General features: G+C 38.0%; 3 long non-coding RNA genes across 3 annotated transcripts in view; all 3 read left to right on the forward strand.

The window, feature by feature from the left end:
• The window catches only part of LOC138110230 (uncharacterized), a 12,769-nt gene extending 6,981 nt beyond the window's left edge, over positions 1–5,788 (forward strand). The window contains exons 2-3 of the long non-coding RNA XR_011150834.1: positions 4,062–4,169; positions 5,066–5,788. This is a non-coding gene — a long non-coding RNA (uncharacterized lncRNA). The remainder of the gene's footprint in view (positions 1–4,061; positions 4,170–5,065) is intronic.
• Positions 5,789–25,518: 19,730 nt separating this feature from the next.
• Positions 25,519–26,960, forward strand: LOC138110231 (uncharacterized). Its single transcript, XR_011150835.1, has 3 exons — positions 25,519–25,579; positions 25,907–25,999; positions 26,857–26,960. It is a non-coding gene; the product is annotated as an uncharacterized lncRNA (long non-coding RNA).
• A 655-nt stretch (positions 26,961–27,615) lies between these two features.
• LOC138110229 (uncharacterized) lies at positions 27,616–48,038 on the forward strand. Its single transcript, XR_011150833.1, has 3 exons — positions 27,616–27,806; positions 47,098–47,182; positions 47,558–48,038. It is a non-coding gene; the product is annotated as an uncharacterized lncRNA (long non-coding RNA).
• The last annotated feature ends 24,051 nt before the right edge of the window (positions 48,039–72,089 follow it).

The following is a 72,089-nucleotide window of genomic DNA, read 5'->3' on the forward strand; positions in this document are numbered from 1 at the left end:
CCTCGGCAAATTTGTTCTCTTTAGGAAGGAAAATTCTTCCCAGTAAATTGAAAATACTTTCCAAAGAATTGGAAAATTTTATTTTTAGTAATTATCTAATTTGAAAAAACATTGCTTAGAAATCCTAGTTGCATATGTGGTGATGGACCTGAATGCACTTGTAACTGCTGGACATGCAGAGCTACCTGTCCAGTCTGTGCTGTCCCTGTGGGTGCCAGACTTTGTTTGCTGCTGGTGCCTTAGGAGTGAGTGAATGCATTCTCCCAGTAGGGTGCTCCCAGCAATGGCTGAAGGATACAGAAGAGGTTTATGCATCCTCTCCTTGCTCAAAGGGAGCATTTTGCAGCTCCAAAATGCCCACTACTGCCTTTCCAAACTCAGCTGTGTGTGCCTTTGGGAGGAGCAGAGACTGCTCAGGTAAGGAGGAGCTGCACCGAATCAAGAACAATCCATTCCTACAGTAGCACCTGAATTAAGCAGCAAAGGACAAAAGAGTAAGTTTGGGGATATGACTGAGGCTTAAAGGACACATTTTCTTTATACAAAAGAGTCAGACTTAATTTCCTCAGTTTTGTTGACCTTCCACTCAAACAATGTTTAGGATTTTGGAATTTGCTGGTAGAGTTCCATAATACAGAGCACCTGCCCCTTCTCAGTGATGAGCTCTGTGAGCTATCTCCCCACCAGAGAAGTCAGAAGCAAGGAATACATAAAAGCTGAAACAGCATTTGCAAAAACTTGCTGTGGGTTTAGGTATCAGCTTTCTGTTCCCAGCATTAGTAACTGATTGGGCCTTGCTTTTCCTTTGGTTGCTTTTTCCCTCTTTTCAGATTTGACACAATGGGTGGCTGAGGCTTTTAGTTATGTTGGCCTGTTTCAGAAAATTAATTTACATATTTAACATCCTTTGAATCTGCTTGAGATAAAGATCTAATTAATCTGAACATGGCAGGCAAGTATAATGCTAAAGGAAAATGGTAATTCTGTGTTTAGGAGTATTGGCTCCTTTGTCTATTGTTGCAATGCATTTCTAATTCACATTTAAAAAATTGTGAATTAATGCTTTAGGCTATTTGCATGCAAACCCATTTCAATTGTTTTCTGATGATTTACTCTTGGAATTTGTATGGGATATGCTGTAGATGAAATTCATTAGAATGACATTTTTTCTTCATCAAATTAACTGCCCTATTTTCAAGAGTGTTAAATACTGTGACTGCTGTTCTTTTCTTACCAGGCTGTGGACTTGATAGTAAATAGAAGCCACATAATGTGTTTAAAAATAAAAAGGATGTGGTTTTTAAGGAAAGTTGACTATATTAAAATGGTAGATGTTTTGTCTATCCAGGCAGCCACCCTCTAGGTTTCTAAAGAACTGTAGAGAATACACAAAAGACTATTATCAATTTATAGAACTGAACTGTCAGAAATTAACTTTTAAAACAGTCTTTACTCTAGCTATGTTCTCTTAAATAAAACTTATTGGATAAGACACTGGAAGCTTTCAAAGTATTTTCTATTCATCATACCATTGTAACCCTGACTCAGCAAAGCCTATTAATCTGTGAACAATAATAAGCCTGTCTATAAATCCCTTTCTAGATGCAAAAACACTTCAACATATGGACAAATTCTTCAGTAATATTACAGCTTTTATCAGTGGTTTAAAGTGCTGGAAAACTGAAACATATTACAAAGCATCTGGCTTGAAAGGGCCTGAATGTAAACTCTGTCTGTGCAGAGCCTGAACCTTGAGGATTTAGGAATCTGTACCCTTCCGAATTTCTTATCTGATTTTTAGTTTTATAAGTGGAACATGCAAACATTTTACACCCACTGGGATGTTTGTAATCCCATTTCTAATAATCAGGAAAAAATGTAAGCTGCCTATTTTGAATGCCCTGTTGATAAGCATTTCAACAGGATGATTGAGAATTTACACTGTGCTGGATTATTGGCAATAGATTTCCCTGTCAAAGAAGCATTTTGCATATGAGTACTTTTTCTGTGCTACTATGTCACTGAATTTTTTTAAAATAAATGTTTTTGTGTCTGACAGTGAACTCCTGCATACACCATTGCATGCACAGTGTAAGAAATGATTGCTTTTTTCCATTTTTTCTGCCCAACTTACAATGTGTTGAAAGCAGCATACAGTTCTAATACAATAGGAGATGAATTATTTTAGTACAAATGATCTTTTCAACAGTCCACCATCTCCCTACATTTTTTAGTTTATTGAATGGCTGATAAAAATGATATGCAGCATGTTTGAGAGAGGCAGAATAAAAAAGACATACTTGATCCATGTCAATACTTCTCCTTTTTACAAAAACTCTTCAGAGACTCAAGATGTATGATTATCTAAAATTGCCATTTCTTTATGGCTCATTCAATAACATATTTCCATATTTATGAAAAACACATGGAATTCAAAACTGTGGTGGATTTGGCCTTATAGCTGAGTTCAATCACCAGCATTTAGAACTATATCTTATGTGTTAGTCAAACTGTTTCAAGTTGTGATATAAAATTCAAAACATGGAAAATCAAATCCTTGATGGAAAAAAATAAAAAAAGATTGTATTCTTCAGTTTGTGAGGCATATAATCATTACAACTGCTCATTTCTTGACATGGTAAAGCCTGGTTTGAAAGGAGCTTTTCTAAATAACTGCAAAAACAAACCTAATCCATAACACCTAAATTTTATCACGAACAACATTAGAGGTCTGTCTTCTAAATTGGCACACTGAAATTTTGGATTGACTTTGGTCTCTGGAAAGAGGAGGATACTTGGCTGTGACAGAGGTGGCTGAGCAGGTGCCTCCTGATCCAGAATTGCTGCTCCAGCTGAGGAGCTCTGCTGTACACTTGGCTGGGAGGCCGTGGGGAAGGAGCTGGCAGTTGGAATCACAGCAGAGATGGATTATCTCTTTGGAGTCTTACCAAGGAGACTTTGACGTAGGAGACAGGGGAAGTACTGAATAGATTTGAAGGAAGATGGCTTTAGAAGAATGCCATTAATCTAAGGTGACAGAGAAGGAGAGAACTGTATGGGGCAAGCTGAGAAAATATCCTGAATGGATGATGATTTTTCTGGCAGTCTGAAGAGGAAGCCGGTTTTTCCAGAAAATGCATAAATTTCTGGAAAGGATCTGAAAGGTCTGGAATGATTTATCTGTCCACATTTCTCAATCAATACTGAGTAAATTATGTCTTGTTCATCTTCTTTACCTCTCTTCCCATATTACTAGATAAGAATTCTTTGTCAACAGCTTGGAAATCTCCTTGTTTGGGGAGAAAACCCCACTGAATCCTGTGTTATGTCAGCATTTTTTATATGTAGTCTTATCTTTAAGACCACAGTTTCTCAAAAAAGAGATATATGTATGAAATACAGTAATGTTATTTATTACTTAAAATATGGGATTTGAAAAGATGCCCTGACACATTCGTATGTAAGGTGTTTAAATATATTCCAATACAGTGACTTGTATAAAACCTAAAACAAATTAAAAGTAAAAACCCCATGATTGTTGCTTTGAAAATTTAGTGTATATTTTTACTTGAAAGACCCAACAGCACAACACAGGATTCTTAAGCCCCAAAATGCCAATACAGACATTTCTATTAGGATTTAATTTAGTTTAAAATAGTTTTGAGTAATTTATGACTTCACAATTGAAATATTCATGCTTACCTGGTTTACATACAATGGTACACTCAAGCAGAAAATCTGAAGTATAAATGAATGATTCTATGCCTAATAAAAAGAATTTACAGAAAGTAGATCCTGTGTGCCCTTTAGCAGTTATTTTTTCATTAACAAGTCAAAGTTTTTAAACTTCATTGAATAAGAACAAGAGAGTTGCCAAGGAAAATAAGGTGTATTGCTGGAATTGTAGCAGCCAGTAAAATGATAAAAAGTACACTAAGGTCAATGAAATATCTCTGATGAGGTAGGTCCCACTTCTTTTGTCTTTATCAGGTTTTCTACAGTCATGTTTTTTCTTCCTTTTGGCTTTTTTTTTTTTTTTTTTGCATGGCAATCCTACAAAGATGAAATGAAACCTTCTCTTTTCCTCCTGATACTAAGGACAAAAGCTCTCTCTAAACACTACACAATATAATTTTGGTGGAAGAAAAAGAGTGCTGTGCTCCATAGAAGTAAGTACCCATAGGGGACTGCAATCAAAAGACAGTATGAACTTGATCAGAAACAAAGGAAAAAGGACTGTGATTCAGTGATTCTTTTTTTTTTTTTTTTTTTTTTTTTTTTTTTTTTTTTTTTTGGTGAATAATTCAGGAACAAATCACACTGTTAGCATAAAGAGCCAGCAGTTCCCTTCCTGGATAAGTATCTTGGGTAAAAAATTATTCAGTACTCCATTTCCAACAAAGAATGGAGATAGCAGAAGAGACAGAGAATATTTACCCTACCTGACACGTAACAGTTCTGATAAATGCAGCTCACAAAGTTCAGTGTGTCTGCTTCCTTTGATGCCCAAAGAATGAAGAAATTTGTCTTTGATTCAATTGCTGCCATCAGCAGGTTGTGTGTTTTTGGTACCACTGAGAGGTTTCATCCAGGACATGAAAAGTCTGAGAGACTCAGAGCAATCTACCCCAAGGCCAGCAGCCTGCAGAGTGATGCAGCTTTTGTCACTTAGGTAGACTGAAAGACTAATCTTAATTTTATCTAGACTAGGCTCTGCTTATTTTCTGCTCCTATTTTGCTGTCATATGTGTTTCAATTCAGAAGTTTGAAAAATTAGGCTAAATAATTGGTTGTTTATATCAGTGAAATACATAGAAAGAGCATGGGGCAGTGCAAGATTAGGGAGATAAGAGAACTAAATAAGTACAGCTTTCATGCTGGAAAAATTAAATTACTTGTTCTTAAGTGTGACCAGGCATGAAAATACCTTTCCCTAGGATATTACCTGGTTGGCATCTTAGTAATAAACTCCTGACCTCAAATAGATTTCATAATTTATTATTCTTTATTATGTTTTTAGAGGTGATGATTGGTTTCTAACTTTACTCTGCTTTGTCTTGAACAGGATATATAAACCTTAAACTTGCAACTTGGCACCAAGACCAGCTTGATCTGATGAAGGAGAATGATCCTGTGGCTAAAGAGTTTAGGACACTGCTTCTAGGGAATAATCTTGGTTTTTATTTACTGAGATCCTCTGTATGCATCAAATGGGCTCATCCTGTTCTAGAGAATCTTGTTCCCTTTTGCTTTCTCTTGGGACTTCTTACTTTCTGGCATCAGAAATGTTCTTTCAGTAGGGAACACACCTTACTGCTAAGGGCATATTGCTGGAAAGGGGGAGAGAGGGAGGTTATCATAGCAGCACTCATCCCATGGTTGTAAGTTGAAGTGATTGTGAATCATAGCAAAGTTCTGGATAATTCTGCTGCTTTGCATGTATTGCTGAAATGGGAGTGAATTTCATGGCATATCAGATGCTTTGTCTCAATCAAAGTTAAGGTCTATTTGCTCAACCATTCAAGAAAAAATACTGCAACTTGTTATAAGTTAGGAAAACTTTTTATTTGATGTCAATATACATGTATATTTTACATCTTTGCTGTGATATCCATTCTCTCTGCTTGTCTAAACTGATGTTTTTCAGGACTGAAGAAAATAGAATTAAATGATGAAACAAATGTTATGGTGTTCCCTGCATTGTTCTGTGCTGGCTGCACTTCAGGGTCTGACAGATGACAGTCCTGAAATCTGTGCATCTTTATCGAATCTCTTTCAGAAAGTTCAAGATGACCTTACTTTTGACAAAAGTGTAACTGCCAGTATCTGTGCAAAACAGCTTTTTGAATTCTTAAAGTCTTTTACTGAAAACACACCAAAAAGTGTGTTTTATGTGTGTATATATATATAAATATCTATATCTATCTGTCTGTCTATATCACAGAATTATTTCTGATGGAAAAGACCTCTAAGGTCATTGAGTCCAACCATTGGTGTAAAACTACAAAGTCCACCATTAAACCAGGTCCTCAAGAGATATGTCTGAATGTCTTTTAAATCCCTCCAGGGTTGGGGATTGAGCCACTTCCCTGGGCATCCTGTTCCAGTGTTTGACAACCCTTTCTGTGAAGAAATTTTTTCCTAATACCCAATCCAAATATTCCCTGGCACAATTTGAGGGCATGTCCTCCTGCTTATTACTCTGGAAAAGAGACTGACCCCCTCCTGGCTACAGCCTCCTTTCAGGCAGTTGTAGAGAGTGATCATCCTTTTCTCCAGGATAAACACCCCCAGCTCCCTCAGGTTTGCATGTGACAATTTTTAAAGTTGCCTCAATGTTATGACATAATGCAAGGAATCTGACTTAACATACACAAATATGTAGGAAGAAAATGACAAAAGAATTATGTTTTCCTTGGGGGTAAAGCAGTATTAACAATAAATTACTTAGTCTGCAGACAGGAGCAAAAACAACATCAGCATTATTGCTTAACATTATTCATGTTTATGAATCATGTTGTGCAAAAAGGTTCCTGTACAGAATTTTACACAGCCTACATTTTATGCAGGTTATGAAGCACAGAAACAGACCTAGTCTAAATATATTCTTCTTACAGGAAGATTCCTCATTTTTTCCTTTCTGATGTAACAGCTCAGCAGAGCAGAACATCATGTAATTAAAATACATTGAATTTGACTCCCTGAGCACTTAGTTTTGCAGTGGTGAAGAGCAGAGGAACCATGGTATATGGTTATAAATAAGAACATGAAAAATAGTTGTGAGGTAGAAGAATGATAGAGAGGGGAAAGAAGGGGAGACTCAGGGAGCTGTGAGAAAAACTTGTGTTGCTCAACCATTTTTCCTTGCCAACTGTTCTAAACCTACAATGTTAAAAGCCTTTAGCTGTAACGAGGCCCTGATAATTGTCATTCATACGAGATGAAGAGGTGAATTGCATGCTGCCCTGACTAAGCTGCACCTTAAATTTGGAATCTTTTCTTTGTGGGTAGCTACAGAAGAAAAGGAACACCCCCCAAACCGGTTTGGACAATGCACTAAAAGTTCAGGGTACAAAGGCTCACACCTGAGAGCTGGGAATCCTTTGCTGCAGTCTGTGGAAAGGTACTTAGTGAGGGAGGACAGCCACAGCTCCCTGATGGGATTCATGGTTTATTGGAGGCTTGGACTCTGGTCATGTCCACCAAATGGCTTGACCCTTCCAAGGCATTAAATTCCTTCCATTTTCAGAGGTGAAATCCAAAATTAAAAGCAAACTTTTGAGTCTCAGCCTTACTCTGCAGTCTTAAGGGTTGTTTTTAGCTGTGTGCTGCCAAACAATAGCGCTGACACAACAAATATGTCAAATCCTCAATTTATCATCTGTATCAGTGTTGTGTAAAATTTATTAATCCCTGCAGGAAATAAAAATGCAGGTTTTTCATTTGTATGCTCACTGTGTCTTGCAGCTGGAGTGAGCAGGCCCAGGGAGCCTAGCTGTGGACTTGCTCCCGGAGGTTTTCAGGCACAGCAGGTCAAAAAGCCACTGTGTCACAATCAGGGCTATAGATGCTTTCTGTAAATGTAAAAGATTCATTTTGATAGACATCCTAAGTCAAGTAATGAAAATTAATTTCTTGTTTATTACAAATTTTTATATTACATGTGCCTTTGACACCTGCAGCAAGATTGTGACAGGTGTTCAAAATGGTTGAGTAATTTAATACAAATATCTCTGACTACTGCCATTTAATTTCACTGCAGAAAACTTGCAGGTATGCCAAAAAATATAATCCTTCAAAAGAAGCTTGTTGCAGTCACAAGAAAAGATAGTCTTGTAATTGAGGTGCCACCTGGGATCACAGAAAGTCTGATTTGTCTTTTTTCCTTAGCTCTGTGCCTGTTTAGAGAGTGACCTTTTGGGAATGTTCCTTAGTCCTTGTGCCAGTGTTTTTCACTTAAGTCTGGATGTAGTGAGTACCTTGTGAACAGCTGTGGAATTTATATGGCATCAAAAATGCAGCTCACATGGTCACAGGGTGCAGATCCAATGCTTCACAATTGAAAATTAGGCTCAGACAGCAGAGCAGCAGGATGGATCACAGGGAACTGAGAGCAGCAATTCATTATTCCTGCTCTTCTCCCTTTCCTCCACTGCCATGACTCAGTTCATCTTGCTCTGGCAGGCCATGGATGTCACTATTTTACCATGCTCCATTTTCAGAGGCATGCTGATGTTCCATCTCCAGTAGAGTTGAACGTAAATGAAGAGTCAAGAGATTCTTCCTGGTACTGTTTGTAGTTCTGCAAATGAGCCTGTGTGTAACAGAGTTGTATAACCAATGCTACTGCTGCTTCTGCTGCTTGCTTACAAACTGCTTTCTCAGCCTCAGCAACTTTGCAATATGTAGTTGAGGACTTAATTACTGTTTTAAGACAGGAATAGTGGCATGTTAGGGCATTGCTAAAGTAAGCAACAATTTGTATACGCAAATTATCAGATTATTCAGTGATTTTTGATTTGTAGGTGTTAAAGGCTGATAGAGAAAAAGTAACAATTGGTTGTGTGCACAAGAATAATCTGCAATAGCCTTTTTATTTGGTGCCCTAACTTAGGATATCTGGGATTCAGGATAGCACTGCTGATTTAGTAATGTCCCATAATGTCCCTGTTCCCACCTGAGTTCACCTGCATACCTTTTAAGACCTGAGAACTGTTTTGTTACTTCCCAGAAGGATGTGAGACCTCTATTCCATCAAAGCATGGGGTTTTTACAGCAATGCACGTAGTAAAAACAGGAGCTGGAAAGTTTTTTCATTTCCACAATATTTAAGATGCAGAGGCCCCTGCCATTTAAAACACAGGTGGGCAGGGTTGAGATAGAGATGCCCATGAATGAAGCTCTGTGTGGAGGAAGGTGCTCAGGTAACCCAGAGGAGCCTGTGCTGTGTGTGGCAGTGTAAAAGGTGGCATCACTTTGTGTCTGGGAAGGGCTGTGCTGAGCTGCTCCCTCCCTGTGCCCTGCAACAGCTCAGGATGGAGCTCAGGACAAGGACAGTGGCAGCTCCTGTGTGCAGGACCCAGGCACAGATACTATTTAGAGATTTATAGGGCAGATGTTATTCCTGGCAGTAATTATTGTCTTTTCTGTGAGGATGCTTTCTTGCAATCTTCACTTTGTTAGTTTTCCCTGATATTCAAAATCATAGGAAGGAAGGAAATGCTTTCTTCTGCAAAAATGATTATTTGTCTTTTGTATTTTTTGTATTATTATGCATTTTTCTTATAGGGCCATCTCGGCTCATTTTGAAGAAGACTGTTTGAGGCTGGGGGAGATAAGTTTGTTGAATATCCTGAAAACTGGCCCTTTACTTAAAAGGTCCAAGTTAATGTATTATTTTTCGTTTAAGGGCAGTTACGAAAATGGGAGGGGTTTTGTTTACAGAACTCAGATCCAGTTGTAACAAAAGCCCCAAACCAAACCAAAAACAACAACAAAAACCTTTTTTCCTAAAAAGTCTTGCTGCATTAAAGAAAGACCAAGATTAAGCTTTCTGCTGTACTTTGCAGCACAGCCTTAACTGTGCTTTAGTACCAAAAGTCAGTGTAGTAGGCAGATTGCCATATTATCTGGCAGTGTCTCAATAATGAAATTTTCTGGTCTTCCAGTAAGAATCCTTAGGGTACAGACCTGAAAATGGGATTCATGCATACTATATTATTTAGACATTTTAAGCACCTACATACCGAGGCTAAAGGCTTTCAGCTCATACTGGAAGATAAAGACATATCACAAAAAAAACTCCCAACAAATATTTAAGGGTTATATTTAGAGCCATTAGCTGTAAAGATGGGGGGAAAAAAAAATCAATAGCATTGTTTTTTCCTATTGAATTTTTTTGCTCAGGACATTAACAGAGGGATTTAAAACAAACTAAATGTCTGTTTTTATTAATGTAATATCCTAAGAACTTAAAGGTCTTTCACTGAGTGGGACTCTCACAGCTTGGTCACTGATGAAGCAAACTACCCAACTTTTGCCTAGTGTTGCTGTGTTGCTACAGTAAGTTGCCTTGTTTTGCTTTGTTCTGTTTTTTCATTTTGTTTTGTTTTGCTTTGTTGGTTGGTGGGTTTTGTTTTTTTCTGGGCTTTTTTCCTTTCCCTTCCCCAGGTGAGGCTGCATGCTTTGCTGCATGTCTTAAGTTCCAGCTCCTGCTGTTTCTACTACTGTGCTGGGAAACTCGCCAGTGCACACAAATCAAAGTTATGGCTTTGCTTGTTTCCTCATGCTGAACTCTAACAAAAGCCCTGCAATGCAAAAGCTATAAAATATTCTAATTTCATGCCTTATTTTCAGTAAACTGAAAACAAGGAGCTTTAATCTGGGTCTTTTCAGTTTATTATTGAAAGAGCAATTGCTGGCATTGAAAACATTTTGGAGAATCCAGTCAGTTGTGTGTGAAGGAAAGAGAGAGGGAGAGATCTCTGATACTGCCCTTGTTTTTCTTCAGTTCATCTCTTGTGGAAAGGAATGCTTGCAGAATGGTAGTGGCAGTTTCAGAGGTTTCCATGTCTTCCCTCATTTGCCCTGTTCATAAAGAAAAGGGATGGAGCAGACACTGGAATGGAAATGGGTGATTATTCTACTCCCTTGCTATCATGAGTCATTTACTCTAGTACACATGTGATTCCTATTCTACCCTGAGGTGGGAGGATAAATGCTCTACTTGCCTGAGAAAACTGAAATTTAAAAAGTCACACTTCTGTTTCCTCATTTGTTCTGCTTGTGGAAGAGGGAATGAGAAGAAACCTTTAGTTTCCTCACCAGTTTTAAGGAAAATGATATGGAAGAGTCATTGAATAATTATGTATTGCATTTTGAAAGACTGTAACAATATTCTGTTTGTTTCTACCTTTAAATGTTTGCATTGCCTACATTAAAAAAAAAAAAAAAGACCTGACCCAGATATTATCCCTAGTTGTAAGAAGTTAATAATTACTGAAATTGGTTCTGTCTCATTGAAATGCTCTTTCATCTCAAGTATTAAGACATCCTATCAATTCAAAAAGGTTTTTTTCTTTAGAAGAAGAATTCTCTAAGCAGCATTTGGCTGTTGGCAAAGATATTGCATTGTTATTACTACCTTTACCCACTGAGGTTTGCTGCATCATTTTAGCTGAAATCACATTTCTATAAATGGTCTTTCAGTTGTGCATTTCCCCTGCTCTCTCAGAAATGGAAATGTTATTTCAAATAGTTTTGAAATAGTCTACACCAACTGCATCCATTTCATCTGATTACATAAGATCTAGGGATTACCACACTGTCAGGATATACAGCAAATAATGTAGGCCCAAAGATTTTTAAGTATTTCAACAGTTTGCAGTGAATGGGCCAAGTGCTGGTTTTTGAAATGCAACAGAAGCTTTAAAAATCTCAGTGTTGGAATTACAGATGTTTTATCATTTAGAATGAGCTTTCATTTTCATTACAGCCCAATGAAAGTATGAAGTAGAAATAGTTTTAGTGGTCACTTCCCTGAGACAGCAAAGCAGGTGGGACCAGGTTCTTTTGCCTCCCTCTCCACAGAGATTCCCATCCTCATCCTAAAGGGGAAAGAGAAAGGGGAAACTCATGGACACTGTTGTGTGCTTGGAGCTGGCAGACTAGGTATCCCCAGTGCTGCCTGCAGGTTATGTGCACACCACGTGCAGGGACTTACACTGAGGAATTTGGAGATGTTGCAAGAGGTTTGATGACCAGAACTTAACGGGCAGCCAGACTCTGCATGGAAGTTTTGTGGCTGCAGAATAATTTGTGCTCTGCACTGTGGTTTGAATAGACTGAAATTTGTGAAATGGTGGCTAAAAGAGGTAGGTGCAGCCTTGCAAAGCCCAGTGCTGGACAATCTGACTGATCAAGCAAAAAAAGAAAAATGAATCAGCCTTTCATATGTATCTTATCAAATATAGGAGGAAAGCTGCAGTGAAACTGGGTCTGTGTGAGGCACGGTTAATATGCAGTGATAGGAAGTGGTTGGTGGAAGTTTTGCCTTGTTTCTGAGGCAGCAACAAAGGAGAATTATTGTGGTTTGCCTAAACAGGAAGGTAAAAGGGCCTTATAATTCGAAGACCAGGAAATATTCCTCTTACAGAATAGCTCTCTCCAGGTGATCTTTGTGTGTGGGGCAAGGCAAACCCAGAACTAATGAGGACCCCTGAAGTTTGTTCTGGAATAAAGAGCCTGCACAGACTCTACCAGGGCTGTGCTCATGGCTCTGCATTTTCAGCCCTGGATCTGTAGGAGAAAGGTGGGAAGGCCTGAAAGAGGGAAACTTCATTTTCATCTTTAGAAAAATATGTAATTCTAGAATAATCCTAGGACTAAAACTTTAGGAGTAGTGTCACTGAAGACAATGTTGGTTCAGTGACAGCCTGCAAAGGTGCTGCATTGGAAGAGACTGGTGGATTTTGACAGGGATATTGAGGTAGATAAGAACTCAGATTTATTCACTTTTTCTGTGTGTGCCTGATGTACTTGGAGCCCAGACAGCACAAATAGGCTTCTAACCTTCTGGGGGTTATCCCTTTGGAAGGGTGAGAGGGAAAAATAATGGCCTGTCTTCAGTTAAGCAGGAGTCAATATTGCTTGTGTCTGGATTATGCATGAGACCCTCTATTCTATGAAAGTTGCTGATGTTACAAGCAGTTTGTTATCCATATTTTTGCTTCAGATATTTACACTCTGCTAATAATGGTGATAATTTCGTGTGTTGTGTGCAGTGTAACCCATGCCCATCTGCTTCATGAATGTATTGGAACAGCCTGATCTGGAGTGGTGAGGACAGAGCTGGATTTGAAATGCTCATGGATACTTCATTGTAGCTAATCTTCAGACATGGAAAGCTATTAGCAGTGCTGAATAATAGCTCAGAAGTGTCTTTCATTTTATCAATATCTCTAACAGACTTTGCTGCCACAGAAAAAAAGAATTCTAATTTTACTAGGAGAGCCTTCTGCAAGTTAATTTTATGAAAATGCTAATAACTATGAGAGTGCTCAAAAGAATTTAGAGAAATTCCTATTTTTTTTGCAATAGATCTCTTTAGTGCTGTTTTAAAAGAAATTTGTGCTAATTGGTGTCTGTGGTTTGGTCTATTTCTGTATAATTTTCATTGCCCCAGACATTTTCACCATTTTAAGTCCTTTCAAAGCTACTAATGAAGAGAATTTTAGTACAGCTAGGCATTAATAATGCTGGAGCACATTGCTGGAGCAAAAAATGGAAAGTTTTCATTGCAAAATTAACCCCAAATGATAAAAATAATTGTAATTTTGTGCAAATTATAAATTTTGAAAGGTAAAATTAAAAGTCCACTATTGTCATAATTAAATATTCCCTGAAACAACCCTTGAAGTGACATGCAGTAAATTCTTTGTGCCAAATATTGAAAAAAATCCGATATACCCTTTTGTAGACTAACTGCAGTATTTCAAAAAATTTATCCTTCAGGTTTCCTTACAGGGGAAAAGGAAAGAAATAATAAGAAAAGCCTGAGCCCTCATACTCTTACCAGGTTTAGAAAGTTTGCTTTGGTAGGAAGGAAATATTATCATCCTTGCAGAAACCTTTATTGATTCTTAGTAACTAGAACATGATATATTTTATATGTTTCTATTTTATAGGAAAAATCCAGACTATATTAATATTTTCACTTCTTTTTACCTCCCAGTGACATACAGGCATGAAGATTTGTATGTCTTTGAGGGATCTTCTGTTGCTCTCCTCCAGTACAGCTGCACAAAAACCCATGGAAATTTTAATGAGAAGCAGAGTGCAAAATACTTTGATTAATACTCCAATTCTCTGCCAGAGTGCCACAGCACCATAACACCTGATTTAGCACTAGCAGAGAAATCCATTGTCAGCCATTGACTTGAAATATACGGATTTAACCCTAAATGTTTGTGATGATTCACTTTCCCAATTTGAAAAGCACTTGGCTTCCACTGCTGGGTGTAACATAAATACTCAGCTTGGACTTGAAAACATATCATCTATTTCCTGCAAATATTTTTTATTCTCCTTTCTCTTCCCCAGGCACAACAAATGATCTGAGGTCTGGGTTTGTATTTTTGTTGCAGAAGAAATGGTTATGCTGGAGGGAGCTACAGAGGCATTCCCAGAGACATGACAAATCTGAGCTCTCATAGCTGAGGCTTCTTCCTCTCATCTCATGTCCTGTGTCTCTACAGGCAGCTGGTGTCTGTAGCAAACTGAGGGAGCCTTGTATGGAAATCAATTACAAGGTTCAGTGGGATGCTCCCATGGCTGGAGCCATCAGATGTGTCCTCTTTCATATTTGATTTTGGTAAACATTTAAAAAATCTTACTTTTTTTCACGAGTAAGGATTTGTAACATTGAAATTCCATGCTTGCTAACAAAGGACTAAAGAGATTACTAAATATGATATTCTCTATGAAATTGAATAAATAAAAAGCATAATCTTTTAATTTTTTCGATTCTAAAAGAATAAAGAATTGTAACCTTGATTCTATGTGTTTTTAAAAAGCAGGATAGAAATTTCACTGTTCAAATCATATGGGAACATATTTTCATGAGATTTTTGTAAGACAGCTATTATTTAAACAGTGAGTGACCTCACTGACCCCCACAATATCTAGGGATATCTGAAATTGAATTATGTCAAAGGACATATCCTCCAAGTTCCTATCTGATTGACAGCTGCCAGGTTATATTTCAGTGTTAGTTTTATAGATCATTGCATGGGACTATTGTTATGTTAGGATAATCTATTTCCAGTTCTATAAATCAGTTGTTACTGAAGGTAAATCTCGAGGCCATACTAGATATCTTCTTCACAGTGACAATTGTCCTGCCAGGCCTTTGTCTAAGAGTTGTCTTTAATAAAACAGGAGCTCCATGGAGAACTTGTTTGTAGGCACACAACGTGGGCTTTTTAGAAGAGAGGCTTCTGTGCTTTTTAGAAGAGATGTTTCAAATTTGTAGTAATAATCCCAGTCAATATCTGTTTTGGGGACAGTCTTTCTGTTGACTTCACTGGAGTTTAAAGTTAATTTTAGAGCTCTTTAATCGTTGACTAATTTAAAGTATATTTTGGAATATATAAATATAAAATAAACCCTGATTTTTATAAAGTATATATATGCCAGCTACTTAACCTGTTAAATATCATATAAAAAGTATGCCAGTGTGACTCTTAGGTATGAGGGAAACATTCAAGAACTGAAGATGATGATTAATTCTTCGATCAGGAAAATGGAGTCCTAAACTGCTCTGGCATACAGTAAGTCTGCCAGTGGGCACTCTGTAGCAAAGCCATTTTTCTTAACTAGTCAAATTTATGACACTCTTAAAACGTGTACTGACAGGGCAGAGCTTTGGTGTGTTAGCTGTATTTTTTGGAATCATTCAGCTGAAATAAAACCAACCAAGTGTGTCAAAGTAAATGAGGAGCAACAAAGATTATAATTGGTAGGTTTGGTTTTTATTTTTTTCCCTGTGCCGCTTACTGTATTCTTTAATGTATATTTCTGGATTATTGTGATCTATTCAAGGCTTAGAGAACCAATATATGTTCAAAGTAGGACAGAAATTCTGCTACTTTTAGCAGTAGATGAAATTGAGTGGGAGAAACTGTAAATAGTTTGCTTTTTTAAAATTAGGCTTATGGGTGTAAGGTTGATGTTTGAAGCAGTTCAAATATGGAATTTGGGCTTAAAATACTATCAGAAAATAACTGAAGTAATAATTCTTAGTATCTCTCACAGATCTTTCTGGTTTTGATGACATGTATCCCTCCTGCCCTGGGCTTCAAACTGATGCATGGGAGGGAAGAAGTCTTTGGGAGCAGCCAGGCCCTGTTGTTGCAGTCAATAGTAAATCACAGTTGCCTCTGATCAAATTGGGATTTTGGCAGTTGTGTCTGACAATTGAATAGTTGAAAGCTGTCTCAGCCCAGTGTTAGACATCAGCTCAGCTGCTCAGCAAACACAGATCTTTATGATCTCAGCCCTTTGTGCTCTCCCCTCCATTCTGTGGCTTTTGGTTGAAGACAGATTCAATTTAAGATCTCTGGCCATATGCTCAAAGTTACTCATGGGACTGGCATTAGCAAGCAGATTAAATTGCTGAGTGCCAGACATGTCCAGTGACAGCAGATTGTGACTTGGATTTTCCAGAAGTATGGGATGCAAAGCTTTAAGGGGAATTTGGTTTAGTTGGTAAGCACTATAAGTATCCATGGGGCTCTCTGCAGTTATTCCTCTTTGAAATCCTTGAAAAATACACTTTAGCATTTTCACAAATATTTTTTTAATCTCTTGGTGGGGGTAAATACACTCTTGAAATTTCATCTTCCTTAATTTTCTTGAAGTGCTAAAACAGATTATAAAAACTGGTTTTCAAACAATTCCATTTTATTATTCTAAGAAAAAAAACCCTCCAGAAACCAAAAAGAGAAAAGAAAGGTGTTCCACAACGATTTTAAAATACTAAGGAGACATTTTTTGGGGGAAAGATATGAATCCACCTATATTTAGAATAAAATGTTCAGATTTGTTTTTTAAATTGTCTTTGCCTCAAATCATATATTGGATATGGTGAGTGAAGCTTTCCTTTGAACCTGAATTAGGCAATATATGTAATAAACCATGGATCAGGAAAATGTTGCCAATAAAGAGAGCCTTTATTATGCTTCCTTATCAAATGTATGGGCTTGTTTTGTCCTTGTTATAGGCAAAGTAGTGGTGAAATTTAATAGGAAAAGAATAGCAAAATAGGAAAGTGGGAGTGTCCATGGCCAAATTTGTGTGTAGGTAGCACTTGATTGACAGGGTCACAGTCCTGCTACAGCTACTTCCTGATGAAACAGTGACAGTGCAGAGCTGATACCAATGAAAAATCACCTAAAATAGCAATAAAATAACAGGGCTAAATGCCAGACCAGCAGAACTTTACACAGGTGTTTTGAGCTCAGAAATCAATAGAATTGATCAAGAGATTTCTTCTCCTTGCAGACCTTAGCAAACATGGAATTGGACTGGTTTGGGCACCTCAGCATGAGATTGTACCTTAGAAGCAATAGTTCCTGCAAATTTGCTAGGGAAACCTCTGTAAAAGGCATGGACAGTTTCTTCTCTCTTCCTTGCAAAGACAGCACTGAAAATATTAAAATTTGCTGGCTTTGAATTCAAAGCGAAATTTTTAAATATGAAGTCATGTCAATAAATGAAGTGTCCAGGTTTATTTTCATGTAGAATCTTGTTCAGATCCTTGGTTCCTCCACCTGAGTGTATTTTTTGTGCAAGTATGATTCATTTTTGAAAATGAATGTATGTTTGTGGATCTTTGGATCATTTTGTTTGTGAAAATCAGCTTGAAGCATCCAGAAACAACTGTGAAATAATTTCTCTGATTTTTGAGGTGACAGGGTTTTGGCTGAAGAATAGCAAGACTAAGAATAATTGATACAATTATGGTTTTCCTTTTTTAAATTTAATGGTAAATGAGGTTGTGATGAGGTGACTGACGCCTCCCTTATCTGTTGTACAGGAAAATGCAAGAATGCAATCTTAACAAGCAGTGTTAAATGAAAAAGGCTTTTTTTAACACCATACAAAAATGACTAGATATAAACAAAAGGTCTCTTTAAGGTGTTTAATCTGAGCAAGTCTTTAGGTTAAAAAGGAAAAGGACAAGAAACACTTCTTCTTTGTTAAAATATTTATAGAAATCTACAGCAAACTTTCAGAGATTTTTGAAGTTCAAGAATACATCTTACCTGCCTCTTTAGACCAAAGGATCAAAACTTAACTTTTATATTAGTCCCTAAGAAAAGGAAGCTTTTCTGTGTGGGCCTAAAGAAAAGAAATTATTTCATCTGTATCATGTCCCTGACACACATCCACATCTAAAAATCATCTGCCTAAAGCCTATGGAACTGAACTCTCTGAGGCTCATGAGAGGGGAAATCCTGCCTCAACAGAAGGCCAGATCTTGTGACACTGATGTGTAGCTGATCCAGTAGCTGAGAGGTCTCACTGTCACTAAATTACTGTAAATTGCCTCTGGAGTGCTGAAGTGATAGATCCACTGCTGTAATAATTGGCTGTTCCTTCCATGGATCTGATGTCACTACATACATCTGATGGGCTGGGGGCCTGGGAATCAGGGATCTTAATTGTCACTGAACAGCTGGATCCCTTGGAGATCTTGGCCTCAAATGTCTGATAGACACAAACTCCATAAGGAAGCAGGAAATCCTGTTGGTGGTTTTCTACTGCCACCTCACCTTTACCTTTTTTACATGTCAAAAAATTTTCAGCCAAACTCGACAAGAGTTTCAAATCTATCCTACAAATTAACTCAGGGGTTCACATTATATTTAGAGTATCAAGAGAAAGTACAACCAGTTCAAGAAAGCATCACTTCAGTCTTGGTCTGTGTTAGACCCAGAAGAATCTGTGAAATAGGAGCCCATGAGGAACCAGCTCCTGCTAATTCTGCTGCTTGTGAACTGTTTGCTTTAATTATGCCACTCTAAGTACACACCAAAGTAATTTCCTGGTTGTGCTCGGTCTCGCTAATATTGAACAATATCTTTCAAAATATATTAACAGTTTAACAGTGTGTTTAGTGATAGCTCTGAATTAGGATGCTAAAAATTCACAGTAAAAGTCTTCTGAAGAAGAGTTGGGGGATTTTTTTTCCCTCACTTTAACACTCAACACTTTTATGTAATGTTTGCACACTCAGCCACAAATTCCAGTGTACCACTGGATAAATAAATATTTTAAGGAACTGTTAAATTATCTTGATGAGGAAAAAATACTATTTATTTACAGAAGAAAAAAAGTACTACTTTAAACTATAGGAATAAAGTGTTGACAGTTTTACTGACAATTAACTAAGTATATTAACTACCTTGTGGAGCATAAATATGCTTTCTTATAGTAAAACCTGAATTTCTTTTACTGTAAATGCCCAGTTTGTTAAATTTGTTATGAATTTCTTTTACTACAAATGATTATGTCTGTCAATGACAGAGAACATGCAGATTCTCTAATTTGCTCTGCCTTGAGGGTAATCTACTGATGAGTTCAACAGTCACAATGCATTAAAAGGCCTCAGGATTGACTGCCCAGAAATAAATAACCTTGCTAGCACTGGTCTGTTGAGCTGTATGGGTGACATTATTTATTGCTGCTTGTATGGTGACATGACTGGATAGGAATGTTAAATAGCTGTGTACTTGCAAATATCCCAACTTTGTGCAAAGTGAATCAACCACAGGACAGCATTTATTAAAAGAAGACAAGAGGAACTTTCATCAGTCACTGCTGGAGAAAATACCCAGGTTTGTGCTGCAGCTTACATATTGCTGGCTGCAAGAGGCTTAATGCCTTCCTGATCTTAAAATAAAGAAATAAGTAAAGATAGAAGGTGGAACATGTTTTCTATCTAGGCATTAGGGGAAGATTTACTTGAGGAACTCAAAATTTCCCCTTAAATGATCTTATGTGTCAGGTAAATTTTCTTGAAATTCAGTAAGTTCAAGTTAAAATCAAGTTAAAATTACATTCTTATGTGTAAGTAATGTAGCAGAGATAGGAAGTTGTATTGCTTTGGAAGGTTACACAGTCATCTCTTTTGACATCCTGCTTTTTTTCCTTTCTTTAGAATCTATAGGAACTACTCTTAAGTAAAACACCTCAGGATCATTTTGTGCTTTTAAGGCAAAATTTGTTGGTGTCTTCTATATCTGTTTTGTAAGCTGTGGCTTGTAACATTGTCACTGAGTTTATTCATATCTTTGGGCTAATCCAGAGCTGTTAATTCTGGTATTCATTACTGTTTCAAAGCCATTTGACTTGGGGGAGAAGAAGGAGATGACAACTCACATTTGTCCTGCAGGGTTTCAAAACCAGACAATAGATATGAATATATGTAAGACAGCTATTTTTGTTCTCATGTGTCTATTACAGTCATGCATGTAGAAGAGACATCCACCAACTCCATAGCTAAATCTATAGCCCAAAGCTGATCTGTCACCTTGCTTAATCAGACCTGTGTGAAATGGCAGGGCTTTATTCTGCAATAAACCAATGAAGCACACAGTTCCTTTGATGGTGGCTATTGTCAAAACAACTGATGTGTCTCAGAGTGCTTTCTGTTTGTTTGTGTTATCAGCAAGGATTACATTCTGTCCTTGTCTTTTCTTGTGATCCTTTCTTCTCTCCACACAGTGGTAAATGTATACCTACCTGGATCTGAGCCTATGACTCATTTGATTTGCCTTCAAAAATGCTTAGAAGAGAGGCAAAAATAGGACCACGTTCCTGAGCAAAACCAGCTTTCATAGAGTGAACTTATCACCTGGCTCAAACTGTGAAGTGTGGCCAATAAAGGATGGATTTAGATGAAATATGTTCCCCACACACTACACCTGAAATTCATTACTCCTTCTGCCACTTACTGCCCCATAGTAGGGTCATGACCTCCAGTTTTCCAAAGAGAAAAAGGAATTGTTATATAGGCTCTGGAGGGCAAGGAAAAAGGCTCCCACTTCCACTCCTTGCTTAGCACATCTCCGGCCTTCTGTAATTCCTGTGTGGTGGGTAAATGGCACCAAACCCTGTGGTAACAGAAACTGGCATTACATGGTAACTTTTAATAGCAGAATTTTAGCATTTTTCCACAACTGAGTGTCCTGGTTCATTTTGGCTGACAAAGCCAAATGCCTCCTTTTATATAAATGAAGCAAAACTGCTGCCTTGAAACTCAGAAGTTCCTGATGGCTCATAGAGAACAGATTTAGCTGAAGTAGTTTTACATCAACGCATTTATTTACAACAAAGGAGTCCAACAGCAGCATTAGGTATCACTTTCCAATGTATGTGCAGAGAAACTTTGTCTTTTTTGTCTCTGCCCGTGGCAGGGGGGTTGGAATCATATGATCTGTAAGGTCACTTCCAAGCCAAACCATTCTATGATTTTATGATTCTATGAAAATGCTTTTGATCACAAAATACAGCACAGGACTTTGCCATGTTAGTTGTAATTTTCTTTTTGTAAAATATTCTCCAGTGTAACATAAATAAATCTTCAAATAAAAATCAGAAATTTAAATGATGATTTTTAGAGGAAAAAAATCATGTACTCATGCAAATTGTTTACCTTTCTTCCTAGACACCATGTGGCAACAATAATATTGTTTTTCAAGTTGCGTTACTGAGCAGCAAAACTTGAGGGGAAATGTATGTAATTTACTTGTAAAAATAGGAAGTGTTCTCTGGGAAGACTGAAGTTTCATTTTCAGTCTGTTGCAAGCTCTGCATTTTGATATCTTGAGGCTGAAATGTCTTTGGAAGGGCTGAAGTCATGCTTGTGGGTGGGTGACTTGGAGCTCATCTCTCCCAGTCTGTGGACTGACAGACCTGATCATATTTTTCATAACCACTATTTGCTGGATCCTGGCCCTACAGTGCTACTGTGACTGATGAAAAGGTTGTGATTTCTCTAGTAAATGTTGCCTTGCTACCAAAGGGTAAGAATCCAGCAATATGAAGCATTGAAAATGACATCTGCTAGAAGGTATCTTCTAGTCAACCAGCAAATCTATCAATATTAAACACTAGAACCCATAAGACATAAGTTTTTTTAACTGTAAACCAGATTCCTGAGGTTGAAGGAACTGACAAATGCAAAAGATATTTCTGACCATCTTTTTTTTTTCTTATTTTAGGATTTGTGGGAGGCATTTTTCAATGTAAAATGCCAATTTGTACACACCCCCTCACCCAAAAAAAAGTCTGTAAAACATTTGGCGTGAAAAATCTGGCCCAAATTTCTCCCAAATTTGTCATCAGAATTACTGTGTGGATTATTAAGAAGCATTCAATTAGTGGGGGCTGGGAGGAACCACGCAGTCTCCAAATCCATCTGGGTTTCTGAGTGGTCCGTAATATAACAGAAGGCACCTACAAAAATAATGGAAAAACAAATCAGAGGGAGGGAAAATATTATATTCCCATAAAATCACAGAAAATGAAATAAAAATACTACACTTTTAGGAATTTGTACAAAGATATTTGTGGTTATGACATACAGGGAATCTGTGGATCGCTTCTTACTCTCCCACAAATTTTTTGTTAACATCTAATTGCTACTCTCCACTATTGGTCACTCTGGTAAATGGTCAAGTGCCACCTCTGTAGGTGACTTCTTTCCATTTACACCATGGATCTCAGGCCAACTCAACTAGAAGAGCTGATAGCAGCTGACCAGTTCCCCAAAACAAACCTGTGCTCCTACTGCTGCTCACAGTGTCATTTGTGTCATTTCTGCAGCAAAGGCCACGCTGTGGCTGATGGTTTGTTGGCCCAAGCTCTGGTACCACACTGCTTGAAAATTAGAAACCAGAATTTATTACTGGGAATTCTTTAATCGTGAGAGAGAGCTGGTGATTCATGTGCTCAGCTGTGGTAGCCAGGCAGGCCAGCGTAGCCCACAGTCGTCTGCACAGATGCTGCTGCCAGCAACAGATCGTGCTTCGATCATCCCACTGGGTTCCTCTGCTTTGAAGTGAAAAAAAACCCTCACTGTGGCTTGGGGCCAGTTTCTGCTCTGGCTCCTCCAATTCCTCCAGCATTTGCCTCTGCTTCTCCTTTTGTAAGACTTTTTGATTTTGATCTGTAATTTTACAAAAGCATGGCTCTTCCCACACTATTTGTTTGATGAGATGGTGCCAGACTCAGATGTAGAGCTTTTAGGATTCGTCTCAGTGCTCGACCTGCTGTCATAAAAATGGGATCTCAAAGCACAAGATGTATCTCCTTAATTTTTCTTACAGTTTCTAAGACATCCCTATGTCTTAAAGATTATCCCTGTGGATCTCGCTCATCACACCTGTAATACTGATGCCTTTTCCTGGTCTTAAAATCAAGAGTCACACACGGTTAGAAGGGGAAAAGGGATTTTACCTTGGTATTTATTTTAAGGATCCTTAGGTGCACACGTGCAGGTCATATGCATCGAGATGCACCCCGCTGAGTCTCCCTCTCTCCTTGTCTCTGTCTCTTTCTCTGACCCCCTCCCCAACATTGGGTATAACATTATAGGTGTTACTAATTAGCAGATCTATCAAAGATTCCCCAATGAGAGGCTCGAGTGAGCCCCCCTCCCCAGGGAACCTTCCCCTGGATGGTTCTATCTTGGTTTACAGAATGTGTTCTGGAGAGGACCTTGGGCTCTGGGGCACACTGATCCCTGGCTACGAAGCTTCTAAAATGTTGAGTCTCTCAGTTTGACAAACAAGGCCAAGAATGTAGGCAAAAAGCACTGGGAATGCAGAAGTTGTAAAAAGGTATAACAGGGGTATAAAAGAAAAGGCAAAAATCTTCATGGCATCAATACAAGTCCCATTTTGGTTGATGGGCCAGTTCTTTAAGAATTTAGTAGGACTTTGCCCATCCCTTCAAGATGAATTTAAGAAAGTAAGATAGATCCTGTGAGCTATAGGCCCTGTGTCTCTCATCTGATCACCGTGAGTCACATGTGTCCATCTGGTCCACAGAATCAGCAGCTTCACTGAGGATTTGGGATAGTCTGTCCCATTTGGCACAGTCCTGACTGATCTTGTGAAGCTGTGGAAAAACAGTTGTTAATGTATTAGCCAGCCCTTGTGAGTGATAAAAGTTTACATAGATTGAAGGTAGGCTGCAAAAGTTCATGGGTGAGATCTCCCCACAGTTAAAAATTGCAATTGAGTTTTCATCTGTACACATCTAGAACAAGTCACACTCCATCCTTCCATATTGTAAATGAATAGAACCTACGCTGTAATTTGCATGTTGTGATTTTTTTAGGCTCAAAACTTTTATTTAAGAATGTGAAGTTTTAAGTAAATTATAACTTTTTGTTTATGCAGGGCTTATCTTTGTTTATCAGAGGCTTTATCTTGCCTTTTGCTCATACTCAATCTCTGTACAAGAGACTAACATTAGGAACCTATGTGCAAGTTTGCAGTGAATCTTTTCAAGTTTTTTTGAACAGTTTGACTGAGCCTGTTTTAGGTGAGTATGCCCATGTAATTTTCCACATCCACTGTTACCCATATTTGTTTTCTTTGCTTTAACAAAATTAGCAGGCAGTGATGTGTGTGTGTGTGTTCTTATTTTTTGTGTAAAAGAGACGTTTATTGTGAATGTCTGAAATGGAGCAGATTCTCTCAACTTTCAGTGGTACACTGTCCTACCTACCTACTTAAGAGAGACAATTTTAAGGTCTGACTCTGTTCTGGGTAAGAACATTGCAGGCTTAATGCAGCTCTCCCACGTACATCAACTGAATGGAGGTGGCATGTGAATTAATTAAAAATAAATCTTGTTCTATATTTTATTTTTAATCCTGCATTTTATCTTCATATCCATTGTAAAGTTCTCATCTTTGTCAGTCCCAGTGAGAGGATTAATAGAGATGTTATCTTATTAAGCAGCATGTGTATTTTTTTTTTTAATTTTATGGGCCTATAAAGCAATGTAAATATCATTCTTTTATGGCTACTTTAACAAAGTCAAATGCTTGATTCAGAATAAAACAGGCATGGAATGAAAAAAAATAATCCACACCTCTCAGCATTTTGAATGCTAATTCCACGGCATTCATTTAAAAATTTTAGCTTTATTAAAGCGTTCACCCCATGTTGATTTATGCTCTGCACCCTTCCCCTCCCTCCCATCCCTCACTCACACCTGTCAACACAAGGCAGCTGGAGTTTAATCTTGGTATTATTCCTACTGTGTTCCTCTGTGAGGTATCAGGGGTGTCATTCATGGCCTTTCTTTGACACTCTTCTAATATTCCTCTCCTTATTGCTGTTGCCAAGGCATTACAAGTTTTGTTCTATATTTTGCATTATTCTCAATTTCAAAATTGATGAATTGTATCTACATGTCATGAGTCATGAGTGTGTTATTTCAGTTTTTCTGTCTCTCTCCCCTTTGCCTGAGGTACACAGTTTTCTTAATTTACTCTCTAATGGAAGGTTTTTGGGGTATAATTTGAAGCATCTCTTCCTTATTCTGCTCAGTATTTTGGACATGTAAAAGGGGATAAAAAAAGCCTGTGTTGTCAGTGTTCCTTTCTCAGCAGTATTGTCAGTGTTATTTTTGTGCTGAACTTTATATCTATTTATGATAGCTGAGTTTATATTTGGTAAGGCTTCAGCTGTGTTGTGTTGTTGTGACTGTGTATTTTGCTGTGATGAAGTGAAGCTCCCACAATGAAATCTGCAGTATTTGGCTTGTTATGATTTCATTACCAGGTTTTTCTAGCAAGACAAATATTGTCTTGTTATGACTAGAATGACTATTTTTAGATTCAGTTGTTTGTAGTGGGGTTTTAGAGGATGTTCTTGTGCACTTGGGAGAAAAATGGGTATAAATCACTTTCAGAGAGAACAGTTGAGGTCCAGACATTCTCTCACTGAAGCTGGTCAGAAAAGCAAGTGCTTTCTGCATCTGTTCACTTATCCAGGTGGGAAGATTTATGATAAAAAAACCCAATTTTACTTCAAAGCTAATTGCATGGCAGAGACATATAACTGTGTAAAAATTTACTAAATTATGTACTTTGAGTCTATCTTATCAATCTGGTTTTGAATCATGAGACTTGTATTAAATAGGAATTGATGCTCAGATGATTCTTTTTACAGAAGTTACACTTAAAATAGAATTGAGTGGGTTTCCATTTTTTTACAGAGTATGATTTCTTCCTCTCTCCCTCCTCCTTTCCACCCTGTTCCACAAAAGTAAGCCCATGGGACAACCTACATTCAAGTTTCTTCTTTTTGTTTTATTATAGAAAAAGATAAAGCTGCTAAAATACCTATGGGAATGCCAAATAACTGTGCTATGACATTATTTTACAAGACAACTTGTCAAACTTACAACCCAGGTAAGCTGCCATAGGTAAACTGTCATGTCTTCAACCAAGGAAGAGTGTTCTCTGTCACCTCCACTGGGTGAGGACTCTACATGCCAGTGGTGTCAGGAGGCAGAGTTCTCTTCAGCACAGAATGATTTTTAGCTTCCATAGAGAATTTGTTTTGTTTTGTTTTGTTTAACCTGCAATATTTGCCTTGGTTCCCGTACAAGAATAAAGTGAGTAATAAGTCCTGGCCACCAGAAGCATCTCAGTCCTTCATTGCCTCCATCCATGTTTTGAAAATTTCTTCAGGAGATAATTTCACAAGGTTCATTCTTTTCCAAAGCTGAAATTTTTGTGGGGTTTTTGCTTTTTGATCTTGGCATAAATGTTTGATTCCTTTCCTCTGCTTTCTATACTATGGTTTTTGCAACTATTCAGTTGACTGATTGAAAATTAATCTTTCATTGCCTTAAACTGAGAGTCCCATACACCTGGGCACTCTTGAAAATGTTCTTAGCTTCCTGTCACTCTTCTCCAAGGAAGAACAGCCATCATTTTCCTTCTAGGGTGCTCCAAGGGTGATCATTTACTGCTTATAAACTTCTTGGAGGGTAAAAATCCTCCACCTTCTATTGATCCTTCTATTTTAAAGGTCTAAGATATAAGAGAATAGTGTGCCGTGAATGAATATATAACTGGGATTGTTCAGAAAGAAGTTAATATCCCCTTGAGGAAAATGAGTCCTTTGAGTGTTAGTGCACTGCTGAGGGGTATTAAAACAGCTTTTTGGGTTTAGATAACTGTCACAAGTGTTGCCATTTATGAGGGGGAACAAACAGGGAAGTGTGTTGGGAGTAAACACTGGCAGATGCTTTTTCCACCAGGTCTGGTATGGTGAGAAGATGTGCAAAAAAGAACAGAAGACGTGCAAAAAGATCCTGACTCTGGAACGTCTGCCCTTCGCTGTGTGCTCAGTGCTGAACCCACATAATTCTTTTATGCATTGCCTCCCCTTGAGGTGGGAAAGCACATAGGTCTAGGAACCCAGTGCTCCTCCTAAAAATCTTGGTGAACAAATTTTTTCTTTGTTTCAAAGATGCAGAAATTGTGGTTTTTAATGTTTCAAGCTGCCTCAGAACAGTAAAGATTTAGATTGTTGCCAGTGAATGAGGGGAATGCACCCCAAAGGGTGAATAGTAGCCATAGGCTGGCTCGGGCAAAAGCATCTTGCCTCTTTTTAATTTTCTTTTCTTTTAGTAAAGCAAGCATTTTTTTTTTTTTTTTCACAGTTGAAAATCTGCTTGTTCAAACATGAAAGTATTTTACCATTTTTTTGCTATGACTGCACTTACACTGACTTTTGGGAAGTCTACCCTCCTGCTGCTAACCCTTCAAGACCAGAGAAAGGCAAAATTCAGCTTTTGTTGACTCACAATTTCTTTCAAACTAAGCAACGACTTTAGTTGCATATATCTGAAAAGAAAATATGGGATGTAAATGAAGTTTTGGTATTTTTAATATTAGCAGTTTGGCTAAATCATTGAACCTAATCCTTTCAAGGCTTTAGTAAATATTAGCTGCATGCTACAAATCCAGAAGTTCTTTTTCACCAGAATTTAAAATCTTCTTACAGAAATCTCAAGGCCCACAAGGCAGCACTTTAGCAGCCCATTTTCATCTTCCTCCTACTTCCTGCCTGATCACAGCAACACCACCCAAGTCCCAGGACTGTTTTTGCAGCAATTTTCTCCAGTGTCTCCATTGTTGCAGGAGAAGAGTGTGCAAATTTTCGAATTCCTTGATAGCACAGGACTGTGAATGGCAACAGAACTGGGTAAGGCCGCCTTGACAGCTTCAGCCTTGGAAATTTAATCTCTTTCATTGGTGCTTTTGTCTTTCATATGGAGTCTAAATAAGAACCTGACTGTCTGTCTGTCTGTCTGTCTGAATCTAGTTGCAAACTACCTACCTGAACTGCTGGGGTTTCCTGCATCTCCACAGCCACTGTTGCTAAATCGTTTAAGGACCAACAATCCGAAATATTCAAAAGTTGCCATCTACTTTCTGTAGGAAATCCTATTAAATACCAAGCCCCTAGGAGCCATCTCTTAACGATGCAGTGTTGTTTTTCTCTCTCTAAATAGCTTTTAAGGACTGTCAGTTCCATAACAAGCTGTTGACTTCACTGCATCACAGGGTTGTTTTTTTCTACATTAACCACATGACTTTTGAAGACCCAAAGCTTGGATGACAGAGAAAAGCAAGAAGTGATCAGTCTTCACTTTATTCAGTGAACAAACATTGTAACATTTCAACTTTGTAAGTTTGACTTGAATTTGGTTTAATATACAAAATTATGAAAGAAATTTAGGAGAAAACTAAGGGTTTGGGGTAACCTAATCCCAGGTATATGTTTCTTCTTCTTGATCTGGATACAACTACATGTTTGCTCTAAAACAGGAAATAAATAGCAGGACTTTAACTTCACTTTATTAAGAAGATAAAAATACATGACAACAACTGTTTGCAATGTCTGGCTATAGGGAAACTATTGGTAGCAGTGGGTTGGTTTTAACTAGGTCAAGAACCAGCGATAGCTAGAACAGTCTAAAAATCCCTTGAATGCTATTTCAACATTAAAAAACCAAACCAAATTGTAAAAATTCCTTCTGGGGGAATTAAGAATTCTGTATGCATCCTAATTTCAGTTTTAGGTCCCAACTTTCTTGGATCTTATTATCTTTTTGTTGGCTCTATGAATAAGGGGTCTACTGTCACAGACCACCCTCATGTGAGTACTTTGGATTGTGATTAATTCCCCTACTGACTTAATGAATTAACTAATTTAATCTCTTTCCCATATAATATTTCAATATTTTTGAACATACTCTTTGCTGTTCCAGAGCCTTCCACTCTTGTAATATCAGTCTTAACATCATGATTTTCTGTCTCAGTCATTGCTATAAAAAAAGATTTGTGAAGACTAACTTAAAAAAAGTACAGCAAAGATGATATTTTAAGGAAAAATGTTCCCCTAGAATGTCAATGATTTGGAATTACTCAGGCAGGAGTGCTCTCCTATCACCAAGATCAACAATATTGTCTTACCCAACTTCTTTGTACTGGTTTCACTTTCTGCCATTTGTTTGGGAACAATGGTACTTCTCAGTGCCTCATTGTATGGTTACATGGGTTAATTTAAAATTTTGTTAACATTTGCATGATGCTGCAGGTATGAGACGTTCTATTAATTTTAGGAATTATGACTTTTATGGTGACTTTCCTACTCTTAATTAGGGGATTTGGTGCACAAGCCAATAATTCCAGCATATGCAGAGGCTTCTGTGATGGCAAGAGATTAAGCACCTTGCATTTAGCATGCAAACAGGCTTTTAGAGGAATGCTTCCACTGCTGACATTTGAGCTAACTAAATTACAGTTACTGCTCCAGAGCACAGAGAGAAAACTTAATTTAGAAACTGAGTTCCTGTGACTCCAGGTGAGACAGTTTGTAATTCACTGGTCCTCAAACAAGGAAAATGATCCCACTGTGGTAAAGAATTTGGCTGGTTATATGTAGCTGAACGTTTGTAATTGTTTGTCTTACAACCATTGAGGTTGGAATAGCTCTGAGTTAGTGTTGCTGCTGTATTTAGTGATTTTGTTCAGCATTTGGGACAGCAGGACAAAGTCTCTGGTGCTCTGCAGAGCACAGAACAGCTCAGGTAACAACAGCAGTGCAGTTCCCTGCCAACAAACTCTCAGGTTATGGGAAGGCAGCAAAGAGTTTCAAAGCTGTCGTTTCAGGGCAGTTAGTACGAATGAGGTTACATTACTTCATTCACTGATATGCATGAGTAAGCAAGGATCTATGCACCCTTCATGGCACTTAAACTGAAGTTATGAATCAGCTCACCCAACACCCACTTGAATAACAAAGGTTGGGCAAGGAGAAAATGAGCATTAACTTATTGCAGCCTTCTTCTCATTACCTTAATTATGATTCTGCACCTTAAAATGCAGGAGGTATATATGAGGCTTCTAGTGGAATAAAGGAAACGCCTCAGGAAAATTACAGACCAGTTGAGATGTGTGCTTGTGCCTAAATATGCCACTCAAGACATGGAGCAGCTGGTGTTGCTTCAGTTTTCAGATAAGTTGGTTTACTTTAATCCTTGTATGAAGTTATGTATTGGCTTTTTCTCAAGACCACAATTACAGTGACGCTTACAGAAGACACAGCAGCTAATCTCCTGGCCTCCTGCAGACAAAAAGCAATCTGCTTTCTATCCTTGATCATTCAGCAGCAGCTGGGAATCTGATGCTCAGAGCCAAGGGCCACTGCTCAAGGGAAAGTGCATCATCCCCTCTGTTTCCTGTGTTGCTGCATTTGCCTTTTTGTGAAGCCTTCTAATGCCTCCTTCTACAGACCTCGAACAAAGAGATGTCATAAGCTGGAATTCTGCAGAATATTAAAGAGATTCCCATCATCACCCTTGAGGGTGTTAGTGTTAAAAGTTGAACCATCAGATACAGGGGAGTGAGAAGAAATGTGCTAGTCATGGAGCTGCTAAGCACTTTTCCATAGCCTTCTCTTTAAGATTGGAAAGGAAGGGGCTGATCTCTGTCACACAGAAGTGAATATAAATCATCAGCTCTTAGGTTATACTCTCTGGATAAGAGAAATATATTTTATCATTCAAGTGACTCTAATAATCAGCTCCATGGTACATGTTGGATCTGGCTGCCATAGGCTAGATGAGATGCTCTCTTCCAATCTGCAGGGTGTTGATATTTCCATTTTAAAGCGAAAAGGAACTAAGACCTACATTTTTTCATGAGAATGAGTGAAAAGCTGTGCTTTAAGAAAGAAGCTGTGTAGGGAATTTACAGTCTCTAAACAAGCAGAGATTTGAATCTGGTTTCCTTTTCCCCCCTATTCATTATTTTCATTGTAGGGTTTTATTTTTGTTTGCTTTGTTTACCCTTTCCATATGTTGATCTGTCTGCTGCCAGAGACTTCCTTACAAAGAAACCCCAACTTCATTAGAACTGGCATGTGTCTCTGAAATGTATATTTCTTATAAATTTGTTGTTCAAGGTCCCTCTTTCTTTATTCAGTACCTAAACTGTTCCACTTCTTTTTGCTTTACAAATACAAGCATAACAAAAGTAGCTCCTGACCAATTGTTGACAAGGTAAGTGTTGGTGTCTTTTACTTAAAAAACTCAATTCTGAAGTTTCTTTCTTCTTTTTTCAAGATGATGGTCTTCTTTTCATTTAATGGTGTTGCTAGCTCATCCTTTTTATCAGTTAATCTTAAATGAGAGAAATAGGGTTAGAGAGCGAATGAGCTAAAAGTAGAAATGTAGTGCAAAAAAGTGCTTGTTTTTCTCTCTGCTTTCTCCTGTTCCTCCCTAAGCACACCTCATTTAGGACAGGAAAATGTCTGGTCCAGCTGTCATGGAAGGGTTATTTAGAACTATGATTTTGAAAATGAATATATTATGCTTTTTATAGCTACTGTCAACAACTACCAGGACAGAACAACTTGTGCAGCTGACGTGGGAAGCCAATGTAAAAGTTACATTTAAGAAAAGATTCTGCTTTCTTGGTCAGCTGTCAGAGGTAACAACTGAACTTGGCCTTGATTTTATCTTTCCACATTCACAGAGAAACAACTGTCTGGTTGGAACACAGGTGGAGAAAATAGATGGGGAAGAGTAAAGAAAAGAGCAGTAGCACCGTGTGTCCTGTTCATGATATCGTCAAAGAGAGGCACCATGCTCTGCTGTGGGGCTTTTCAGCTGACAGCCTGACATTTCATTTCAAGCCAGTTGAGAGGGTAGTTTAGTAGAAAATGGTTTTCTTGACTCTTGAGATTCTTGAAACTTCAAACACTTTTATTTGCTCTGAAAGGGAAATATGAGACATTTCATCTTAAAAGAGCAAAACCAACCAAAGAGTAGAGGTGCAAATGTACTCGAGTGACTGGGGCACTCCAAAGATGTAGAAATGCATTTTACCATCTGTAACCATCTCTTGGTATTTTAGCTAAATGTATTAGATGTACTGTGTGGGAGAAAATAAAGGTGGTGTAGTAAATTTTTAAGTTGAGGTGAGTTTCATTAGAACAAACATATTGTCTTTACCCACAAAATATTTGGCTAATCTGGCAGAACAAATAAACAACCTGTACACGATGCCAATGGAAATACATACTTTTCTAGAGTAAATTTGAATGGGATGTAATATTTTCAAAGAGGATGTTCCAGCTGAAAAAGCTGAGGAATGCTGGCCTTTGGGGTGGGTTGACACCCTGAGGCTGGGAGCTGTGACATGGAATCTCTGCTTGGTGTAATCAGAGCCCTTTGTGTGCTGGTAGCTTTGCCTGCACATTTACCAGAACCAAACAGTGCTCGAGTATTGTCAGCACTGCTTTCAAATGAGTGTGAGAGTGACAATAGCCCTCAGCTTGAGGCACCACCTTTTTTACCATAATAAATACATTTCAATTGCTAATAATGGGCCCAAGAGGGAGAGATAGGGAATTTTATTAAATATATCTCATAACTAAAATCTTTTCATCTGTTAGCAGGCAAGCAAATTACTGTCATCAAGGATGTGTGAGGAGATTGACAATGTACCACTTTGGAGAGGGAAAGGCAGGAACAGAGACAAAATTAACATTACAGAGCAAAGTTGCTGTGCAGCCACGTCATGCCTCTTCTTTGACCCACAGATTTTCAAAAAGAGAATCATTACTTTTATCATGGATTTTTCTGACCTACAGCTCATACTAGAAAGGTTCCTCATTAGATTGTTGGCAGTATGTGCTCAAAGCATGGGGAAAATATTGTCAAAAGCACTTCACCTGACTGCCCTTCCCTTTGAAGTACATCAGGAGCTTAACTTCTATTCTAAATGTAATTATCTGTTTATTTTAGCATCCTTAAATAATAACTATGACCAAATAAAAGCTATTGCATGAATTTCTCCCCCTTTATACAGTGAACATTTTTGTTACAAATATTTTATGTCAGTAGATGCTTGATATATCCTAAAGTAAGGTTTAATCTAAATTTCTTCCTGAATCCAGAAATAAAAGGGTAGCTAATACTTCATTCTGATTTGTCATGCTGATTTAAAATATTGTTTGCAGTAAAAACTCTTCTGCTTTGCTGAAAGCTGGAGACATCCAGAGTTTAGTGGATATTCCCTTTGATTTCAGTTGTTCCAGGTTATTCAACCACCTGAACATCCACAGATTTCAAAAGCCAGGATACTGAAGTGGCCATACATGACTTCTATGCCCAAGTGAGCAAACAAGTGAATTGAAACTTGTATCTTGATAACTTTTAAAAAAATACTAAATAGGGGCATGTTCTGAAACATGGAAAATAGATTTTACATTTCATTAGGTTGCAAAAATGATTTTTTTCAAAAAAGAGAGATACTGGAAAAAACCTCACTTTTTATACAACAAAATGATTTTTCTTTGACATAATGCCCAATTGAGATAAAATGTAAATGTCAACATTTCAGAAGAAAATGTCTTAAAGTAGTCAAGATGAAACTGTCAACCTGTGTTTTGACACTATGCCATGAAAACAGATATGATCCTATGAAATGTTTCTGTTGCATGCTTTCAGCCAACTCGAGAAAGCACCAAAATACATCTGGTTTCATGTCATAAATTTAGAAATATCCCTTTTTTTCTCTTACTTGCATAAGGAGTAATCAGAAGCTGCTTGTCAAACCAATCAGTGTATGATTAGATTAGCTGTCACCACATATGTAGGATTTTTTCCCATGATTTTGGTTTCTATCTGTGGACCGTGGACACCTAGCTGTTATCACCTTTATCACTCAACATTAGTTTTTGCTTACATTTCAGTCCCTGGCTCGTGCTGTTGTATTGTCCTATCAGCACAGTTGTTGGTGTATTTGTTGGGTTGTGGCCCCCATGCAAAGCTAATTAATTTTTTTCCTCTAGAAACATAGCCTTGTGAATTCAAAATTCTGTAGCTTAATGATCAAGACTGCCTTCAATCCTGGCTTTAGCCTTAGGCAAAGCTATTAACTATTCATCTGCCTATTCATGGTGTTCACACTGCGTTTGGCTTTGCTGCTCTTCCTATGGCTTTGTGGACCCCTGGCCATGGGCAGAAACTCGTGCTATGTAAAGAACTAAGAGATAATCCACGCCCTGGGGAGAGGGGGGCATGGAAGTGAGAGCTGTCAGATGACTATTGGCAGGTGGCAAGTGTAGAGAAGAAAAAGGGGGGGTTTACTGGAAGCAGTGTAGACAGTAGGTTCAGTATCTGAGGTCCCAGCCATTGTCAGTTCTCTTTTAGTTTCCTGTTAAATATTTTACAAAGGCCTGTAAAAGAATGATCTACTAAAGGCACATTCACAAGCAGTGTCTAGGCTAGCAGAAAAGTATATGGATTTGGTCTCAGGGCATTATTGCAATGTAAATAATAAATAAGGTAACAATTAATCCATCCCTATTTGACTGTGGGAAGAGAGCTGAAGCAGTTCATCATTCACAATCATCAGCACTGTGCATTTCACGTTAAGGCAGTGTGCAGCTCCCCATTTTCATCACTGTGTATGCATAGAAGCATCTGCATTAAAGCTGATAAGTAAAGTAATAATTGTATGTTGTCATATTGGCTGGCCACAGAGACTGCTCTTACCCCTGCCCCTGCAGTATCCATAAGTACATGTTCAGCCTTTTTCACAGCTCTGCAGTTGCTGTATTCTGCAGACAGAGGTGCCTTGGCTGCAGGTTACAGGTGCCCGAGCCTAGCAGGTACCCAGGGGGATTTATATTCAGAGGTTTTTCCTATTTCATGTTTTCCCCTGCAGTTTTGAGCTGTTTGATTCTTTTTTTTCAGATGCAGTCTAGCAAGATCACAAATTTGTTCTTGGGTTTCAGAAGGTCTCCATTGATACCTGGGGGTTTTCTGGAGAAGGATTGCAAACAAAGGAAACATTCAGTTGGTTTATGAATTGTAGACACCACATATTTCTAGGTTTTGAAGAGGTGTTTTGACTAAATCCTCAAAATATTTGCCTTACCCCATTTAGGTGGTTTGGAATTGGAAATTGTGATGACTCGTGTTTTTGTTAAGCCTTTGTTCTGCCAGTTCTGCTTTTCATGTTTACTATTCTTACAGTAGCAGCTACAAAATCCTCCCACAAGCAGACTCTCACTGTGTAAATATGACACTCCCTGCCCCGAGGAATTTACAACCAAAAGGCTTGAAAAAAGCTGGAGTGAAAGAAAAGTACCCCCTGAACGGGGGAACTGCAGCTGTTTTAGATCAGGCAGGGCTGTAGCCATTAATTCGGTCTGGGGCATTCGGAGTTCCATACACGTGGAAGTTACTGCACTGCCAGGCAGGACCTGAATTTGCAGTGCCCGTCTGCACTGACCTCCCAGGTGGGCACTAACTCTGAAGGTTTTTATTCCCCTGGAGCAGCGAGTGAGGAGTGTGCTGTAAATGACTCTCTGAAAGCTGCTTCTGGCATGGGTTACTGCATCCTTGAGGCTGCTGTAGGGTGACCTAATTCTGTGCCTCCCGCCTGTCCCCCTGTGCATGCTGATCACCTGGGCACACTGCTTTAACCCATTTTGCTCTGCAGCTCTGAGCCACAGCAAAAATGCTCTCCTTTGGGGCAGCTTGGGAGGCTGTTTCTCCTGCAGTCTGCCCTTACCCTGTTTGCATAAACAGCAAAGGTCCTTCTGAGAGAGCTGCTCGTACAGAGGGAGGTTACCTCAGAGCACTGGGCTGTACTTTGTCTTCAGCTGTCTAAGGCTGGGGTTTATCTGAAGGCCATAAAACTATCAATCATCCTGACTGGGAACCAGAACACAAACTTGGCACTGGAATATTTTCCTCTAGTGATAGCCTTTTGCAAGTCTAGTCTCCAGCAATCACTTCCAAGTAGCACACAGCAATCAGAGCACTGGCAAATTGGATAAAGCAATTCTTTAGCAAATAGAAGACACATATTCTGCAATCAAATATACTTTCTAATTGTGAAATTATATTTCTTTACGATGTTTTATCCCATTTTTCTGAGAGCTGTTTTCAGGAGCTTTAGCTATTTAGAGTACAGTGATATAATTTATTTCCTTTCTGAAGAATATGTGAGCATTTGGGAGGAGAACTAAGAGATGAAAATTGTGTGTATTTGTGAATGTGCACATTAAGAAGTAAAAAAATTACTTTGGGCAAATTCTGGGATAAGATACAAGATTTATGTAGCTGGGATCTGTCACACAGCTGTGCAGAAGGACAAAACCTGCTGAGTTCCCTATGCCTCCCTGTCCAGTGCCAAATATCTGCAGGACCTGCCTGCTGAAGGAAGGTGAGGGAAGCTTTTGAGGATGCTGCTATTGCCAGCAAATCCTGAGCTACTGGTTGTGTTCTGTCTGAAGGACAGGTGGTTGCAAACCACTGCCCTCCTTTCCTCTCCTCATTGCTGCTCTCTGACTGTCTGGGTGACCTGAGGGACTGACTGTCAGACCTGTAACGATTGTGCATGGATCAAAGACTTTTTTCCTGGCCTTGATTCCTTTTCCTCTGTCCTGCTCTGTGATAATTTGTGTGGACCAGATGTTGCTTGGTTATCTGTGCTTGACTTTCCAGTTAGATGCTCTTTTTCTGTCATTATATATTGATTACATAAAGAACATCTCAACTTTCTGCACAACAAGCTGTGTCAAAATTGTTGCAAGTGGCAGTGATTGTACATTCTGTTGCCTGAGGAGGCACTTGGAGCTCTTCCAGCTTTTATTTCCTATATGTCCTGTTTGCATTTATCATCCTTTATGTGTTGTTAAGTTCCCCAGCCAGTGGCCAAACTTTCAGCTGGATGAACGAGCATAAACTTCAAACACAAGCGTTTTGGCACAATACCTTTTGTAAATTTCAATTCCAGAAGTGAATTGCTATTTTAAGCCAAACATCATAACACTCTTAAATTTTACTTCTGGACTGACCTTTATCAAACCAAAGCTTTGGCAGGGAGAACTGCCAGTTATGATTTCAGAATAGTTATGATGTGAGCAGCTAATGTAGTTGAGGGAAAGTTCTTTCTGAGCAGAATAATGCTGTCTGCAGTTTTCTCTCAGATTAGTTGTTAGGAGAGTACACTCTGCCTGCCTGAGCTGCTTTCCTGCTCTTCATTCCAAGGTGCAGCATGCTGCATGCATTCCTCATCCATTATGTACCTAAGAGTGAACATGCAATCTGAGCCTGAGGTTTAATTAAAATAACAGTGCAGGTAATCTCCATTCTAGGAATGGACAGCTGCTGTATCTCATAGGGTGAAACTCATACCAACCCAACTTGATGCAGCTCCAGAGCACTGCAGAAGTCTCTGCAGTGCCAAAAATGGCAGAGTCACACTCAATTCTGTGCTGCTTCTGGGCTAATGCATTCAGACACCTCTGCAATGCACTAGTGAGTGCTTCTGCTGCCCAGCTTGATTCATATTTGTCTGGGTGTGCCTGTGCCCAGCATACACACAGGTAATGTTTACTCTCTAGAAGAGTTACTTGGAATTCCTGGAAGGCAACTAAATACTGCTTAAATACTTAATACTTAATAAAAAATGATAATTAAACTAAATACTTAATTACTGCTCTTAATAAGAGTAGTGACAATAGACTGTACTGAAGCCACAGATATTTTAAAATTACTTCAGTTTTCAAGAGTGGTTACATTACTTTTCCATTGCTCTCACCCCCTCTACACAAAATCTACTGGAAATTAATCCCTTGGTGCACTTGTTCAGTCACTTCCTTGGATATATATAATTTCTTTCAAGCAAAGCAGACACTGAGATTTTAGATTTACCAGCTACAATTCCAGTCTCTAATGGAATTCTTAATATTTGTCATCAGGTATGCTAATAGAATAACTAAGTCAAGTCATCAAATAACTTAATAGCTCTGCTTCAAACATCCCCACACTTTAATACCTTCCTAACAAGACATAGAAGTAATAGTTCGATTCCAGTGCATATAATAAAAGCTTCCCATTATTTCAAAGGGGTAAAAAAACCCCACCTGACTGCTTTTCTGAGGTATTACCTTCCTGATGGCATCAGCTTTATCATGTGTTTATTACATTTAGAAGAGAGGAATGAGTTGGCCATGGTTCCAGCATATGTGTGAACTTCCAAGGGTTAAATAAATTTAGCAGGGTTGTTTGTCCCAGGAGAATTTCAGAGAAAGAGGTTTAGTTTCTTTTATCTTATCAATCTCATGCTGGTTTTATTGAGAGTTACAGTGGAATTGTAAGTGCACCAAAATAATGGCACTGTATTTTTGTTTCACCCTGGGTATTTAACTCACAATTTTTGCAGTGTTTCATCAGGTAGCTGCTGAAGACAGGATTGGTAGCAGTGGTTTTTTTAATGTTGTTGTTTGTGTTTGTTTGGTTTTTTTTTTCCCAGAAAAACACTACTCCCACGCTGGTGAAAAAATATACATCCCAGATACACATTTAAAATTCTTATAGTAAATATAATCAGGTGAACTGTAAAATATTTATACACAGTGCTATAGGATGAATGTGAATAAGGGATGCTGGTCATTCTTCTGGTACTGAAACATGGCTGTTTGACCAAATATACAAGTTGGGCCCTTCAGACTTTCCCTTGTGGAGTGAATTTGAGTCCAGTTCTTCTTCCCAGCACCTTTGTTGTGATTTTGTTTAGCACTCAGTATTTTCCAGGACTGTATCTTTCTGTGAAATTTTCATCCAGGACTTTTTAAAACACATTAGTGTGTAGTCAGACACCCACACAACCACACCACCTTAATTGCTAGTGGAAAGACATCAAAAATTTGCAGTGACACCACCCTGTGGTATAGGCAAGTTAAATAAGATTTATGTCATCTTCAAAATAAAATTGTTCTCTTCTTGTTCAATTCAATTTTAAATATTTGACATCAACATCTGTACTGTGCTTCTGTTTAACATATCTTTGGCACTGGGATGTTGAGATTTTATTTGACAAATGCTATGATGATCTTGGATCTGTTTCTCCAACAATTCTTGTTGTCTGCAGCATTCTAATACCTGTAGACAGATATTGGGTTTTCAGTAATCTTCAAATAGGAAGCAAAATTAAAAGAGTGACAGGAGTGATAAAAGTTTGTTTCAAATTTGAGATTTAAAAAAACCCAAACATATGGATGATTGGATTTTATGGGAAGGAATGTCCAGGATGTCGAAAAACTCCACAAAACACAAACCCCAAAACAGCAACAAAACCATCAACACATGCACACAAAACCCCAAAAAACTCTCAGGAAAAAAATAACGTGATAAAAACCCATCTCAATTTGTGAGCTGCCTGTCTGGCAAATGTTTTTTAATCCTTCTTTTTCCCTGGAGAAGAAAAGGCCCTGCTATCATTATGAATTCTCAAAAGAGTGCATTTGGGTAAAACTGGATTTTTTCCTGTAAATTTCTATTTTGTGAAAAAGGCATTTCTGCAGGGAAGCATTTGAATGAGAAATTCTTGAGTCACTTTATTCAGCATCTAGGGAAGACTGGCCCATAATGATCCGTAAATTGAACTGTGTGCCTAAAATTGAACTGTATAATCTGTATTCAGACAACTCAAAAGAGAAAGAATCAGCACTGCAACAATGATTCTCACTCCTAACACCTGTGGGCTTAGGTTCCCCTTGTGAATTGTTCCAGTCACAGGCTGCACAGACAGCCCACAGAAAGAGACATATGTTGCCATAGAAATGCAAGGATTTGCTGTTCAGCAAGTGACACAGAAACTCCAGAAACCTACATTCAGTCCCTGCTTCCTGTTCTGTGCCTATTAAAGCAAATGCAGTAATTTTGGGCACATTTCCCACTTGCAAAATAATACTTAATAATTTGCCTCAAAGAATGAAGAGGTAAATAATAAAAAATACTAATAATAGAAAAATAAGAAAAATCCTCACAAGTCTCTTCTAGTAATGGGAGCAGCTGGAATTTTTTAAGAAAGCAAACCATGCCAGAAGGATGGTCTTGGCAGCAGACTCTGTCCACAACCTCTGTTTTACCTCTTTCCAAGCTGACTCTAATTTTTTTTCTCAACCATTTTCTTTCCTGATCAACTCCTTTTTTGCTCTGATTATTTTTGAAGAGGCATATTCCAATTTTTCTGCAGGGAGAACAAATGCAAACTGCCAAATGCTTCTTGGGCCATCTACCTTCTGAATATATGAAGTGGCCAAATAGATTTCTGTATTATCCCACACAGTTTTGTTTCTCCTTTGATGTCTTTCACCAGCTTGTGTACTGCTGTAACTGCTCCTTGTTTGCTTCCCTTACCTGCTGCATTCAAGACAAGTCATCCTGCATTTCTATTTTCAAGTACCATTTTGTGACAAGCTGTGGGAACTGTGCTCCAGGAGTACAGACACAATTGCATTCATTGCTTTGTCTGTTACACCGATTTTTCTTACTCTGTTTATTTAAGGGGGGAAAAAGTCACCCTTTTGGGTATGACTTCCTGTCCATCAGCTGAACCTGTGAACTGGATTTTGCATGTTGCTACTTTCCTTTTTGCTTCTGCCTTGTGTTATCTTTCTGAAAAAGATGCAGAAAGGGAACAGGGCCCCCTGTGCATCACCATGGCTCAAAATGTCATTTAGTATTAATGGCTGTCAAATGCAGTCCACTTGTAACTATACATTACTGTTACAACACCCTGTGGCACATGGAAAGCAGCACAAAAGCAGATGTTCCAGGAAGAGAAAACTTAACTAATTTAAAAGTTAAATCACAATCTGATATGTTTTTTCCTGGGTGATGCACAGTGAACACAGTCTGGGAGCACTCCAAGCCTGCAGGAAATAGATAAATGAGGTTGTGAATATGACTGAGAAGGCTTGCCTGAGTTCAGCCCTTTAAGTTCCTGTGCCTCAGAGCATCACAGGAGTTTGGGCAACTTGCCCCAGCCTTTTGGCTCTCTCACCCTAGGGATTAATCCTGGACTTGCAGGGATTTAACCTTGTCAGTGCATGGGCTGCTTGGCTGTCAAGGACTCCTCTGCACATTTCACTGTTCAGATGGGGGTAAAGGTATATGGGAAACCATTCTTACTTTCCATCAGGTTGTTTCCAAGGCCACATGCTTTATTAAGAGACAAGTTCTTCAGCATCCCTCTTGTAGATCATGAAGTAGAGGAGAGATTTCTATCTCTGAAAGATGTCTTTCCCTATTTTAGATGAAAGCAGATGAGCCACTGGAATTGAATGCCTTTGGTTTTGTTATTTAATCTGTCTGCAGTACATATTATGGAATTAATTTTGATGAAGATCTAGACCTTGTTGCTCAAAAATGTATTTAATTACAGGAATGTAAAAATACTGTAACAGAACAAAAGTTTTGACTGACCCCAAATCAAAAGACTTTTTGGGCCATAGATCCATTGAAAGTTCTCCTCATTTGAAATAGAAAATGGTTCAGTTCCTCTAAAATATTATAAGTATAGTAGTTGTATTAACCAGAATGAAGTGTTTTGGTTTGGTAAGGAGATGAGGGAGCAGGGTTGATCTATATTTCTAATGTATTGTGAGTGTGAAGCTGTGTCTGCAGTTACTGCTTCACACAGCAAGGGTGAAGCAGAAGTGGCTGAGTATATCAGATCTTAATTCCTTTGCCTAACATGAGAAAGCTTCGGGGTTTTGCTTCTGTTTGTAATGAAATGAAATGCATTCGATTCTCCCCAACGTGAATATGGCTGTCTTTATCCTAATATAACTCTCTGACTTCTTGGCAAACTTCTTGCAAGCTGTTGAATGCTCTTAGAGGTATTAAATACTCAAATGCCATACAAATTAGTTGACTAGAAGAGGAAGACTTCTGCATTCTAATTGAGTGATGTGATAGTCCATTTTCCAGAGGGGCTACAAATTGCCTTTGAGAGGAAGACTACAACTGAGGTCACAGTATTTATTAGAGACCAGAAAATCTAAATGGGAGAGAGAACATTTCCCTCAACTTTTGGAAAATTCTTAGCAGAATTTTATAGGTCATTAGAGATCAGAAACATAATTCTCAGGACCTTCACACTTTAGACTACACAGGTTCTGCAAGACACTTATTTGAGTACTCCATCTCTTTACCAGTTTTAAAGATAGATGCTACATTTACTCTTTTTTGGTCCTTTTACTCTATAAAACCCTTCACAAATTTTCAAAGACAGTGTTATCAGCCCTTTAAACTCTTGGGGATGTAGTTTTCCAGACACTGGTGCTTTGAAAAGAAAAAGACTGAGTAGAACTATATCCAGTTCTCTTAATATACAACACATACATATTTCTGAAGAGGGAAGTCTAATATTAGTAGACATCTAATATTAAGAAATCTACCTCTTGAAATATGGGATCTCAATGGAAATTGATTCCTGTGGGAATTGTCAAGTTGAGCTGACTAATCTTTGAAGTTTTGATTTTTTTTGTTAATTTTCTCCACTTGTTATAACTGGAGATGATGTGTACAGGTTTTCTGTGATTAGATGTTGGAACAGGCTGCCCAGGGAAGTGGTGGAGTCACTGTCCCTGGAGGTGTTTAAGGAAAGACTGAACGTGGCATTGAGTGCCATGGCCTGGTTGTCAGGGTGGTGTTCTGCCATAGCTTGGGCTCAGTGATCTCTGGAGTCTTTTCCAACCTAACTGATGCTGTGATTCTAAAGATGGGGAGCCCAAGGGATCTGAGTCCCTGCAGACTATGAAGATAAATCCAGTATTGTTGAGGTAGCAAGGCATTCAAGGGTTCATAATGCTTGGCAGGGAAAAGAAGTAAACTCCTGGGACTGTTCAAATCTCATCCAAAATTCTGGAGTTGCACAGATGTGAAGTACAGCACATGGAGCTCTCAAAACAGAGACCAGTTAATTTTACTCTTGGTGGAACTCTTTAGGTTCTGCTGAAGCCTTAAGGGGGATAAATGACACTCATTTTTGCTTCCCTTGCACAGAGCTACTATCACTGCTATGTTAAAATCTGCTTCACCCTCCAAACTTAAGTGAGATGTAGATGAATGTTGAAAACACTTGAGTGATGACATTATTAAGATTTTTAAATCTTCTAATGGGTAGTCATTTGTGCTGACACTGAAAAGTCAAACAGTATGCCACAGGTTACAGCACATATTCTGCATTGGCAGAATGAAATATGCCTGCTGCTGCATGTGGTTATACAGTGAGAATTTCAAATTTCAACTCAGATCAGGATGAAAAGGAAATTATGCTTAACATAAAGGTTACACTTCAGAAGGAAAATAATTCGGAGTCAATTCCATATTTGACATATGTATGCCATATAACTGGTGGTATATATGGCAGACATTTTCCATCAAAATATTTTTGCTTAAAACATAAAAATATTTCTGTTGATACTGTGTCATGAAGGTCATTTTGGTCTTCTATGCCCAGGGAGCACAGAATGCAGTTTTAAGCAAAATGGGTTATAATACATGCAAAGCACCCACGTAGGAATGCATTTTCCTTTGTAAACCAAATTACATTGTGGGGATACTAAGCTGATAAGTTTTGAAAGCTTTCTCACAGGAGTGAAAATTATATTCTCCAATGCTCTTCACTCGTGTTTATACTGCCTTGAAATTCTATCCAGAGGCTGTCAGAAGAAGCATAACTAACCATGGAGGCAGTGATCACCTTGAAAACTGGAAATGGACTTTGCCTCCCTAGCCAAAAAAAAAGGTGCCTGAGTGATGGGTAACATAAATCTGAACAGATTTTTCTTCTTGGGAAGAACTTGCAGTTGCAGTACCTGCTGTTACCATTAAGTCAGAAAAATGTAAGGATTATGGAAATGCAGTGGGTTACTAAAAAGAAAACATTCAGTACATTTTTCAGGATTAATTCTAGCTTTGTTTTTAAAGTGAAGTAGAAGGACCATTTGCAGAAGGGAGCTGGACTTCTCAAAAACAAGGTGGGAGTAGGCTCCTGGTCAGACAAATCATTATATTGATAAGTAGTATTTCAAATAAAGAGTCTGAAAGTATTAGGAGTTTGCAGGTCGGATAATGGCACGTTGGACATGTCAGTAACAGAAAGTTGGAGCTGTACCTCAAAACTGGCCTTAGATCTCACTGGAAGAGCCAGGAGGGTTTTCAGTGTCCCCTGTAAGTCCCTCCCGTTCTCCTCTTGCCCTCAGAGCTGGCAGCTCACAGGACCCTGGCTGCTGCCCAGCGGTGCTGCTCCTCTGAAGCCGCAGAAATGTTTGACACTGAGCAGCCCTCAGGCCAAACCCGAGGGTTTTCCTTGGCTGCAGTCCTGTGCTGTGGCCCACCTGCACCCCGTGGTGTGGCCTGGAGGCAGGAGAGCAGGGAGGGGTGCCTGTGCTAACCCCTCTCCCTTTTTCTCCCAACACTGGGGCTGTGCCTGCTGGAAGTAAGCCAAAGAGCAGATGGAGTTTAGAAGCAGTCTCTGGGAAGGAGGCTGTTGCAAATAGCTCTTAGTCTACTAACAGGACGTAAAACTGCAAGTTTTGGTGCAAAAAGCTTTGCTTGGCAAAGCCAAAGAAAACACAAAAAGTGATTTTCCTCTTGGAAGTTGTTTGGTTTGAGGTCTGTTAATAACTGCTGTAAAATCTTTGTGTTTCTAGTCTGGAGAAGATCCTTTATGCACAGGCTCCTAAAACATCCTTTACTCCCTGGTCACTTGGGGATCTCCTGCCTGTAACCTGTGCTAGTCACAGTCTGGAATGGTCCACGGGGAGAAATGGCCCAGAGCTGTGAGATCTGGTTCAGCTTTCTCACATGTCACCAAATGAATAGCTGTGCCTGCAGTTTGGCTAATGAGCAACACAAGGCAAAAAATGCCTTGCCTTTCCTTAGAGATACTGTGGGGTTTTCCAAGGAGAGCACAGAGCATTTTTTCCCAAGTGGTGAATTACCTAATTTCAGTAAATTGCCTCCTTTCCAGGTTATACAAGCAACTTTCTTTTATAGCTCTACAAGGATGTACTGCCAGGTGCTACACATAGTGCAGAAAATACATTATGATGCCAGTTGCTAACAGACTAAAAAAAACCTTCAGTGTTTTTCTCTTTTAAAAAGAAGTAATTTCATTAATATTTTTCCAAGCCAATGAGCAAGTAAGGAATATCTCCCTGCATGCCAGTTTCAGGCACAGCTCATCCTTGGTAGTAATTTCACATTGAGACATTAACAGCAGCTTTTAATATTCATGGTTTTGATCTATTTTGTGGAGACAGAACATCACTAATCAGCTGATTTGACTTCTTCTGAAGTAGCTATTGTAAAGCTTATTTGAGAAGGAGATAAGAAACACAAGATGTCTTTACTCTGGAATGGGAAACAAAAGAAAGGGTTGTACTGCTATAAAACACTAAACTTTTCTGTAATCTCTTTTCTTTGGATGAGCTTTTCTTGTTTGTTTGCTTGCTTGGTTATTTTTGGGGGGGTGGTAGTATAATTTAATAAGAAGACAGAGGTGTACAGGAAATTTCATTCATGTGCAGAAAACAGAGGATAATTGATATTCTAAGTATGTGCTCAACCCTAATGGTCTCATTGCTGTCAAATATAGGTGGTTTTTACAAGTGTTGTATATACAGAAAATGCTTGCAGCTTGAAGACAGTCTCAGGAAAAAATAGGATTGTTTAATTTGGAGGGTAAGGCTCTGTAAGACAGCACTTGCTGGTCCAAGTCTTCTAAATACAATCTGTATAATTCCATCTCATCCTCCAAATCTGTCGAGTGCACAGTTATAAAGGTGAGGGTTTTAATGTGAAATGATCATGACTTGTGTAGGAATCTGATCTGCACTCAAAGATGTCTTGCTTCATAAGACATTAATCACATAGCCTGTATTCAAATAACTGCATATTTTTTTACATTCATATGATATTCCTCTTTTACTGCACTTCTGTAATTTTCCACATTTGTTTGATGGGACAATTAAATACTATTGCTTGTGAGATAAATAATTCATGGTTTCTGAAGCATAACTATGTCTGTAGTCATACTATGAGAAGGCAATGTTTTATGCAGATTTGTTTTAATTCATGCTTTATTACCTTTATTATCACTAATTGCTGTTTTATAACAAAGCTATAGTTTGGAATCAGAATAGATATGCTTTAATTTAAACTGAACTAGAGCCTGATACTAGCAGTGTGTTTGTCCTTTCCAGAAGTGCAGCCCTGCAAAATGCTACTGTACTATTTATCCATTGATGTGTTTGAGTGGGATATATGCCATGTATTGTCTTGAGAGTATTAAGTAAAATTGGTACCTGGAAGAACTGAGTAACTATTAATATGTACAGAAACTTTCCCTATGAGTAAATAATATCTGCAGATCTCTGGAGATGATGTATTTTGATGCAGCTTGAATGTAATATTTCCATTTGTAAACAAATTTGATCAAATACAATAAACAGTGCTGGAGTCTTAATGTAATTCTATTACCTATAAGTCATACAGGAAACAGCAATGCAGATGCCTAACAAGAGGCAGAGTGGCTTCTTCAGCTTTGCTGATAAATATCAGTGTAAGTCATGTAAGCCTAATAATCAGGCAGAAAAGTAGGAGAAAGTAATAACCTTAGTCTTGTCAAAGCATAAATGGAATATAGATGAAAGTTGATGCTTTGAGTAGAAATGCCTGCCAGATTTAATGTAAGGAATAATGACGTAAGGCTGAAATTCAAAAACTCATAAAAATATCCTTTGATATCCTGAAATACAGGGAAATACAAACAGCTCTGAAATTAAGAGCAGACAGGATAGACCTGCCCTTTTGGGGAGGTTCTTTGGCTGTCCATACATTCAAACAAGCTAGGGGATGGAGGGTACCTGGGGCCTTTAAGTACAAGCAGATAATATCTGACAACTTTTGTAACACTGAATCTCACAGGCTGAGGAGAATTTTGATTTTCTTTTCCCTACTGATCTTTCACCTTGGGTTTAATCACGGCACTGTAAAACCTTTAATCTCTAAAATGGCAATACTATTAGACAGCTTGTAAAAGTGTTGGGAGAGAGAAGAATTTTATCACAGCTCTAAAGTTACCAAATGCTTTTATTTCTGCAGGGTGCAGTTGCTGGCAGGGCCTGTCAGCCAGGGCAGAGCAGGTCACACGTGCTGATGATTCTGAAGAGAAGCCACGACAGCAAAGGTAAGACTGTGGTACCAGTCCTAGGCTGTGTCTACCTCTGAGGGAGGCCCAAAGAAGGTTGTAGGAATGCAATGAAAGAGTATTGTTATAAATAAATAAGTAAATGAGTGTGTGTGTGTGTAACATGGAGGTAAAAACCCCCACCCAATCTGTAAAAAGACATTGAGTCTGTTGTGTATGCTGTTTCAATGATGAGATTAGAACATGTCTAGGTTTTGTTTTGAAGAAAGTTAAATCCTCTTCCAGTCTGTCAACTACATGCTATTTTTGCAAGTGTGTCAATACTTAGCAGTTGGAATCAAAGAGACTGAAGCCATGTTTTGGGAACACTTACTGAAAAAAACAACAAAATGCACTATTAATTTTTTTTAACAGAAAATGAGACACCTCCCAGAGTAAAGGAATCGATCTCAAATGCACAGGATGACACAGTGGAAATTCCTGTTGTCTTTACTGACGGGAGGATCCCACCCATTGTGAAATCAAAGGAGTAATCAAATCAAGAGTTTATGTTTCCACCAGATCATGTTGACAGAAGAGCTCCATTCTGCTTGAAGGAAATATAAACGAATTGAACCTTTTTCTCTTCTCCATCCCTCTTATCATGCACAGCTGCTGAGCTTGGACAGCTCTTGCTGGCTCTCTCTGGTCAGGAAGCAACAGTGCAAAGTAATTTCATGACTGTATTCTTTCTGAAGGGAGTTTTAGAAATATACTGGAATAAAAGGAAGCAGAATGAGTCTGACAAGGCAGCTGCTTGGACTTATTGCACCTTGATGGCTATTCCTCACTATTATCTGTCTGCTTTCAAACCTAGTCCTGCCAGAGATGTAACCTGGCAGCATAACGTGCCTCAGCATGGTCATTTTCTCTGAATGTGTGTAAATAAATGTTTGTATTTTTTTGGGTTTGTACAAGACTAGGAAAGGGATCATGAGCTGCAGAATTCCTATGTATGAAAATATTATTTCTTTTTGGAGAAATTTTTCTTTCTGTGTGTCTTTATTGTTTTCTTTGAAAATTTTAGTTGTTTTGGCTCAAAAAAGACCTTTGTGTTATTGATGATTAGACAACATCCTGCCTCTAACTATGCAGAAGCTGCACAATGTCAGCAAGTAATCTGGTACTATATCTCTCAAATGTTTTCAGTTCAGTGTGCATGGTAAAGTGTACTTGTTGCTTTTCAACTGAGATCTTGAGGAATGACCTCTTTTATGAAACACATTTTCTTCCCTTGTTATTTCCAGAAGTAAAATATAACTTTACATAGCAGCTTGAGAAAATGGGGGAGCACAAAGTCCACATTTCAGAGAAGCATGTGATTATGGAATTTAATCTGAGAAGGTCAAACCTCTCAGGAAGATTGCATCTGACTTTGTAAAACTTGGCTAACCTCCAAGTCAGAAAAATGTTTCTGCTTTTTCTGTGAAAAGCAGAAATAGTCTTCTACTTTTCCTGTTGGCTGAGAAAATTCATCTAATTTCCAGTCAGAGAAAAATGAAAGAATAGCCTGGCCTAAAATAATTGAGTTAGTGTGTTATATTTTATATCAGTGTTATATTTTATATAAAAAAAGAAGGACCTGAGAAGGTTTATCCGTAACTCACCTTTTCCATTTTAGCCTTCACACTGACAAGTTTACTTGAAAATCAATATTTTACATTGAAAAAAACCCTGTTCTGTGTCAGTAATACTCTCAAGCAATATAGATCTTAAAGAAACATGCCAAGACTTGCCAGGTAAATATTTGTAATGAATAATCTGTCGGAACCCCAGGGAAACTGCAGATTTGGAAAGAGATGGCCAGTTTCCACAGTGGTGCTCTGGAGCAGCTATTCTTCCCCTTCTCCTTGGGTACTTTTGCCCACTGCTTTTACCACAGGGCTGCCTCATTACTCTTCCTTTGGCAGCTGTGCCTCTTATTGCAGATGTCAACCCTCTGCAAAAAAGCATCTCTTAAGCAGCAATTGCACAGGCTGCCCTGCAGGAAGAAGGCACTTAGTACAGTGAAAATCATGTCAGCTACTCTGGGAGCTTTGTTTCTGTCCCAGTTTGTCTCGTGTGAAGAGAAGGAGGTGGTAGGCTTTTGGCTCAGCAGGTTGGGCATCCACAGAGCCATGGGTGAGAAAAACAATTGTATCTGGTCTCTGCTCTTTTTGATGGGGTGTCACCTCAACTTTCTGTGTTCCAACCCTTTCTGTCCCAGGAAGGTGTTCATACTTGCCTGTGTCTTGCAAAAGAATTCTGGATTTATAATGCATAAAGTGTTCTTAATCCTATATCCTGAGGAAGGCAGCGAGCTGATGGTCGGATTCTTTGCACTCTTGAATAGGTAGTCTGAAGGATTTAATCTTAAAAAATAGTAGTCAATTCTTTTCACTATGAACCTGGATTGTCTCTTCCAGGGAACTTGTACTGGAAGCAAATCCATAATTATTGTATTCTGTATCCTTACTCATAGTCTAGGTCTGAAAACATCCTGTTACAGAAGTAATCTCTCCAGTAAGACTGCTCAGCAGTTCCCAGAATTTCTGTCCTGCATAAACCCTGGACTGAGGTAAAAGTCACTAAAGTTATCATGAAGACAAAGTGGAATGATTCTCTTCTGTCAAAGTGGCAAACTGGAAAGTGGAAAATGTTTTTATTTTTTAAATTTCCATATTCCCACTCTGTACTTAAAACAGGTGCATTTTACTCTGTGTGTAAAGTAACACAGAGGGTTTAATCTTCTGTAAAAGCCAGGACAGCTGTCCTTGGAGAGCATAAGTCAGAATCTATGTTAGTAGGGAGCTTTGCTGCAGATACTTGGAGGTAACAGGCAGATTTTATAAAGAGAAATTATGTCTCATTCTGAAGAAAATTAAGAAAAAACAGATCTCCAGCCTGTCTCATCAGAGCATGGAAAAGAATTCAGGTTACATATTGAATGTAAATGAAGTATTTTGATTATTCTGGCAATTTTATGGAGATTAGAGCTTTTCTGTGAAGTGTACAGCTTGAGAATGATTTTTTGCATCACAGTCTGAAAGCAAATGTTCAAACACTAGGAACTTCAAAACAGATCCCCCTGCTTCATTTATATATATGTATTTGTAGACATGCACATATATTTTAAGGGAATCTGTTTTTATTTAAAAGGAGTATTCTTCCCCCAGCCTAGTTGAATTGCCATTTCACTCCTTAAATATTTTTGGGATACTGATCAACTTTTGTAGCGTAAATACACAGTTCCTATGCAATACACCCTTTATTATGACAGGTGACCATAGGGCTACTCAGCTTAGAGAATTATCATCAGGGCTCTTATGGAATATTTAAATAGCAGACAGATTGGGTTTTTTTTCTTTTTAATCCAGTTTTTCAGTGTTTTACACAATACTGAAATGATGAGAAGAGTCAATATGTTAAATTCCCTACAACTCCTACAAATCCAGCTAAAGCAAGGGAGGAGTTGTGCTGTTTTGTTTTAAAGGGGCTTGTGTCATGAGTGACTTCCCCTTTAGTACAAAGAGAAAAGACAGACAAAAATAAAGAAGAGGATAGCATTGATGCACAGAGAACACAACAAGAGTGTTACCTGAGAAAACCCCCTGAAATTCAGCAGTCTATGTGTCAGAAGGACTTTCAAAGTGATCCACAGCTGTACGGTTGAAATCTTCTCTCATGTCTCCAGCAGAGAAGGAAAAACAGAGAATTCTTCCTTCATATTTTAGAGTTCTGCAGTTCAAGAGGAAAGCTGTGAAATGCCTGATTCCAGTTTTCATAGCAGTCCAACAGGGCATTTTGGCATTCCTCAGCACCATGGCAGCAATAAAAAGAGCACCAGTAGAAAAGAACTAGATACTTAACAGCTTGAAAAGACGTATTGACATTGGCACATGCTTATTTGCTACAGCATTTTCTGGGATTTGTGCTGAAATGGAAGCCTTTTGATAAAAACAGTTGATATCTTGCTTTAAAAAGGTATCAAGAAAAGCCATATCAAACTGTGTTCTGCACACTATATACGTGAATGAAGGGAAGAGTAATGAACAAGCTTGCCAAATCAAACTAGATAAAAGCAAAATAAAAAATGGAAACACAAAGCATTGTCAATAAGCAGCACAACATGACCTTTCTTTAGCTGTGTTATTCTTTTTTTGGCGTAGATTTAAAGATATTTGTTTCAGCAGGAGTAAGAGGCCCCTGTCCTTTCTGTAGAAGCCTCACACAGGTAGTTTCCAATTACTGAAGCCATATGCTTGGCACTCTTGAAGAAAGGGATTGGACACTTATATGAAGGGAAAAGTAGAATTAGGCAGCCATAAAAATTGGATATTTTAATAAGAGCCCTACAGCAAGTCAGCCGTTAACTAATTTGTGTAAGAGAACAGATTACCTGCAGACATACCATCCTATTGTATCAGTTTTATCCTGATTTTCTAAGTTTTATTATTGACTTCTGTGACTGATGCTCAGTAAAATTATGCTCAGTAAAATTGGCCTAATCCAGTATATCATAACCTATAGTTCTGTCTTCCTAATTTTCCCTGTATAACAAGCTTTTAATTAGGTCAGCTGGGGTTCACACAAAAGAACCCTTATGGGTTGGATTGAAGGTGTTTTGTTTGGCTTTGATGGATGAATGGCTGTCTCTATCATCAGGCACAAGTAATGGAATATTTTATCATCTTCCTAGTTAGGTTGTCAACATGTGGTTCACAGCAGCTGCTGTGAATTCATTTTCCAATAGGAAATATGGTAAATGCATAAACCAAAATAAAATTGCAGAGAAAATAACTTTCTGATCTATTTCGGTGAGGAAGGGGTGTTGGGTGGTGTCTTGATTTTGGTGGGGTTTTTTTTGGTTGTTTTCCTTTTGTTTGTTTTGTTGGTTGTTTTGGTTTGTTGCTGTTGTGGGTTTTGTTTTTATTTTGTAACTATGTATGAGTTTAGCTGCAATAGAGAAAATAAAGATTTCCTTTCTGGTCCAGAGCTGAAGACCAGACATTTTGCTCAAATTAAAAAAAGTCATTATTTTTAATATATTTTTATCTTCCTCTGGCAAAGGAGGATAGTAGAGAAATCCTTCTCAGTATTCAGTCTCCAAATGGACTCCTTCCAAAATCTCCTGAAGTCAATAGAGAAATGTTTATGCTCTTCATTTGATATTGGATCAAGTCTTATTTTCAGCTCTGACCAAGATTGGTTTCACAATTCTGGCCTGTTCCTGGGTAATATAGATTTGTATGTAAATCTGTACTTTCTAAAATATTTTAAATCAGTTAATAAGTGGTAATGAGGTAAAGTTTTACCCAAATGAAGTACAATTCCTGCTGATTTTCAGAAGGTAAATATTTCATTCTTGGTTAGTTCAGTTGTGGGCAGGGTAGGATGGGGTGTCATTTTATTTTTTTTTGTTTGTCCTTTTTCTCCTCATGAACTGACAAAATGAGGTATGGTTTTATTGCCATGTACAGGGAATTAAGTCACAGAGTTTCCATTAAAAATGATCTGTTAACACCAAAAAAAAGTTAATGTTCCTATTTTTGCTTTATTATTCTTCATTACATAATTTATAGAAATGGAGGTACATGCCTAACTGCACTCTAATGGAAACTTGTCCTTTTCTCTATGGTTAGGAACAGACCCATGGACAAGGTGTTAGGAAGGAAAGAACTTCCAAATGAATGGTGGGATCTCCTTGAGAGAGCTCTAAGGAGAGAAAACCAGAAAACTGAGTTGTTTATCACAGCTTTTCTTTACTATCCTTTTCCCTAGTGACTTACAGATTGAAGTTAAGTTTCACAGCTTGCATTTAATGACCTAATTTGGATTGTGGCTTGTATCAAAATGCTGAACAGAACATTTTCCATTTTCTATTTTTATTTTAGTCTTTCTCTATTGAAAATATCCAGTAAACTTTAGATTGCTTTAATTGCATGCTGATTCCCAGCTCTGTATGCAGAACAGGACTATATGTTCTTCAGCCATACTCACAGGACTGTCTGTCTTCTACTCCAATGTAATAACAAAAGAGCTGAGAGAGCTGTCATTTCTTTTACAGCAACTTCAGATAATGGTTTCTCATGTTAATAAAGTATTGCAGGATGGAGAGATGAAAGTTACATTTTTAAGAGGAAAGATGAGTATTTGCTATTAGGGGGTACAAGGACCAGGAAACTGAGGCTACAGTTACTCTTCCAAATAAAAGACCCAGAGATTAGTTGTGGTCTAAGTGAAGCTGGAGAATCACTGAGAGGTTGGGACCTTGTGCTGTGTCACATGAAGGATGCACCTCACTAAAGGTGTTCATTTTGTATTTGTGAGGTTTCCTCTGTGTTATTCTATGACTTCCTGTGGACTTTTAAACAGTAATTCTGTTATGTACATTCAGGCAGGTTCTAAGTATTCTTCCATACAAGTAGCTATAGAAAAACCCTGCATTTCAGTAGGTCTGGAAAATGCTGTCCACAGTGACTGCCTCTCTGCCCCTGAAAATTGATTATTGCACTCTGTATATTTTCCTAAGCCATTTAAGTGGATCAGATAGTTATAGATATTTGACATGCTAAGTGATGGTCTGGCTAGAGTAGCACTTGTGTGAGGTAAGTGAATTGTTTCCAGTAAACTTAGCCTATCTGTATTGCTACTATGCCACCGCTTGTCTTAAAAATGGTCAATTTGTTGCATGACATTTTTGGATTAAGTGGGCTGTATGGATTAATTAATTCTAAAGATGTCATTGATTTTTTTCTATGTGACCTGCTCCACTATTTTTTATTTTTTGTTTCTTCACAATTGATTTTCAGTGTATAAAGCACTTACTATTGAATGCTTATTGCAAAATAAAATGATAAAAAGCAATAGATAGTGATGATTTTTTGCAGTCTGTCCTTTCTCATTATAGTTCTTGCAAACAGTTGTGCCTTGTCTGAAATAATGATTATTGCCAAACTATGTAGGAAGCCAGAAATAAGGGCAAGTTTTATTCCTGTGGTAAACGAATTAATTAGCATTTTCAAAGTTTTAGTGGTACATAAGTAAATCAGCTAGGGAAGTCAGATGAACCTCCTGATGACTAAGGATTTCCTTCTCAAATTTGTAGCAAGCATAGGGAAATAAATAAGAGGAGGAGTAGGTTTGACAGGAAATTTTGTTTAAGCTGTTGATTATATTGTTCCATTGCTCTTGTTCTCATTATAGTTCTCATTGCAAAATATGCTGGAGTCATGTTGTCATTGCAACAGATAGTGGTGAGAATAGGGTGGCTAAAGAAGCTTGAAACACTTCAGCCTATCAGTCAGTGGCCAAAGATAGCTCGATGGAATTGTGTTTCTCCTTGGTCTGAGGGATAAGTTGCAATTTCAAAATATCTCAGGAGCAGCCAGGACAAAGTACCAGGGTTTGATTTTCCTGATATCAGCCTAAAGCTTCTCAAGTCAGGTGGATGTTTCTGGTCCTTTGTTTAACAGCTAAGTGACAGGAGATGTGGGATATTGTGCTAGTTGGAAAACAAACCAGTGGGAGGCACCAAGTCAGAATAACAATTTAATGGGGAAATTAAAGAAAAAGGAAAGTAAAAGAAAACACTGACAGAGTCAAGATACAGCCTGAGTCCCTGTTAGGCAGGGTGGTGGTAGCAGTCTGGTAGAATGGTGGCTGCAATCCTCTGAAGTGGTGATCCTGTGGTAGAAGGGGTCTGCTCTTCCTCAGAAAGTCCAGTGGTGGCTGTGCAGCTCCTGTCCTCTGGAAATCCAGTGGAAAGAGTGTCTCTGGTGTTCAGAGTCCCAGATTATATTCATGATGGGATGCTTGGTTCCTCCCTCTGGGTGGAGCATCCCACAATGGGGTAATGAGTCATGAGGCCAAGTGTTGATTAGGCTCATTAACAGAAGATAGTCCGGAGGGAGTTATCTCTGAGTTATGCAGCAGGACAATGATGGGCCATTAACAGCAAGATAGTCTGGGGGGAGGAGGCAAGGAAACACTGCCCCACCTGATTTCCACAGCTCATGAGGATGGTAATAGAATTCACTTCAACCCAGGACAGATATCTTTTCAAATGCTGAGAGAATATCTGAAAGCTACAACTGTGTGTTCAGTCTGATAGTTTAAAAAAATGTGTTCTGTTTGAATTGTCCTGGTATATTTCTTTTTCAGTTTTATACTAGTTTCTTAGCTTTTGTCTTGTCTGGTTCCCTCCTATATTTAGTCAGATTTGGGGTCACAAGTATGAAAGAGTGATTAATCTCTTGATGAATTCCATGTAGGTTTTGCTGTTGAAAAGACACTTGGGTTTGTGGGAGAACAGCTCCATGTTGCAGGGCTGAAATCATTAGTGCTGAAGTCTATTGATCTGGCAACATGAGTTGCTAATGCAATATAGAAATAGGCAAAATATTTATGACCTGAGCTTTGGCATGTCCATCTGACTCATCCTGCTTTGCAGGGATATTTGAGAACAGAAAACTCCAATTTCTCAAGCATGTAACATTTTGTTCTGCAGCTCTAACCCTTCATAAAAGGACTGAAGAGATTTTCCTAATTTATTCTGATAACGGGAAGTTGCCATATCTTATGACATCTTTAAAAAGACCAATCATACTTTTAATTGCTTAATTAATCACAGCATGAAAGGGGAACAGTCTTCAAGGACATTTACTTTTTTTTTTCTTGCCTACAAAGTTTAGTTGGCTGCTTTCTTTATCAAAGCTACTTGTTTGATAGTAGAGAATGTAGCTAAAATGGTTGATCAAACAAACACAAGATCATCCTTGACATTCTTTAGTGTAAGAGGACTGACCTATAAAGCCTAGTTAGATATTTCTATCCCACTGGTGTGGATGAAAGCCGGTAATTTCTTCCCCAAGAATACGCCTTTCTGTTTCAGCCAAACATAGATTAAAAAATCCCCACAAACCTAAAATATAACAGAAAGCCTAAAAGCAGAGGTGGGCATCTTGCCAGGTGGGGGAGAAGAGCTGAGATTCAGGTTCTCTGTACTGGTCAATGAACTCATTACTTCTCACCACTGAGAAACATGCTGCTTTCTTTGTCACACAACCTGTCTCATCTCATTAGCACAATGACTTGAACATGTTGACAGCACGTAATGGTTTTCACTGCATATGCTAAGAAGCGGTTTTAAACCAATTTGCTGTTTTCTTTGTAGGCAGAGTGTGACTGCTGATTGCTGCTAGGGTCCCTGAAAAGTTATTCGTTTGCCACTATTCCTATAGGTAAAATATGAAGCTGTGAAACAGATGATCCCAATGCAGCAGAGTGCTTGTTCCTTTCCCTGGATGTTAATGAACTCCCACTCATTCCCAACTGGTTGCTGGGTGGAGGGAATGCATTCAGGCTGAATCAACGTGCAGTGACTCAACAGAGAGCGTCTGCATTGGCTCTTTGTTTTCCCGAAAGCTATTAAAGCATAGCTAATTCTCAGAGCTGAAAGTTTAACGTTTTCTGAGTGCATTGTCTGCATTTCATAAACATATTTAAATGTTAGACTTCATTCTTATCATTAAGTGCCACCTACCTTATTTGATCATGTTTACATTTTTTTCCCAAGGCATTAATGGACTGAGCAAAGCTTTCAGTGAAAGTCCTACCTGTGCATTCTATTTATTAATTATTATTAAAAATAAGCTCACCATATAGCAACCTTAAATAATGAACTCTGTATTTAGTGGTGGCATAACATTTGAATGTTAACCTACATTCAGGGAAAAAATATTAAAAAGGAAACGGAAAAACATCTTTTGAATTGCCTCATCTCTGATAGTGAACTGCCTGTAAGGAGCTGCTTTAAAAAGGGATTTTCTTCACATTATTGCTGCTAGATTTAACCTTCTGTCCCCTTTCTAGACTCTGTATCTAATGTGAGGCTGGCACGTACTGGAAAGCTGTTAAAATTCTCCAGTCCTGTGGTAATACCTTGGCTCATTGGGGCTGGATGATGTTCTTTGCACCGTTGCTGTAAGAAGAAATCACATGACCAAAGTTAAGCAGAGTCCTGCATTGTTTTCAGGCAGGCCTGTGAATACCTCAGTTCTACTTGACTTAGCATAATTGATAGGAGAACAGCTTGTATTTTATTTTTTCTCCACATAATCTTAAAAAAAATTCCTGTACCAGTGTCCTGATAACAGTGAACACTTTGATTGTTGATGACTACCACAAAAAATGAAATCTTTATGTGTTCTCATGAAACTTGTTGTGAAGTCAGAGGAATTTTTCAGGGGAAAGAGGAGACCAGTTGTAACTTTCTTGTATTCACTTCTGCAGAGAAAGGATTTTTTTTTACAGTTCATAGCATCTCATTTAGGCCAATGAATTCCACCTCAGTCACATGGCTACAAGATACCTCAGGTTATTGCTGAGGACTTATTTGTGACAAAAGGATTCAAGTGTTCTCCCAAAGTCTGTATTTGAAATGTTTTCATTATTACTCTGAAGTATCCAGAGACAGTCTGAATTTTACTTTTGTTATGATATAAATATATTTTTTGATAAATAAACATAAGTGATTAACCTGCAGGTAACAGGCAAGCAGTACTTGAAAGATTAAATGTCCATTCTGAAAAGTGATACAGCACTTTTTATCTCTATATAATTTGTGTATAAAAATAGATATTTTATGTATTTGATTTATTTTCTCTTGAGTTAATTTTTGGAATTATGTTCTGATTGGAGGCTGGCAAAACTTTCAAGTTCGGAAAAGGAATGTTTGTTCACTTCCTTGGAAGACTGTCAAGTTCTAAGGATAGAAAACAAATATCCCATTTGGATAGTAGACACACAGCTCTCTCCTGTTCACTGAACTTGCTGGAATCACAAGCACCTGCTCAGCACCTGGGTGAGTGGAGTCTCCCGGTAGCTGATAGCTTGGGATTGATTGATGTGCAGCCTTCAAACCTGCATTTCAGTCTTGTGCTTAGTGCTGCTTTGAAAGATTTCAACCTTGGGTCACAAACAAAGGGTTTGTCATGTGCAGGGACCCTGACCTAGAGTGCCACTGGCTGCATTTTATTCTGCTGCTTCAACGTTTTTGTTTCAGCTTCCTCCTGTTATATGTAGCTCAGCTGGTAGCCCGTGGCTCCAAGCTGCTGTCATTTGATTTAACCACTCACAAATCAGCTAAGTCAAAATTAATTAATGAATTCCTGTTTTCTTCCTCCTGAGCTCTCCTAAATAATTCGTCTTTAATTTACTCAAAGTACTGGAAACATTTGGCTTGACATTATTTGTCCAAGGTGACTATGAAAATGGAGCTGCTCAAAAAGCCATTTGCACAATGCTACTTTTGAAATGCTTGCATAGTTGTTTTTAAATGCTTGACTTCATTGTAGACAAGAGGGGAAATATAAGTCTTACTTTCAGCTGACAAAGATATAAATATGGCATAATATCTCTTTCCCTATGTGGTGAAATGGCTCTTGAAAAAAAAAAAGTCAATATTAAAAGTTGGACCTTATTGAATCTCCCAGAATTAAAAACACACTTGGACAGCAGAAACTCATCAGAGCTGAAGCGTCCCACTATCCTTTTTCTGTGACATACCATAAGTAGAGAATGCACACACAACATCATCAAATGAAGCTAGTAATTGTGGGGTCATTATAAATTTTATTTTGCTTTTATAGAATCGTATTTCTTTAAAGGAGAACAGAAGAGAGTCATGCACAGCAGCAGGGGAGCCTGTAGCTGCTTGCATCTCAGTTTTGTAAAATGAACTTGACCTTTCAGCAATGCCAGGATGATTTCTGTGGCATACAAGCAGCAGAAGAAAGAGCAACTCAGGAAATATTAAAGGAACTTTCAACAATGAGGGAATATGATCCCAGAATTGTGCTTGGCCCCGGCTGATTTATTTTTTATTTATGTAGCAGCTTAATCACAGTTGGTAACTGCAATTTTTCAAAGGCAATTAATAGCTGAAGTTACTGAAAGATGACTCAGGTTTCCAAAGCAATTTGACACCTGCAGATTTTTTAAGGCAAAGGTTCCTAATCCAAGTCAGGCCAGTGCAGCCAAAGGCTGCTGGACTCTGTGTGGGTTGTGTTCTGCTTGGATTCTTGTCTCACACTTTGCTTTTTGAGCTAGCTGGAGATATTGCTCTAACTTTTTAGTCCTCACCATGGGCAGAAGGAAATGGGTGAAAACATACTGAAATATGAACGTTATTTTGTAATGTTAAACCATACATTTTTTACCTATTCACCAGTGCTTCAAACAGCTCTGCGTGAAGTTTCAGCCATGCAGATATTTGCAGTGGAGGTGTAAATGTTTAATCTGGGTTTGTCTAAAGCACCATTTCTGTAACATAACAGAGGAGATCTGTCTTCTGCAGTGGCCATCTGATGGTGCTCTAAAGAATGTCCTGAGTAGTGAGGCTGTGTGTAAATAGAGCACAACATCTGCAGAGAAGCACTCACATCTGTTTAATTTAATTTTATTTGTTTTACATGTACAAAAGCTAAAGATATCCAGATTGATGTTCAGAACAGTTTCCATGGCTTCACAGATACTCTATGTCTCCTTCCCATTAAAAAGATGACTCTGTGTTTTTTTCCAGATTTGAGCTCAGCCCCTGTTACGTCATTTTTGGTAAAGCAAAAGGGAGAAAGTTAAGCTGTTCCTACTACAGAGTCCTACTGTGTGGTATTTACCCTGAATAAAGAGAGGCATGTCTGATGTCTTTGCTTTCTCACACACTACTGCCCAACCTTTGAAGGAGCAGATTGGCACAGGGAAAATGAAGAGAAGGCAGGCCTATGTAGAAATAGTTCATCCCTCTGTAGCTACTCTAATATCTGTATGATTCCCGCTGGAAAACAGAACATCTGCTCATTTGAAAGGCTGTAACTCTACAAATTGCCCAAAGATGTTATAAATAGCAGTTGTTTTGTAGGAAATTTCAAAAGATTTATATTATTTAGTGTGCTGGAAGAAGAAAAATATGAAAAAACAGTGAATTTTTACCTTTTTTTGCTCATTATGGACATACAAATATTGTGTTCCTTGGGCATTTTGCAAATAATTTTGAACAAAAAAAAATTATTCTTTTTCTCTGTAGCTTTTGTTATCCTGAAACCTTTAAAAAATCCTATTTCTTTTTAACTGGAGATTTAGAAAGAGGGAAAATGACATCAATATTTTTCCTCCAAAAGCCTAAAAAATTATAAAGAACTCATCAGTTTTCTGCAACCATTTTCCTTCAAATTAAGCCAGTCCTCCCCTCATACCACAGAGACACAGCGCTCCTTACTCCTGGCTCTCCAAGGACAGTGAGATTCTCTTTTATATCCTTGATTCTTGCTTTCATCCCTAAAGGAGGCCTGGAATCACCCACTGGCTTTGCTACCTGAAAAATAAGCTGTTTGATTTTATTCAAGTGATACTATTTTACAGTACACTGTCATTTTTAGAGTGGTTGCATAGATAATATTTTAAAAACACAATGGCAATTAATTGCTTGTGTTACTTATATTTTTTGGAGTAAAAATAATTATAAGTTTTACTAGGAGTAGTCCTTAAATAAATTTCATGTTAATAATGAATTACTCAAAGGGAACTAATTGCCCGTCACAGGCATGTGCAGCATGAGACACTGCTTTGAGTAATAAATAAATAGCAGGCTGTTCCCATAAACATATGCTGAAATCAGAGGCAGTTAGTAATAAAAATCGTGCATCATAAAGAGAACAGTATGGTAGAAGTTCTGCAAAACAGCCTTAGTGTAGTACAGAACCTAACTTGACAATTACAAAACACAAATCTGCAGTGAGGCAGATTCCCAACTGGCATAACTTGCTGCAGTCACTAAACTGGTAGCCACTGGCTTGGCATTTGGGTGAGGATTATGAAGTTCTTGTCGCATATGTCAAAGTGCTTTGAGGTGCACTCTGCAGGGATTTCCAGGTTTGGATGCTCAGCTCTTTAGAGGCCTGTTGCTTTCAGTGCTCACCTTTGGACTTTGCACTGAATTGCAATGGTTTGAATTCTGTTCGGTCTCAGCTAGGGCACAGTTTGGGATTTCCTTATCAGCCCCTTTCTGTCAAGAGAAATACCCCTTTGCCCAGCACACGAGTCAAGACACCAGTATGAATCTACCTGAAGTCCCACAGTGTGTTAGTTCAGGATCTGTTTTTGTTTCACAGTAGCTTCATTATGGGCTTTGTCTGCTTCAGAACAGATGTCTCATTCCTTGGCAGCAGACATTCCTTCTGTTCTACACGGGACTAAAAAGTACTGATCCCAAAAGTATTGCCCTTCAGGGCTGCTTGTCTCAACAGATCCTTCTTTCAATGAAAGTCTGCAGAGTCAGCCTAGAAATTAGACAGAACACTGCCAAATGCAAAGAGGTGGAGGATGCAAAGAGAGGGAGGTGACACTGAAAGACTGTGAGAAGCCACTGATGTAACTTGTGAATCTTCATAATTCCTCTCTCTTTTTAATCACAGGTTGCTGAGGGGTAACGTGTATTCAGAACTGTTATGCTTAAAGTGAGGACCAAAACTTTTCTATGGGGAGGGTCACAGTTGAGCAGCTGTTCCTAAACCAGTGCCAGCTTAAATACTGGCTGCTTGCACTGCACAAGTGACTGGAAGTGCAACACTGCTGGATCTAATGACTTAGAATTGAAAGCACACACAGACGTGCAGAACCAGCATTCCAGTAAGTGTCTCTGAGCCTTTCCATGAATGACCAGACAACTGATCATTGATTATTTTCCAGTCTCATGGATTATTTACCAATTTGGCTTTGACTATCAGGCAAAGATCAACCTGTATCACAGCTCTGGTTTAGAAATGTGCTCCCACCTGTGAAAGAGATGGGGCAAAGGAGAAATGAATGCACACTTAAGGATTTTATGTGTGAAGGGAGATAAATCTGGACATGAACATAGACTTATGAGTTGAGACAGCAATGCAAGTCTGTGTTAAATCACCAAGATTAAGATAATTGCTCAGCTACACCTTGGGGGGTGCAGGCTCCCTGACCAGTGCAGGACTCAGAACTCTCCCCCACTGCAATAGCACTCCCAGCCAATGCTTATCTGCATTTCAAGCTTTCCTTACGAGTTATCACTCTGTCCCTTATTGCTTAGGCAAATGACAAATTGAGGCTTTTATTTTTCTGCCAAACCCAATTTGTTTTGTTGTCTCTCACTTCTCTGACCCTGTCTGTCTTGACTAGCTCTTGTTTTTAGTTTGCAGTTTAGACCATAGAATTCTGGGGCAAAGGCTGTCATTTCAAAGGGAGTCTGGGGATGTTATTCCCCAGTATGGCCATTATAAAAGCAAAAAAAAAATATTTTACTTGATTTTCATTGAGGTTGAAAGTTGATAGTCTCTTTATTAAAATGAGAAAAGATTTGGATAAGGGAAAAAAACCAAACCAAACAAGCCCAAACCTTCTATATGTAAGGCTGTGACTCAAAAGAAGAAAAAAATTTCATTCATTTTGGAAGAGAAATTCCATACTGCATTTGCATCTTATGTGGTGACAGTTTTCTCTCCTGTAAATGTTGCAGCACACATTAGTTTACAGATGTTCTTGTATTACACTGAGAAGGATTTTATCTCCCTCACACCACAAGAGTTAATCAGGAGTAAGTAGTGGATATGTGGGTATGTTATAGACTGGTCTGCATTCTGCAGGATTTTAAAATATTCCACTTTTTCCTCCTTATTGACTGAAGGAAGGAACCACTGATATGGGTCATCTTTAAAAAAATAACTGGGGGTTTTATTATTTAAAGGATTCCAAGCACTAGTGTTAAGGTTTTCCCCTAATAACGGATTACCAGTTATTACTGAGAAAAAACAAAATGACAAAATTTTGTATTAGCAGCTCTTATTTAAACCAGCACTCCAAAAGAATAAAACTATTATTTGTCAGAACTCTGTCAAGTTTCAAAATGACAAGTGTTATCAATCCTAATGCTTCAGAAGCATTAGAGGCATTATGCAATGTAACTTAGTGAAAATGGCTGGATAAACTTCCCTTCCCTGATAATTTGAAATTGTAAGTGCAGGCCATCACCAGAGGTAGGCTGCTACATCTGATTCTTTTTTTCCAGCAAGGTAGGTTCTTTATTCTCTCAACACTAAATTTTTTACCAGATTATTAGAACCCATGTGTGTCAAGTTTGTACATCTTGGCATCTCTGACCCCCAGCAGGAGATAAAGCAGCATTCTCTGCAGGACTCACCTCTGTAGTGCATTTAAACAACTTCTACAACTCTTTTCCTGTCCTGTTGGGAAAGAATTCCCCCCTTTCTTTTCCCAGCCATGAAAACAAAGTAGTTAGAAATGCAGAGTGAATATGCTCAGTATTAAGGACTGTTGCCAATCTGTGACTTTGGTGTGTAAGCAATAATCCAAGAAAATTAGTATTCTAGAAAAAATTAGATAAAACAGTGTACCATTAGCCATGTGTCCCTCAATTTTGCATGTGATTTAGGGTTTCTTTCTGAATGAGAAGTGCTCAGTGTTAGCTTCAAGTTTCAAGTTTATTAACGTTCTCTGTTTAAGTTGTTTTTTGAAGAGCTGATGATAGGAAAATTGGCTACTACAGCGGAGTTTTTCTTTTAATTGTGACTTTATACAACAGTATGGGGTCATAAATGGGATTATGAAACAACAGATTTGTCAGTTTGACAGTTAATCACTGGTTAATCTCATGTGCTTCCATTAAGAAACAGTTGCTTGTTCCTCAGTGAAGAAAAAGACCCTTACTCTGAGTTTATTCTAATATTTTACATATTTTAGCAAAAATGTAACTTTTAATTAAATTCAGTTTTGTTGCTGAAGATTTTAGATTCTGATTTCCACAGCAGATACCCTTGACAAAATTTTCCATCGCAGCTGTGTGTAAAACCTAATCCATTTAGATTGAATTTCAGCAGCGACAGAAAGGAGTGGTTAAACCTTTTTAGTTCTCATTCTGTATGGTTGATTGGAATTCACTTTTCTTTGCAGGTATATTTTGTTGCAGTAATTCACTTTTTGAAGTAAATCATAAATTTAAAGGGGATTATTTTTAGCTTATTTTAAGGCAATGTGGTTGCATGTCCCTTACAGTTTCACTATGTTAAAGACTTTTGAAATATATAGACTTAAATCATATGAAAGAGCATGTTATGGACCCTTCTTATTGCCCTTGTCAATGTGAAGCATGTTCCAAATTTTGAAAAGTTTTTGGGGAAGGAGTCTCACTGTTTTCACAAACTGAGAATGTTCTTGTGTTGTTGGGGTTTTCCAGCATGACCTTCTGATCCAGTATTTTGTTCTAAGTATTCACATCATATTCACAGAACTGGAATGTCCTAAGTTCAAATTGCTTACAAGATGCCTCATGACTTCACTATCAGTATGTCAAGAGGTTAAAATCACAAATCCCAAATGAAAATCCTGTTCAGGCTCAACACTTGGAGCAAACCTTGAGTTATGTTCCTAAATATCTCCTCTACAGAAAAATGGTAAGGACTTTAAAAGAAAAACAAACCAAACCCCATAAAACCCAGTAGAAAGATTTTAAAAATGCCCTTTATTTTTTGTTGATCTCCAGAGTTCATCTGTGCATAGTGATCCCCCAGCAGAACGTCTTAGTGGGAGCATTTAAGTTCCCTGCTCTTGCAGTATTGTTAACTTTGTTTATTCTTGTTTAACCTTTTGTGTAAAAAATATGTTTTAAGGTCGACATTGAGCTAATAAGTGTATGACTAGAAACTTGTAATGATTAATAAGAATAAACTCTAATAGAAATATGCATCTAGTCTTTAAAGAAAAAAAAAAAGCCTGATGGGTGATATAGGATGACCTATTTAACTGTTCTGTCAGATAATAGATTCTGAATCAAAGAGAAATCACCCTCTAGGACAATTTTCTAAACTTTTTATGGATGAAATACTCTGAAAAATTGAGAATTTCCAGGACTATGGCCTTAATGTTTCCATAGTTCCCTATTTTCTGACTAATGTCTGAAAGATATTTACTTCACCTCCTGAAAAAAATCTAATTTTTACATCAATATATATTTCCCTTGGGCTTTTTCTTTTTTTAGCAGGGAAGCCTAAATAACAGTGTTACTCTATCTTACTTTAAAAAACCCTGTATGTCTTCTGTGACAGCCAATGAGATTATAGATTTACAGAGGAGTAGATGTTGAGAATAATTGAAAGCCTGGTTAGGTTGATTTGTATTATGTTGCAAGATTGCAGAAGATTAAAGGTATCTCCCATTCCCAGTGATATACCTGAGTTAAGATTTAAAGGATAGTCAAAGAAATCACATTTTTTCCCCAGACAGGATGCTTGATCCAAATAACAAAAGCATCACCACCCTTTTTCTCCACATTTTCAGCACTATGCCATTCACAGGAGTGAAATGCACTGATTGTAAAATAAGACATTATTGTATTGTGATTGTCCTGTAATCTGTTCTAGCATGGCCTTGATAATGTCACCCTATTAAAATCCTTTCTCTAGTTCCTAATGGTACTGTATGTATAAAATTCAATTTCCTTTACATTCAAACCCCTAACTCTATATATTTGACCTTGCATCAGATCCTCCACTGGTGAAAGTTTCTACAACTCCACTGAAATGAAAATAAAAAGAATAAATAGGTATAAGGAACATGGAAAAAAATTCTGGCATCCCATTAGACAAACAACACTAAATTTTATTTCTCAGTTACATGCAGCAAGTAAATTTCACAGTAATAAGAGTAGTCTTCCTCGTTCTGCTCTTTGGTGTGCACAGAACTTTTCATGAGGATTCTCTCCATACTAAATGATCTTGTATTTTAACCACTTTTTTTTTTTTTTAATTTTACTTTTTTTTCAGTGCAATTTTAATCACAATTATTGACTGAATCTATGGAATGCTGTTTCTGAAGTCACAGGAAGTTGTAAGCAACACGAGCACTGATGGCAGTCTGTTAGTGGTGTTCAGAACTCAGCCAGTGGAGCTGTGTCTGAGACAGAGTCAAGGCAGTGTTGGATGGTACATAATAACAGATGTGTAAACCATAAATGAAATACTGAGAGCTGTGTGAATAACCATATAATGAGAAAGAGAGGGGTTCTCTGTCATTATCTCCACATTTGGTTATATAAATACTACACAAATGCAGAAATATGATTAAGCTCACTGGGCTTCCTGCCAGTCTGTTTGCTATTTCGCTTTATGGGGTCTTGTGTACCTTACTGCTCTGCCAGAACTCCCACTGCCATGTGTGTCACTGATACATGCTTCTGAAGGCAAGGAATGTACTATCAGGTAGGATAATTATGGTGATTACTCCATGGGTTTTTAGTAATACTTTTTTAGTGCTCTTTTTTATAAGGTAGAACACAGTCCTATAAAATTTTTTCACCCTTCATCACCTGAGCTTAGAAGCTGCTTAGGAAAGCTGTGTGGATTTGAACAATGGAACATAAAAATGGAGGTGAATCTCTGTATTTTGTACTGTTCTCTATAATTTACCATTTTTTGATCAATTTGTACAAGTCGCAAGGTGTAAGTGAATAGAATGATAAAGTTTTAAACATACCTGATGTACCACAAATGATGTAATATTGAAAGGACAGAAATATGTACTTTTTCTCTATTCTTCACTCCTGCTGGAGGAAAGTATTAGGAACTCCCAGAAACAGAGTATTTGCAAAGATACAGCTTTGACACATTCATATAAATAACATAGGCAGTAATTTCCTTTCTTCCAAAATCTGCAGACCATGACAAAGCCAGAAGGTTGCTGAGAAATACCTTGGGAATGCAGAAGACAAGCTGTAGGAAGCTGTCACTGCTATATTCCAGACTGAAATAAAAAAGTATTCAGGTCCTTTAAAGGATGTCAGACATAGTTTATTAGGCATATCTTCAGTAATTTGAATTTTCTTGGAAGCACATTTGAAATAATAAAACACATACAATATACCAGCTAATTGCATGAGGAATTGACTTAGTTTCTAAAAAATTGTTTTGACTGATTTACAAGGATTTAGATTTTCATTTAGACCTGCGCTTGGTGTGTTGCAAGACTACTACTGATTTCTTTAGGGTTTGTAGCTGTAAGGAATAACTATGTACAGACAAACAGAACTGACTGTGCCTTAGTCACCAATTACCAGCTTATACAGGTGCCAGTATAAAGTCCCTGTCCTTTACACCAGGAGAGGGCTGAAGGGAATCTCTAGAGAGCTGTTGATGGTCTTCAGTGTGAAATCATTCTTCTATCAGCCTGGAGGACATTGGCTAACAGAAGTTCCAAGATTTCCCTTTTCAGGTCTCAAAGAAACCTCATACAATTTTGTTGTATTGTTCTTGACAATTCAGTTCATTTTACAGCTTAATTGTGCAGGATTAAATATCATTTTTGATAAACAATTTAACTGACCACATTCTGCCAGAGCTCAGATATAATGGCAGCTTCTGAGCCCACGTGGCCAGAATTCACACCAAATAAATGAATAAATAAAGTACTGCAAGTGTTCTTTATAGTAGTACATAGAAAGACTAACTTATCATTACTTGCATGTATTTCACACCCTCTTAAAGCAATTTTTTAATCTGTGCTGTGAGTCAAATAGTTGATAAAAAACTGACACTGGGAAAATAATTTGGAAGAGAAGCGTGTCAATTAGAAATCCTTGATGACATGTTAGATGTACAGAGGCTTGTAAATGGGTGGCAAGTTGCATTCTATAGCCCTGCATTATGAATAGCCCAATTGTAAGTAATCCAAATTTCAAAGCACAGGCTGGCCTGAGGAGGTGTATACAAGTGATTAGAATTTCAAAGACCTCAGAATAAACACCAGCTCTTTGATGGGATAATTTATGCATGGAATGGCAGGAAGAGCTGTCTGAGTTGTTCTTGGAAAGTTCACACGGAGCAGCAGACCTTTATTAGGGTCTTAAAAATAAATTTTGATATTGGATTACTGGAATGTGAACAAAGTATTGGAATTCATTGAATAAAGGCATTGACAAAAGTTCCCCTATGAAATATGAACTGGAGAATGTCAATACTTTAAAATTTGTGCAAAAAGAAGACAAGTAGCACCAATCAAAAGAAAGCATCATTAGTTCAGTAAAATTCAAGTATGATCATGCCCCTTCAGGATTATATGGTTTTGTGCAATACCAAAATATTAGCTGTAAAAATTTGTTTTTCTGTTTGAATAGGGAGGAGAAAAGGTTGGGGTACTCTGTTCATCAGTCTGCATTTGGGATATTTCCTGGTTTTCATTCATTTTCTGTCTGAATGTAAAGTTACACTTTCAGATCTGAGGATACAAAAGAGTACACCTGGCACTACAAAGCACTGTTAACCCATTTTCTGCTGTTTGGGGTCTGTCTGGTCTCACACATGTTTTTATGATGTCGACCATCATATTGGAACAGAAGTGTTCAGAAATCAGTGTTGTAGAAAATGTTTAACTTCAGTGACTTTGACCTCAAATATTCAGTCAGTTTGTGACTACATTGTGTAAGCAAGAGGTGAATGAATTTTATACAGGGCTGTGTAGTGTTTTTACAGGCTCTGAAATCAAATTTCATGCTTCATCTCCCAAGAATACCAGTGATTGATACTGGTTTGAGAGGTGAATACACTGAGTGATGTTCACATCTTTCTTTTAAACTTTGGGGAGGAGGTTTTGTCAATGGGAATTGTACCAAAATAATGGTTTACTGTATCTTTCCAGGGCTAAGACAAAAAGGTGCTCATTTTTTCTAGAAACACATATAAAAACCCAGTTTAAAATAATAATGGTGGATATATATTATTGATATATCTTCATTTATTGAGCATCATTTATGCAAGTAATCTATCAAGCCTAGCCAGTCATCAAAATACAAAGTACTTGATCTTCTGTTATTTCTCACTGTAACAAATTTTTCTGAACTTTAAAATCACTTATCACTGTTCTGAGCTTTAGGTTTCAACCCAGCAAAAAAGAGAAAGGTATTTTCTTTGGAGGAAGCTTCTTTTGAGTCAGAACAAACATAAAGAAAATTATAATTTTAGAAGGCACACTAAAAAAAAGAAGATTGATATACTTTCCTAATGGTAATAACATTTTCTTATTTGTGGACCAAAATTTACCAGAATGTAAAAAAAAGAGCATCCATAGAAAACTAACAAGCAAAATCTTTTCAGCTGTGAAGATCACTGCTACAGGATATTATCCAACTGAACAAGCTAATACACACACACATATTAAAGCCTAAATAATCAGAGCAAGTGAAAGGCTTTTTTAAAAATTTTGTCTGTTTTATTAATCTTCATGATTCAAGATTGGTGAGCATGTCAGCCAATATTTTTTTTTGTGTGTAGAATTCTTTCTCTTTTTCTTTATGTATTAAGAACAAAATAATGGCCAAATAATGGGATTATGGCCAAGACTACAGATGTGATGCAAAAAGACATCAGTGTTCCTACATTAGAAGTAGAAATTTCCCTTACAGGAAAGACCAAACCTTTGAAGGCAAATTTACCATGGATATTAATCCACCCAGTGAACCTGAGCTATGCTTGCTTACTTAGATAGTTTGACCTTCAAATGTTGTTTTTAGATTACTTTGCTTTCAGGGGAGTGTGTAGGAGTATTAAATCCATAAAGCTGGAGACGACTAAGGCAGGTAACTTCGGGTTTTTAATTAATCAATATTTCAGTCTAAGCATTATGCACAGAGAATGCATACGTCAGAGGAATTCCAGGACACTCTTCTCCTCACAAAGCAAGCCCTGTGTCTTTGATGGATATGAGCCAACATGTGTTTTTGTCCTAATGAAATTCTTTTTGTCAGCTCACTAACTGATGAATAATTTAGGCCTTGAAGAATACAAGTCAAATGATTTGTGTGAACAGATTCAAATAAGAGGAAACACAACCACCCCGTCAGAGACTGACCCTAAACAAGTGTGAGTGCAGGGGGTAACCATTTCAAAGACTGAGGTTGACATGTTTTTAAACACAAGGTCAGTGGGTTTCAAACCAAGGCAGGAATCATGCTGCATGTGGATTTTGAAACATCAGCTGGCAGGTTTTAAGTTTTTAGATGTGTTATTTCTATCCTCCCTTGCATCCTGTCCTCTTGCAGACTGCCAGTTACTAGAAGGCTCTTCAGTAAGTGGACAGATGACTTTGTTTCATCAGCTTGAATTTGCACGCTCAGAGTTTTTCTTATTTCAGAATAGCCTGTGATTTTATCTATTCCATTTATCCATTCCTCCACAGGCAGAATCCATCAACTCTCTAGCACAAGCATACGTGCCTTATATGCTATCCTGACACAACCTTTGTGTGTAGCTTTCTAAAATATAATTGGAGCTTATGAAAAAGAGCTGAGATGAGTATACCTGCAAGGATTTTCCCATGTCAAAAGAGTTCAGAACAAAGTTAATAGTCTACTCAGTTCCTATTGAATTCTGTTTGAAGCCACTAAATATTTCTGCTGTTCTGAAACTAAAACAATTTAAGGTGGTTAAATGCATATACATACATATGCAAAGAAAATCTGCAAGAGTGAGTAAGAATGAAAGAATTTTCCCTGGAAATTTTATGGACAAGTTGAGAAGGAGAGACAAAAAATCACCTCCAAACTAGAGGCATCTTGAACAGAAAGCCTAGAGCATGGATGTGAATGTTTGGATTAGTAGGTGGGTATTTTCAGTCACTGTTGATGGATCTTCACTTTTACAGGGATAATGAGAGAAGAGAACAGCTCTTGTGGGATTGGTACCTAAATGTTCAAAGGTTCATTTAAGCATCTAGATGTCTCATTAATAGACTCCTGTTGCATCCATTATAATTCCCTATCCAAGTTCAGTATTCCTCTGAGGCGTCCTATGCGGCTGCTCTTGGTGTGAAGGTCTACCTTGGTAGAAATGGTTCATCAAGCAAATGACTTTCTTGAAACTCTTGAGAGATTTAATAGAAATGGGAGAATAAAGGCCACGTTCAATGACTACTGAAAGTTACAGACCAAAAGTATTGTGAGGTGAAGTGAAGGGATGAAGATGTACTGTCCTTGTTAAATATGATGGATAACTTGGAACTGTGGCACTGTCCACAGCGATGTCTGAAAGTAAGCTATAAAGTCATGTTAGAAATGGAGGTGGCAGGGCCACTTCCTTTTGGAAACATTGTCCCATAAATGGCTTGGTTTGTTGTTTGTTTGGTTTGGTTTTGTCTTCCTTTTGATCTTAGGACAACAAATGATTCATAGGTTGCTGTTACGGAAATACCTACTTTCTGTACGGACCTATTACAACTGCATGTTCAAACCAGGTCTTTAATCATCTTTTAAAACCAAATCCTGAAATTATATGCATTAGGAATCATGTACTAAAGAGAAAATCCTGGATATTAAAACCTCTCCTCTCTTTGCTGTTATAGCTTATCTTTAGAGAAAGTAACATGACCCTGATAAAGGTCATGTAATGACTGACTATGATTTTCACTGTGGTTCAAGATTGTGAAAATTACTCAGTGGTCTAAACCTGGAATTATATATGACATTAGAACACAGTAAGTAAGGTTTTGTTTATATCTGGAAGTAGGTGGGAAAATTGAAAAGCTTTTGGTTTATTAAAATCAACAGCTTTTCTTACTCTTCTGAGTGAGCTAGGGTAAATATTTACAGAAACATAAAAACATTAAATACTTTTCAATAGCCAAAATGGTGTTCAATAAAAAAGGAGTATCATGATCAGTTTACTATTTGACAGAAGAAAGGAGTTGTCCTACGTTTTGTGTCTAGTAGAATTTCATTTAATGGATCACAGAGACCATTTTACACATCTTGCAGCCCAACAATAAGAAAGATAACCATCTATCTATTTTACAGGGTCAGACTGTTGATACATTGATCTTATTTCATAATCTTTAATAGACTGTT

Source organism: Aphelocoma coerulescens, chromosome 4A, assembly GCF_041296385.1.
Source record: "Aphelocoma coerulescens isolate FSJ_1873_10779 chromosome 4A, UR_Acoe_1.0, whole genome shotgun sequence".
Lineage (NCBI taxonomy): Eukaryota > Metazoa > Chordata > Aves > Passeriformes > Corvidae > Aphelocoma > Aphelocoma coerulescens.